The sequence below is a fragment of the Delphinus delphis genome, chromosome 15 (genome assembly GCF_949987515.2).
Source record: "Delphinus delphis chromosome 15, mDelDel1.2, whole genome shotgun sequence".
Lineage (NCBI taxonomy): Eukaryota > Metazoa > Chordata > Mammalia > Artiodactyla > Delphinidae > Delphinus > Delphinus delphis.
The window spans coordinates 84,324,038-84,376,558 of record NC_082697.1 but is presented as its reverse complement, the minus strand read 5'-3'; the positions used below and the strand labels follow the sequence as shown (position 1 = coordinate 84,376,558).

General features: G+C 49.9%; 1 protein-coding gene across 2 annotated transcripts; it reads left to right on the top strand.

The window, feature by feature from the left end:
- Positions 1-13,415: 13,415 nt before the first annotated feature.
- WIPI2 (WD repeat domain, phosphoinositide interacting 2) lies at positions 13,416-44,800 on the top strand. Of its 2 annotated transcripts, XM_060032510.1 has the most exons (13): positions 13,416-13,667; positions 16,116-16,172; positions 20,255-20,337; positions 32,874-33,043; positions 34,325-34,421; positions 34,815-34,912; positions 35,309-35,401; positions 38,444-38,514; positions 40,180-40,287; positions 41,112-41,276; positions 42,327-42,434; positions 43,249-43,379; positions 44,201-44,800. In XM_060032510.1, exons 1-13 carry the CDS (start codon positions 13,594-13,596, stop codon positions 44,311-44,313), a joined length of 1,368 nt encoding a protein of 455 aa, XP_059888493.1. In that variant the 5' UTR covers positions 13,416-13,593; the 3' UTR covers positions 44,314-44,800. The 2 variants fall into 2 exon arrangements, with proteins under 2 accessions (XP_059888493.1, XP_059888494.1); XM_060032511.1 differs by lacking the exon at positions 16,116-16,172.
- The last annotated feature ends 7,721 nt before the right edge of the window (positions 44,801-52,521 follow it).

Sequence of the window (52,521 nt, the reverse complement as noted above, 5' to 3'; positions counted from 1 at the left end):
ATCCTGGTTCTAAGGAAACCACTGTAAAAAAGGCTTTTGTGAGACAGTCAGGAGAGATGGAGCCCGGACAGCGTGCTTGATGACATTAAGGAATAAGCGTTCATTTTGTGAGGTGAGACAATGGTTTTATGGCCACGTTAAAGAAAAAAAGGGGTTTTCTGAGGCGTATACTGAGGCACCTATGGGTGAAATGAAATCATGCCTGGGATTTACTTCTCAAGTATTTCTACCAGATGTCAGGGAGTGTAGCTGAAACAGGGGTGAAGTGTCAATCGTCATCGAGGCTGGGTTACGGGTGTGTGGAAATGAGTTGTGCTTTCCTCTCTGCTTCTGGTGTATGTGAAGATATCCATAATTTTTAAAAAAAATTAGGCGCTTAAAGGGGAACAGAGGAATTCCCTGGTGGTCCAGTGGTTAGGACTCCATGCTTTCACTGCCGAGGGCCCAGGTTCCATCCCTGGTCAGGGAACTAAGATCCCATAAGCCGCATGGTGCGGCCTAAATAAATAAATAAATAAAAGGGGAACAGAGGAGACAGCGGGACGGGGTCACGTTACGAAACCAAACTTGGGTCTGCTCACGCGCACACAGTAAAGCCCATCTATTGACACTCGGTCACGGGGAAGGAAAGTGCGGCATTTATTGCAGGGTGCCAAGCAAGGAGTCCAGGTAGCTAAATGCTCAAAGGCCTGAACTCCCCAATGGCTTTCAGGGAAACGTTTTTGAAGACCAGCTGAGGGAGATGGGCTGTGGGGCGTGTGATCAGCTCGTGGACATTCTTCCGATTGGTTGGTGGTGAGGTAATTTGAGGTCAACATCATCAACCTTCTGATTCCAGCTGGTCTGGGGTCTATGTGCTTGTGGGCAGCATGCAGTTCACTTCTTCCACCTGCTGGGGGCTTCAGTCTCTGCAAAACAGCTCCAAGGACGAGGCTCAGAACAGTATCTACAGCCCTTGAGGAAGAAGGAAAGGTCCTTGACTTTGTTTAACGGCTACACTAATATTATTTTGTCTTATTTGACAGTTTTCTTTCTGCATTTTCTCACTTCTCTGATTAGATTTACTCTTTGGAACTCAGGGAAGGCCTAGGAAGCTAAAGTTTTTCTACAGACAAGAGGCAGGTGGAGGACAGGGTTGGGGGAATGGGGGGCCGGACCTGTTCTGGAAGTCCTCATAGGGTTCTGCTCAGTTACAGTCAGGGAGGTTGGTTGGCCTTGGCCCAAGGGGTCCCATTTAAGCCAAGACTTGAAAGATGGGAGTTGGGGGTGGGGCAGATTCAAGGCAAAGGGAAAGTCTTCAAGGTGGGAAAGAGAGAAAAAAGGGTTTGGAAGAAGAATGATGGGGCTGGAGAGTGGTGGGAGATGGCAGGTGAGATGGAAGAGGTAAGCAGAGACTGTCCAGAACAGGCCCTTGTAGACCACGGTGAGGAATTGGATTTTGTTGGGAGGTAGGGTGGGGAGAGTGTCTATGATGCCGTTGCCTTTTAGGATTCCTCTGAGTGATGCTTCCGATAGTTTGAAATGAGGCGAGGGTGGAAATGTGGAAACCAGATGGAAGCCTTTTCTCACCCCAAGGTGAGAGATGATGGTACCCAGGACATTGATGGGGGTGGACAGGGAGAAGCGGTTAGTTTCTAACTGTACTTTGGAAGTAGGAACTGCCCTATTTCCTGAGGGTGTGGCAGACTGGATATACAAACATACCATCGCCAGACCAGTAAGTCCAAGACCCCAAACAACCCCCCCTGCAGCCATCAGCCCCAAACACTGGGACTTGATCAATCACTGACAACTGCCCTCAGTTTTGTCCCCACTTCCAACTTAGGACCAATCAGAGAAAACCAAATACACTCCCCTAACCAGTGACATGGGATGCCCCACTTCCAGTGAGCCCATCTCCAGCCTTGCCAGGTGATGGTCTCCAGGCAGGACCCACCTGGAACCATCTCTTTTTTCACCATGAAGCTTCCCTGCCTCTGCCTGCCTTTGAGTCTCTGCCAAACCCAAGTGATGGTGGGCAACTCTCTTGCTATAGCAAGTGCAGAATAAATAGCCTCTGACTGTTCTCATTTGGGTGGTGTTTGTTCACTCCCACAGGTGTGAGAGAGAGACAGGGGCCACTGACTGAGGTGGTGAAGGCCTAGGGGAGGAATGGCTTCAGGGAAACCCAGAACGTGCTTTGAGTTTTTAAGTCGGAGATGTTCCATGTGGAGTCCCTGTCAAGGGAGGAGTTGGCTGCAACATTTTAGAGCCCGGGGAAGAGGTCAGGGCAGAAGGAATAAATCTGGGAGTCAAACATAGGATGGTACGAGAGAAGGGATGACATATCCTGAAACAGTGAAAAACTGGAAACGTCCTAGACACCCATCAACTCGGCATTGCTGTGTTAAACGTGGTAGGACAGCCGTAGAGTGGAATCCAGAGCAACTTGTAGAAAAGAATGCCTTCAAACTGAAGTGGCCCGGAAATGTCCCCAAGGTACATGGTTAAGCGGAAAAGCAAGAGGTAAAGGTGGTACTTCCACAGTGATGGAGTAGGGAACTCAGCAGACCCCTTCTCCAGGAAAGCAACAATTTAACTGTGAAAATATTCCAGATCCATCATTCAACATCTCTGGGAACGGTCCTCAGGGCATGCAGCAAATAGAGCAACATTCTTTCAAGAAAATCTACGAAATCTATGGAAAAGCAGCCGTCTGTGGCTTTCGAGCCAGGAGCCCCTGTATCACCTACCCCCAGCGCCACGTTACAGAAGCTCTACCGAGGGCTGGTGGTGTCAGGAAAACCGGCTCCTTCTCCTTCCAGCTCAGTCTGGGCTATGGTTTCACCTGGGAGGGGAGGACTGCCAGCGTTTCTCATCACCCCATGCTGCTGAAGCTCCAGTCCCGGCCGATGTGACCAGCCTGGAGGACTCCATCCCTCTTCTCCACCCAGTCCTCCCCAGGTGGAAGCTGCGTGCATGGCATCGCTGAGAACACTGAGGCGCCCTTGGCCCCAACCCCGGTCCACTCTCCACCCCTAGAGGTGCATGTGGAGGAAACCAGGGGCTGCCACCGGCCCCCTCCTGTGCTCACTTGAAGAGCTTGGAGTGACGTGCGTGTCACTCCAAGAAAGGCTGGTCCAGGGATCTGCATGGAGGAAGAGGCAAGACTTGAGGGTGAGGAGCTCGGCTGCTGTGGCGGAGGGGACTGGCTCTGCTGGGAACCCTGAGCTGAACGTGCCCCACCTACAGGGAGATCTTGCACGTCTTGGTGGAGATGTGCAGAACACCTCGACGTTTAAGAGAGAGAGCCAGAGGGAAAGACAACCAAGAAAAGCCCTCCTGGGATCATAGGCAACCCTGGGGGCAGGAAGACTGTACCCACTCAGGAGCATCCAGAGCAACAGGTGAGGTCAACTTGAAAGCAACCCCCACGCGCATCCAGCTCCATCCAGACAGGCGGAAGCCTCCTTGGCCCAGGGCGCTCGCCAGAGCTCCTGACCTACAGCCACCGGACCGCAAGCTGTGGCTGTTCTTGGAAGCCAGGCTGTAAGATGACAGCCTGGTCAGCCCCGGCCACCTGGAAGACAGATCCTGTGCCAGGGCCGCGCCCTCCCGGGAGAGATCGTAGAGACAACCCCAAGCTACTACTGTCTGGCTGAACGTAGGGCAGAACGAGTAAACTCTCCCAACGGTGGTGGCAGCTTCCACGCCACACACACAACAGTAAAGGGCAAACATCTAACTGGCCAAGAGGGTTACATACAACCTTTGACCTGTAAGTGGCTTATGCTGACCCAGGGGCGACCCTAGGTCGCCAGGTTAAAAGACAAAAATAAGAGGAGAAAATCTGAGCAGGGACATCGGAGGTTTCACACTGTGGGATTGGGGGATGGGGGGGTGGAAGTGACTTCTCAGACTTAGTTCAGCCAAGTCACTGAACAAATAAGCGAACGACCCAGCGAACAGCAATGACAACGACCCAGGGGGTAGAGGTGGGGGTGGGGGGAGGATTAGTAGCCAAAATTGCTACAATATATTATATAAAATGTCCAGTTTTCCATAGAACTTACGAGATGTGCGAAGAGACAGGATAGCATAACCCACACACAGGCTTCCCTGGAAAATTCTACCAAACATTTAAAGAAGAATTAACACCAATTCTTCTCAAACTCTTCCAAAAAATAGAAAGGCAGGGAACATTTCTAATTCATTCTATGAGGCCAGCATTACCCTGATCCCAAAGCCAGAGAAAGACACCAAAAGGAAAATAAACAAACAAAACTACGGACCAATATTTCTTACCAATACAAAATCCTCAAACAAACAAAACAAAACAAAAAACACTTGCAAACTGAATCTGACAGCTTATTTTAAAAAATTATATTCCCTGACCAAACGGAATTTATCCCAGGAATGCAACATAAGAAAATCAATCAATGTAATACACTATGTTAATAAAACAAAGAACAAAATACGTGATAGTCCAATAGATACAGAAACACTTATAAGAAAATCCAACATCCTTTCATGATAAGACACTCAACAAACTAGGAATAGAAGGGAACTTCATCAACATGATAAAGGACATCCACAATAAACCCACAACTAACCTCACACTTAACAGTGAGAAGCTTAATGCTTTCTTTCCCTCTAAGATAAGGAATAAGACAAAGATGTCTGCTCTTGCCACTTTTATTTAACATTGTACTGAAGTTTTATGTAGGGCAATTGATCAAGTAAAAAAATAAATAAAAGGCACCCAGATTAGAAAGGAAGAAGTAAAACTATCTTTATTTGCAGATAATGCGCTCTTGTATAAAGAAAATCATAAGGAATCTGTTAAAATAAAACTGTTGAAGTAACACACAAGTTTAGCAAGGTTGCACAATACAAGATCAATACACAAAAATCAATTGTTTTTCTCTGCACTAGCAATGAACAATTTGAAATGAAACTAAGAAAATTCCATTTACAGTAGCATCAAAAAGAATAAAATACTTAGTAATAAATTTAGCAAAACAACTGCAAGACTTGCATACTGAAAACTGTAAAACACTGTCAAAAGAAATTTAAGACCTGTGCACAATCATTGTCACACACATTACATCTTTTACATTATAAGCCTGTCTACACTGTTTTATTATTACTTTTTATGCAATTGTTTTCTAAATCAGATAGAAGAAAAGAGTTACCAAAAATACATTTATCCTATCTTTATATTTGCCTATGCAGTAGATTTTCTTGGGTTCTTTATTTCTTCATAGGGATTCGAGTTACTGTCTTCTGTCATTTCATTTTAGCCTGATGGCCTTTAGTATTTTTTGAACAGGTCTGCTAGGGACAGATTCTCTCAGTTTGTGTTTCTTTGTCAATTCTTTTTTTTTTTTTTTTGCGGTACACGGGCCTCTCACTGCTGTGGCCTCTCCCGTTGCGGAGCACAGGCTCCAGACATGCAGGCTCAGCGGCCATGGCTCACGGGCCCAGCCGCTCCATGGCATATGGGATCCTCCCAGGCCGGGGAACGAACCCGCGTCCCCTGCATCGGCAGGCGGACTCCCAACCACTGCGCCACCAGGGAAGCCCATCTTTGTCAATTCTTAATTTCTCCTTTTTATTTTTTTTTTAATATTTATTTGCTTATTTATTTAGGCTGTGCCGGGTCTTAGTTGCAGCACATGGGCTTCTTAGTTGCAGCAAGCATGCAGGATCTAGTTCCCCGATCAGGGATCAAAACTGGGCCCCCTGCATTGGGACCATGGAGTCTTACCCACTGGGCCACCAGGGAAGTCCCTCTCCTTCTTTTTTTGAAGAATAATTCTGCTGGATGTAGAAATCTTGATAGTCCTCCCCCCACCTCCCCAGCACTTTGAATATGTCATCCCAGTGCCATCTGGTGACCATCTTTCCAACGAGAATTCAGTTGCTAATTTTATTGAAATCCCTTATTTATGATGAGTCCCTTTTATTCTTGCAGCCCTCATGATTCCCTCTTTATCTTTGACTTTTAACAGTTTGACTATGATGTGTTTAGTTGCAGATTACTTTGAGTTTATTCTACTTGGCAATCATTGAACTTCTTGGATGTACAGGTTAATGTCTCTCATCAAATTTGGGAAATTTACATGCTTTACTTCTTCAATTATTTATTCCAGCCCATTTTCTCTGTCTTATCCTCCTGGGAATCTCATTATGCATAAGTTCAGGTTTTTATATTTTTCTATTAAAAAAATTATTATTAATTAATTAATTTATTTATTTGGCTGTGCTGGGTCTCAGTTGCCATGTATGGGATCTTTGTTGCAGCATGCAGGATCTTTAGTTGAGACATGTGGGATCTAGTTCCCTAACCAGGGATAGAACCCAGACCCCTGCATTGGGAGCGCAGAGCCTTAGCCACTGACCACCAGGGAAGTCCTCTAAGTTCGTTTTTTTTCTTTTTAATATATTTATTTATTTATTTATCTGGCTGCGTTAGGTCCTCATTGCTGCTCACGGGCTTTCTCTAGTTGCAGCAAGCAGGGGTCACTCCTCATTGTGGCGCATGAGCTTCTCACTGCGGTGGCCTCTCTCGTTGTGGAGCACGGGCTCTAGGCGCATGGGCTTCAGTAGTTGCAGCACGCAGGCTCAGTAGTTGTGGTTCGCGGGCTCTAGAGCGCAGGCTCAGTAGTTGTGGCAGACAGGCTTAGTTGCTCTGCAGCATGTGGGATCTTCCCAGACCAGGGCTTGAACCCATGTCCCCTGCATTGGCAGGTGGATTCCAACCACTGTGCTACCAGAGGAGTCCCTAAGTTTGTATTTTTTATGGCGTCCCACAGTTCTCTGAGGATCTGTTCATTTTTCTTCCATCTTTTTTCTTTCTGTTCCTCAAACTAGATTTTTCTCAGTTGAATCATCATTAAGTTTGCTGATTCTTTCTTCTACTAGCTCAAATCTGCTGTTGAGCCCCTCTAGTGAATTTTTCCTTTTGGTTTTTGTAATTTTCAACCCCAGCTTTCTGTTAGGTTCTTTTCCTGATTCCTACCTCTTTAATGAGGTTCTCTCTTTGGTGAGGCATCGTCATCATACCCTTCCTTTAATTCTGTAGGTATGGTCTCCTTTAGTTCTTTGAATGTATCTGTCATAAATGCTTTTAAGTCCTTGTCCACTAAACACACCATGTGGGCCCCTTCATAGGCAATTGCTTTTCCCTGTTTGGGGGCCATATTTTCCTGTTTATTTGTGTGTCATAGTTTTTTTTGTTGAAAATTAGACATTTAAAATAATACAGCAACTCTGGAAATCAGATGCCCCTTCCCAACCTAAGGTTTCAGGTTCTTGCTTTTGTTTGTTTGTTGAGTGACTTTTCTGTACTAATTCGGTAAAGTCTGTGTTCTTTGTTGTGTGCAACCGGTGAAGTCTCTGCTCGTTTCTCTTAGTGGTCAGATAACAATTGAATGGAGATTTCTTTAAGTGCCTTGAATCAGTATGTCTCCCAGCCTTTGCCAAGGGGCTCTGTGTGCATGTTGGGGTACGCCTTCAACACTCCTGCAGGCATTTTACAATTCGGCCTTAGCCTTCACTTCCTACTTGTGCAGGGTCTCAAGACCAGCCATAGGTGAGATTCTAGGACCTTCTCGGGTCTTTCTTGGGCATGTGCACAGTCCTGCACATACACATAACCCTCTAGATTCTCAGGAATATTCCAGGAGCCTTTCAAAGTCTCCTATGCATATCTCATTTCCCAGTTATTCCTTTAAATTGTTGTTGTTGTTTTTCTTTTTTGGGGGGGGCGGTGTCTCTTTTTAGCCCCAGTTTGTAACACTACCTCAGGCAGTTGTAATTATTAAACAATCCCCACTGATTGTTTTAGACAAATATCTTGCAGATCAAGCTATCCACACAGGTACTGGTAAACTCTTACTCAAATGAAATAAACACAAGCTTTGAGAATTGAGTTTTTCCAAACTGCCAGACAGGTTAGATAGTGACCATTCTCTGGGGATGGGGATGTGGGGGAGCCCCAAGCCCATCCTGCCCCCTCCAGCGGCAGATGTTTGTTTTCACATCTCTCATAGTTGCATGGCTGATGGTTTTCAAGGCTACTGTGGATCCAGGAAAGACAGAGGAGGTTAGGGCAAATCACAATGCCACAAAGTTTACTGGTGTTTTTTTTTTTTTTGTTTGTTTTTGGCTGTGTTGGGTCTTTGTTGCTGCACACGGGCTTTCTCTAGTTGTGGAGAATGGGGGCTACTCCTCGTTGTGGTGCGCGGGCTTCTCAATGTGGTAACTTCTCTTGTTGCAGAGCATGGGCTCTGGGTGTGTGGGCTTCAGGAGTTGTGGCTCACGGGCTCAGTAGTTGTGGCATGTGAACCCTAGAGCGCAGGCTCTGGTAATTTTGGCACACGGGCTTAGTTGCTCCGCAGCATGTGGGATCTTCCCAGACAAGGGCTCGAACCTGTGTCCCCTGCATTGGCAGGCGGATTCTTAACCACTGCGCCACCAGGGAAGTCCCAGCTTACTCTTTTTTACTGACATTCAGTTGTGTTACTTGAATCAATGCTTCTTAGCTTGTTTCAAGCCTTAAGTTAATATCCAGAGTTCTGAAAAAGTTGATTTTTGACAATTTTTGTCAGTGTTCCCTTTGCTTTTATGGAGGAATGGTTTTCAGAGATTCTCGCTCCACTCTTCTGGAAGTGCTTCTCCCATCCATTCAATCCTTCTTCATAGCATTCTCAGGAGGTGAGTTATTTTAGCCCTTGTGATTATGGAGGAAACTGATGCTCAGAGAGGTTAGGTGACTTACCTAAGGACATATACCTGGTAAGAATCTGAGCCATTGCCTGATTTCAGTGTTCCATACATCCTGACCTCTCTCCCATCGCCTCACCTCGTGCAACGGGCACTCCACCATCCTTGCACTCCAGCCCTTTGTTCCCTCCTCCATGCCAGGTGTTTATCCTACAAGTTTGTTTAGGAACTTGCTTGTGGGAGGACTGCTGATCTCTCAATGTTGCACATAAGAAGAATACTTGAGGAATGTTCTAAGCACTTGCAGATGACGGTTCTGTTCTATGGTTGATAAGAGGAAGGGAAGCTCCTCTCCCTGAGATTGGCATCAGGCCAGTCACCTAGAGGAATGTTGAAGTGATGATAGAAACTCCTTAGCATCCTTCCTGCCCTACATGCCATCAGGAGTGTCAGCCCATACTGTCTCAAGATGAGCTGGAACACGAGGGTGTATGACTGAGTCACACACAGGTCAAGCTCTCTGGCACAAATCCAGCCTGCTCTCCAACAACATTTGTCAGTGTTTCCCAATACCAAGCAGATAATAAAGCAGTGAAACAAAAACTGAGTGAGTGGGCAGCAGCCCTCAGCTCCAGCCCATCCCAGTCATCAGGAATGGAGGCCTGGGGTGGGGGGAGGGGAGCAATAAATTGGGAGACGCGATTGACGTATACCCTCTACTATATATAAAATAGATAACTGATAAGGACCTACTGTAGAGCACAGGGAACCCTACTCAATACTCTGTAATGACGTATATGCGAAAAGAATCCAAAAAAGAGTGGATAGGGGAGTTCCCTGGTGGTCTGGTGGTTAAGACTCTGAGCTTTCACTGCAGGGAGCACAGGTTCAATCCCCGGTCGGGGAACTAAGATCCCGCATGCCGTGCAGCGCAGCCAAAGTAAATAAATAAAATAAAATCTAACACCTAATTGTTAAAAAAAAAAAGTATATGTATAACTGATTCACTTTGCTGCACAGCAGAAACTAACACAACATTGTAAATCAACTACACTCCAATAAAAATTTTTTTATAAAAGGAATGGGGGCCTAGAATTTAGTTCTCTGGGAACACAGAGTGAACAACACTGATAAAAATTCTGCCTTCATGGAGCTTAGGTTCTAATTGGGAGGGGGCATTATATGACACATTGGATGTGATACGTGCTATACAGAAATATAACGCAAGGAAAGAGATGAGGAATGTGTAGAAGGGCGGAGGTTAGTGTTTTCAAGGATATTCAGGTGTCCATACCACATGTCTTCTGACCAAGTCATTTACATACAGGTGAAGGAAGCTTGACAATGAGCTCTTGCCCTTGGAATTCACCACCCTTATCACGAGCCCTATTACTCAGTAGAAGATGGAATGGCTTACTGAATGTTCAGTTGTGGTACCAGCTAAGAGACCACACCCTGTGAGGTCAGGGTGTCATTCTACAATACGCAGTACATGGCTGCAAACCAGGAGTGGAAGGGGTAGTGTTTTCTTGCGTATTACATCTAATTATTCACTTAAGAAATTTTTGTTTCCATCCACACAACCCTATGTTCACTAGATTTTGAGATCCAGTCACCTATTACTCCAGGGAATAGAGTCATGGTTCTGGTAAATTGGAAACAGTCAAATCCCTGGCCATTCAGGGATCTTCACTTGCTGAACCAGTAGAGAGAGAAGGAGATACTATCCTGAATGGACAGATAGATTCTGACAGACTGAAGGGGAAACTGGGTGGCATTTCAAAATGAAGTCAAGGACTGTGTCCAGAGCCCAGGGGATTCACTTGGGGACCCCTTTATGTGCCTCTGTTCAATAATAATGGTCCAAAGGAAACTGTGCCAACTAATAGAGAACCACTTAAAGACATTGCTCCTGGCCTATATCTTGAGAGGTATTCACATATACATATATTTATACATTTACATACATATATGCCCATACAGCCAACCCCTAAAATAGCTCCAGCCCCCTCACGTCCCCTCGCAAACAATTCCCCACCAGGAGTAATCACTATGCTGCCTGTTTTGACTTCATATAAACGGACTCATAGGGTCTATATTCTTTTGTGCCTACCTTTTTTCACTCAATAGTACATCTGTGAGATTATCCACGGGTGTATGTCTTTTTCATTGCTGCATAGTATTCTTTTATATGAATGTACCACAATTTACTTATTCATTCTGTTGTAGATGAATGTTTGGGTTATTTCCAGTTTGGGGTTATGAATAAAGCAGCTATGAATATTTTTACACCTGTCTTTTGGGGGTAATATGCACTCATTTCTTTGAGTATATACGTAGAAGTGAAATGGCTGAGTCATAGGGAATATGCTAGTTTAACACTAGTAGATACCGTCAAACACTTTGCCAAAGTGGTTTTAACAATTTAGACTTCTACTCACAGTGTATCAGAGTTCCAGTTGCTCCACGTTGTTGCCTGCACTTGGTACTGTCAGTCGTTTTAATTTCATGCAACTTAGCAGATGCTTGGTAGTATCTTGTTTGCTCTTAATTTGCATTTCCTTGATGAGTATTGATGATGGCCACTTTTGCCTGTGCTCATTCACCATTTTGATATCCTCTTCTGTGAAGTGTCTGTGCTCAAGTATTTTATCCACTAAAAAAATGAGTTGTCAGTATTTTCCTCATTGATTTGTACAAGTTCTTCAAATATTCTGGAAATAAGTCCTTTGTCAAAAAATATGTATTGCAAATATATGTATCCCATTCCAACCTCTCTTAATGGTCTCTTTTGATGGGCAGATGTTCTTAATTTTGATGAAGACCAATCTTTTATTTTGTGGTTAGTACTTAAAAATTTTTTTTTAATTTTATTTATTTTTGGCTGCATTGGGTCTTCATTGCTGTGTGCAGGCTTTCTCTAGTTGAGGTGAGTGGGGGCTCCTCTTCATTGAGGTGCGAGGACTTCTCATTGCGGTGGCTTCTCTTGTTGTGGAGCATGGACTCTAGGTATGTGGGCTTCAGTAGTTGTGGCATGTGGGTTCAGTAATTGTGGCTTGCGGGCTCTCGAACGCAGGATCAGTTGTTGTGGTGAACACGTGTAGTTGCTCTGGGGCACGTGGTATCTTCCCGCACCAGGGCTCGAACCTGTGTCCCCTGCGTTGGCAGGCAGATTCTTAACCACTGTGCCACCAGGGAAGCCCTGTGATTAGTACTTTTAAAGTACCTGTTTAGATGACTTTGTTTACACCAGAGACATTAAGGCATTCTCCTGTGCTTTCTTCTAGCAGATTTATTGTTTTACCTTTCAACATTTAGGTCTACAATCCATCTCAAATGAATGCTTGAGTACCGTATGTGGTAGGAGGGTCTGCATATTTTATGGAAAAGACCATTCTTTCCTCAATGGTTTTCTTTTCTTTTTTTTTTCTTTTTTTTTGGATTAAAAAAATTTTTTTTCAGTCCAAGGTTTTTTTGTTGTTTTGTTTTTTGTTTTAAATTGAAGTATAGTTGATCTACTTTCCTCAGTGATTTTCAATGCATTCTTGACTCTATGGCTAGAATTAACAAACTTGATCACACCATTCTGTATTTTCAATGGTGGCATATTGCTCTTGGTACAAAGACCAGTCTCTTCCCTAACGTACCTTTTTTTTTTAAGATTTTTTTTTTTGGGGGGAGGGTTGACCATTTTTAAAGTCTTTATTGAATTTGTTACAATACTGCTTCTCTTGGTTTTTTTTTTTTTTTTTGGTTTTTTGGTCAGGAGGCACGTGGGATCTTAGCTCCCCCGCCAGGGATGGAACCAGCACCCCCTGCACTGGAAGGTGAAGCCTTAGTCATGGGACCACCAGGGAAGTCCCTTACCTTAACACCCAGCCTAATCCGGACACCTCCTGTTTCTCAAGCCAAATCTTGTGTCATGTGTACCATCCCACTCCAAGCTCAGACACACACCATAGAGTTCTTTGTCCAGGTCACACTGTCATCCGTGGACCTTTGCCATACAGAACGCTTCCATTCCTGAGGTCGGTTACCTGCTACTCAAACTTCAGGCCTCTTCTCCTCCAGGAAGCCTTCCCGGCTGCACAGTCCCTGTCCCTTAAGTCTAGGTTAAGCGACCTCATTACGTGCTTTCATTGCACCCCGGCTTTGTAATTGTGTTTACCTCTCCCACTGTAACTTCGCTGAAGAAAAGGAGGAGGCCTGTTTAGCTCACATGGAAGGCACTCTCTAAATATTACTGAATGAATGAATACGTGTAAAACAGAATCCTCCCCAGAGACCCAAAACGCGTGGGCCTTGGAGAAACAACGGGGGTTCCATTCTCAGATCTAACACTTAGCAAATAAGTTAATATTTCTGAGCCTCACTTCTCAAATTCATAAAATGGGAATGCAACATTCCCTACAAAGCATTGCTATAAGCACCAAATAAGAACGCACGTATCTGGCACAATGACTCGCACGCGGCAGGCCCTTTTAATATTAATAAAAAGATGGGGGCGGGGGACACGGAACGCCTACTCTTTACAACGCGCATGCGCGGCCCGTGACCCGCCCGCAAGGCCAGCCCATCGCGCCCCCGCGCGTCCCCACGCGCGCGCGTGTTCGACCGGAACCTGGGGCCAGGCCGGAGGTGAAGGGGCGGACCTCCGCAGTACGCCTGCGCCGTGGGAGGCCGTGCGCCGAGGAGGCGGGGCCACGCAGGCGCGCCTGGCGGCCCGGCTCTGGAGCATAAACAAGAGCGGGGTCGGGATGAGGCGGCTGTTGATGTCCGCGCGGCGAGTGGCGGCGAGCGGGGCTCGGCGCCGACCCTGAGCTCACCCCGACCTGCCCTCCCGCGCGCGAGCTCCGGGCCGGGCCCACCCGCCGCGCGCCCACCATGAACCTGGCGAGTCAGAGTGGCGAGGCTGGCGCCAGCCAGCTACTCTTCGCCAACTTCAACCAAGACGTCACGTAAGGACGGGCGTGGGCCGGGGTCGGAGCCGGGGGCCGCGGGGCGGGGGCCGGAGCCTGGGGGCCTGGGGCCGGGGAGGGCAGAGGCATCCTCGGGGCGGGCCCGGCGCGTGCTGGGAGGGAGGGGCGCCCTCTCTGGGGACCCTCCAGGCTCTGCCCTGGAGCTGCGATCTCTGAGCCGGGAAAGCGATGGAGGTAGGGGAGGTATTTTACCCAGCACGGGAAGGCTTTGTCTTTTCGGACCTCACTTCTCACAAAGTCGGGGCAGAACTTTGTGGCCTGACTTGTCTCGGCCGCCTCTGGAGCGGTGGGGGTGGGTTTCTCCCTTATAACCCGCCTCCCTCTTGTACCTCAGCTCTCTTGCTCCAGTTTTTCGCCTCTTCAGCCCCTTCTCCTCATCTCTTCATCATCTTAGGGTCCCTTTGATTTCCTTTTCTTCCCGTCTCGCTGTTCTTTTTGACAGGTAACTTTGATGTCCTCCTCGAGCAAGAAACAAACTTAGCAGTAAACGTGGTCTCTGACCTGGGGAGACACTGAGCCAAGGGGGATGTGACAGAGAACCCCTCCCCCCCCCCAGAGGTCTTGGTGCTTCGGGGCATGGGCCATCCTTACAGGGGAAGCGAGGCCCGTGATGCCAGCCCTTGTTTGTCCCAGCCCGTATGGGTTTGAAGCCGATTCTTCGGAGGCTGTCTCCAGTGACGTGTGAGGATAGTTACTAGATGAAGTTTCTGGAGAAGGAAGGATAAGTTGTGGGACTGGAAGGGAGGAAAGCCATCTTGGGAAATGAGTAAGAGGAAGTGATGTAAGAGGGGAGGAGGAGTGGGTCATTGGCTTCGTACCAAAGTAGTCGGTTGAGTTGTTCCTGGCTGAATGGAATCAGCAAAGTAGAACGTGACATCTTTTAAAAAACTAAAAATCAGTTGTAGAGCGGCAAGCCCCCAAGTCAGTGGCGTGCAGTGGGCGCTCGGTAGCACCTTCCAAAGTTGGGGAAGTAGCGCAGACAGCCCCACAGTGGGCCTCTGTTGGGAGTTGGAAGGGAGCAGATCACCTCCTCCAACTACAGGGAGAGGAAACCGAAGTTGAGGAGGGTTCAGAGCAGAGCCTGGATCTTACCCTCATTTGACAGTGGAGTGGGGGCAGCTTTCCTGAATCGTCTTCCAGTGTCCTCTCCAATCTACCACGCTGTTGTTTCTACCTACAGAGTAGGATCTGGAGGACAGTGAATGTAGAAAGCAGCCCATAGCAATCTTTAAAGGTGAAAACTACCGAACACTAGTGTTCTGTATGACCAAAAGCCAATCCAACAAAAACAGTTTGGACCACCTGTTGCAGGAGGTTGTAACTGAGATGGACTATGTTATACCAATCCAAGTGGGGAAGAGGACATTTCAAACCGACTGTGATTCCGTTTTTAAGGCCTTAGTATTTTGAGACCAGGAAGAATGGTAGCTTTATGGATTTTTATGTCTTGTATAAATTAGAGAATTTCCAAAACATTTTCTACCATTCTTTAAGTTTTTCATTGCTCATCATTTATATTGAAAGGAAATCAAATATGAGAAAACATTCTCTTTTGCTCTTATTTTAAATGGCATTCAAATACCACTTTCCCTATATAAGAGAAGAATTTCACTCTGGCCTGAAATAAGGTCTTTTTGTACTTGGAAATCATGCTTTCCCACTCCTCCGTGAGTCCTGAAGTTATTAGTTTAAGACAAGATTTTTTTTTTTGCGGTACGCGGGCCTCTCACTGTTGTGGCCTCTCCCGTTGCGGAGCACAGGCTCCGGACGCGCAGGCTCAGTGGCCATGGCTCACGGGCCCAGCCGCTCCGCGGCATGTGGGATCCTCCCAGACCGGGGCACGAACCCGTGTCCCCTGCATCGGCAGGCGGACTCTCAACCACTGCACCACCAGGGAAGCCCCTCAAGACAAGATTTGTGTGTCATAATTTTGATTTGCTAAAGAGACCTTGATACAGTGTGAGCATAAATTGTAAGGAATAGTAAGTTAGGATTATACTAAAAGTTTATTGATGAAAGTGACTAATTTGTTTTAAATCTATACCTGAAAGAAATACAGAAGTTCTGGGGAGAGGCTTGACAGTTCACTCCTTTCCCTCCCTTGCCCATCTCCAGCATTTACTTTGATAGAGGAACACAGTTTTTCACAAAGCAAAGAATATTGGATTCACATTCACGGTATTCAGTGAGGAAACCTGGAAGCCGTTTCACTTAATAGAATATGTATTCTACGTTATACAGTAATGCTTGAACAACAGTGTTCCTTTCATAACAAACTATATCTGTCCTTTCTGTTTTTCCTGGTAATATGGTTTCAAATACTGTAATATTTTTTTCTGTGATTCTTATTCTAAAAGTGTGAACGTTTTATTTGGGGTTTTTTTGTTTTGTTTTGTTTTTACCATTTGTTTTTGTTTGTTTAACTAGAATTGGGAAAAAGGCATCAAGAAAAGCTGGTCCCCGTCGTCTTCTTCTTCTTGACTGGTTAGTTCCAATCCTGGTTTCTGAAAGTAACACTTTGGAAGGCTTATCTTGAGGAATTTTTGGTGCTTTGATATCGAAGTTAAGAAACTAACAGAAGTGCAGGGTATCACTTGGATCTTCAACGGAAATATCAGGGGCTAAGTACTTGCAGGGGACCCCACGCAGCTTGTGGAAGTCATTGATTGGGCAACGTCTACATCATTTAGAAACTACGTTTCTAAAAGAAATAGAATAAGGACAGGGACTTGACTTCCGAAGTCTTCTGTTTGTAGCATTGATGTTGTTAGTGTCTAAAAGTTATGGGCATAGAGGTAGTAAGGCATTGGTCTGAATTGATTGCTTTCTTGAACCAGGTTTCTTCTAAGGTTACAGCAACTGTCCTGGAAAGTCACTTCTCTCCTTTTCCCTCATCAGTAAATCGAGGGACTTGGAAGTAAGGATTCTTCCACCTTAAAGTTCTAGGTGGTTCTGCCTGCCGTGTGGAGGATGTGTTTTGAGGAAGCAGGGCAGTCACTGGGGAGGGTATTGTCCAGCGGCCGTGGCCAGTAGAGAGGAGACTGGTGAGCCATCAGGATTTGGTGTGACCCATGGGACGTGCATGCTGCACTTAAGGGAGAAGTTAAGGTGACTCCCAAGTCTCCAGCCTAGATTCTAGACGAGCAGTGACAGCACATTATGGGAGAAAGATCAGAGGGGGATTCAGTTTAGGGAGAGAGATAAACTCCGCTTTGGATATTACTGAGTTTGAAAGGCCTTAGGGATGTCCAGCTGGAGGTCTGGGATGGCCACGAGCTTGCTGAGTAGGGCCCCGGGGCCGGCCAGGTCTCAGCAGCAGTTCAGGTGGCTTCCTTTTTATGGGCGTCACTGTTTCCACTTCACCCTGTCCTCGAGTATGGCTCTCTGATGAAGATGATGAAAAGGGAAAACATTAATGGGCTGATCATGCGTAAGTGGGCAAAAAAAAGGGAATTAAGAAAATGATTTTTTTTCTTTTAAAATGCTTTTAACATTTATAAAATGTTTTCTTAAAAATTTGTTTTGTTTTTTAATGGAAATCACTGTCTTTTAAATACTGAGCAGTCAAGTTTAAATTCAGTGACAGAGACTTGCAGTTAAAGATGGTGGGTTAAACACAAGCATTTATTTTGGCCCTCCCTCTCAGAACCCTAATAAAATGTCACAGTCAGTGAAACATCAAAAAGGCACTTAAAAAAGCTTAAACCCATAGAACGAGGAGACACTAGCAACAAAATTTTGGAAGCCAGCAAGTGGTAAAGGAAAGTGGATCCTCCATTGCTAGTGGGGAAAGCAGAGAACCAACCTACTGGAAACCACGGAATCCCCCAAAGGCTCAGGATGGGCGGTCTCAGGAGCTCTGCAGTGGAGCGGAGTCGCGTGTGGCGAAGATCGAGAAGGCTGGCCCAGAGTGTGTTGCAGAAGCAGTCACTGTTCCTGCCTGGTGAAGGACTTGGGCCTTGTCTCCAGAGGGTACAGCAGGGTCTCTGGGTTTTGACACCACGCACAGTTGAAGGCAGGGGTATGGTAGTGAAGTGAGGGATTAAGTAAATATATGCTTTTTTCTGTTATTGCTGGGTTTTCCCTTTGTCAATAAAAGATCTCTTACCTTAAAAAACAAAAAAACAAACCTTACCATGTAAACACTTAGTGGGGAGTGAGATTATTTATTAGGGGAATCTCATGCGTATATGTTACTGTACTTCTCCCATTAGTATATCATATGGTCAGGCAAATCATGAGATGTTATTAAAAGCAGAATCTCCAAAGAGGGGTGTGTGAACCTGACCATTGATATTCGAGATGTAAATATCAAACCTATTTGTATTTCATATCATCCTTTAAAAATGTCTGCCTTGGCTTCCCTGGTGGCGCAGTGGTTGAGAGTCCGCCTGCCGATGCAGCGGACACGGGTTCGTGCCCCGGTCCGGGAAGATCCCACGTGCCGCGGAGCGGCTGGGCCCGTGAGCCGTGGCCGCTGAGCCTGCGCGTCCGGAGCCTGTGCTCCGTGATGGGAGAGGCCACAACAGTGAGAGGCCTGCGTACCGCAAAAAAAAAAAATGTCTGCCTTTATTGATAAAGTATATGCTCACTCTATACCACATGTACATATCAAAAAATACTTGGTGTATTTTTGCTTACATTTCCTACTGATTGGGGTGTGCAAGTAGGAAGCCATGCGATTAAAACTCTAGCAAAGGTATTTAATATCCAAAATCAGTTTCTGAATATCTGGAAGAACATCAGAGAGCTAATGTTTGATCAGTTTTAACAAATTCTGCCCATTTGGAGCACGGCCGAAATCCTGGGTGTATCAAAATCCAGGTCCTCATTAATTAATTCAAGCTCATTAATTTTGCCTGTAGAAAAAGCCCTCTCTAAGCTTATTTTATATATGAAACTAATAAGCTTGGTGACTTGGTTTCCAAGTCAACAAATTTGAAAGAGGGAGGGGCTGTTAATGCTAGTAGGATGCTTGGGGAGCAGTGACAACTGTCAGCAAAACAAAAGGTAGAGGGTATTTTATTACCCAGCCCAACAGACTGCTGCTTGATGTAGGTACACAAGACCCTCAACTCCTTGTTAGGGTCTGAGAGGGTCACTTTGTCATGATAGTAAAGTTGTTTCATGATGTGAGTCCAGTCAAATGGTGAGGACTTGCCGTCCCATACAGAAAACTGTATGAGGACGACTTTTATTTAAATCAGAAATGGTGGGATATAAGGTTTTGGTGCTTAAAATAGCAGCCCTTAGTTATCTGGAAAACATTTTCCTGAACATCAATTTTCCAGAAGTTATGAATTATTGAGATTTTGTTTTATTTTTAGCTTTCTTGGGTATTCTTGTGTTTTTGTTGGCCCCTTATTGCTTTTCAAAAAATGTACAGGTAACAATGCCTAATTACCTCATTGATGTGATTAATTCAATACAGTGAAGCATTTTTGTAGAGAAAAATTATATAAACTGGTAGGAGTTCCATTTCTGTTTATACTTCAGGATGAACCAGTTGCAATTTCAATGTTTAGTAGTGCTTATAGCAGCTCTGTTCTTGGAATGTATTTCCTCTGCATAAGTGTGAAAGAGGTTGGAAAGCTCAAGTTTCTAATAGATGAAATGGTCATTAAAATAGCCCTAATTTTTTATCTTGGCATACACATACTCATCATATGAGATGTCAGTCTTCATTATTTCTAGGCTTCTGGTTTACCTTCTGTTTCCACTTGTTCTCCCAGACATTAAATACCAGAATGATCCCAGGATCTGATTCTTCACATCCCACCACTTCTTGCTTTATTCTCTATCCTCTCTGTTTCTGAAAGCCGTGCTTGTCCTTTTACTCCCCCTCTCGGTCAGTTACGTTCTGGACAGTGGAAATCTTCTATGAGGAAACACTTCATTTAGCGGCACAGCTCTCCTGCACTAGGGATCTGGAGAGCTCAGGGTTCCCTCCAAGCCTCTTAGCAAAAGCAGCAGTGTTGGGTGATGAATATGGAATCTTACACACAGGCCAACTGTGTCACGTAGTCTTGCCATTCCAGACTCTGAGTTAGCTCTTTCCATCCTACTGCAGAGCCATAGCCTAACGTAAGTGACTGAGCTGCATTTGTTATGGCCTTAACTGCAGTGCAGAAAGACACCATCATCCCCCAAAGTTGTAAATATCTTTGTTTAATATTTACAATGTTATCCTAACTTGGACTCTCCCATACACCAGGCATGTATATCAGATCACCTGAGAAACCGCACTGTGTTTTGAGGGGATCATTAATTTAGGGCTGATTACTTTTATTCGTATGTCAAACTTATCTTTAAAGTTTTATAGATTTTCAATAAGAACGTTGTCTATCTTTATTTTACTGACATTCCCCTTTTCCTGGCTGTGAGGTGTGGCGTCTTCCGCGCCGCTCTCTTTTCTGCTCTGCCGCCACTCGCCTGGTACAAACTACATGACCTTATTTGTGCTGATTATGGGTAGATGCTGGTGACTGTTTGGTAACGTGGAGCTAGTTTGTGCGTTATCTGCCTACACGTATCAGCTCTTATTTCTGAATTTGGCTTTTTTGCAGGTCTCTAGCTGTTGGTAGTAAATCCGGTTATAAATTTTTCTCCCTTTCTTCTGTGGATAAACTGGAACAGATCTATGAATGCAGTAAGTGTTTGCTTTATTTTTCCCCCTTCTTAAAATAGACAAGTTATACTTGAATTAGGTTGCATTCTTAAATTCACACATTATGGTTAAAATCCAAATACGCCTTGACCAATAATCTTCTTTCACCTTAGTCTTACTGAGAGGTGATGGCTATGACTGAACAATTATGTGTTCTCCCAGACCTTTTTCTGTGCATTTGCATACTTATAAATGTACATGTAGAAATACTTTATGGGTTGCCATTTCCAATACGTGATACCATACTAAATGCATTATTCTATAATTTCTCCCCTTTTTAAATGCCATTTAAACCACTTAGATTTCTGTCATAGAGGGCTTCCAGAATTTGAAAAGTTTACATCCCCCTAGGAGTGATTTATTTTCTCCATTTGGCATTTTATGGTGTTTGAGTGGCTGTGTGTCAGACACCTGTGGGGTTGCAGGAGGGCCATGAGCTTCGATACCTTGCTAAGTCACCTAGTGTGACTTTACATAGATCGCTTCATGGACCTCAGTTTCTTTGTTTTTCGTGTGTGTGTGTGTGTGTGTGTGTGTGTGTGTGTGTGTGTGTGAAAGAGAGAGAGAGAGAGAGAGTACTTGCTGAATAAATAGTAAGTAGTAGGTACAGACCCTCCCCCAGTGAGAATAGGATGGAAAGCTTTGACTCTCTGCACATACATCTTTTTTTTTCATTGCTGTAGTTGTAAGAAGCAGTACAGATCCCTGTACCCTTCTCCTAGTTGCCCCCAGTGGTAACGTTTCGCAGAAGTGCAGTACAGTATCACAGCCGGGAAGGCTACATGGATATAGTCCAGCCTGTGTGTGTGAAGTTCTGTACAGTCCGAACACCCATCTAGCTTCCTGTGTCCACCACAATGAAGACACTGGGCCGTCTGACACCGCAGGGTCCTTCCTGTTGCCCTTGTACCCACACCTGCCTCCCCTCCCCCACTGCCACCCCACTGTCCCTAATCCCTGGCAGCCACTGATCGGCTCTCTGGTACCAGAATATTGTCTTTTCGCAAATGTTACATAAATGGAAGTATGTAACCTTTTGAGATTGGCTGTTTTCGCTCAGCATCTTTCCCTGGAAGTTCACCCAAGTTGCCGGGTGTCAGTAGCGCCGTCTTTTCTGTTGCTAAGGCTGGTTCCACGTGCGGACGCAGCCCAGCTGTTTGACCGTCACCCGGCAAAGTACATCTGGGCTGATTCTAGATTTGGGCTGTTAAAAATATAGCTGCTGTGTATGGGGTTTTGGGTGGATGTAACTTTCCACTTCTGGGATTAATGTCTAAGTGTGATTGCTGGGTTGTATGTGTGGTGTTTTGTCTTCGTCTTTTTTTTTTTTTTTTTTTGCAGTACGCAGGCCTCTCACTGTTGTGGCCTCTCGCGTTGCGGAGCACAGGCTCTGGACGCGCAGGCTCAGCAGCCATGGCTTACGGGCCCAGCCGCTCCGCGGCATGTGGGATCTTCCCGGACCGGGGCACGAACCCATGTCCCCTGCATCAGCAGGTGGACTCTTAACCACTGCACCACCAGGGAAGCCCTGTCTTTGTCTTTTTTAAGTGCTGAACTGTTTTACAGGGTGGCTGTACCATTTTACATCCCCACCAGTAATGTGTGAGTGAGCCAGTTCCTCAGAATCCTTGCCAGCATTTGGTGTTACCAGTGTTTTTTCCTTTAGCCGTTCTCATGGCTGCGTGCAGCGCTAGCTCGTGGTTTTACTTTGTAATTCCCTAATGGCTAATGATGTTGAACAGTTTTTCATGTGCTTGTTTGCCATTCTCTTCAGTGAAATGTCTGTTCATGTTTTGGCCCACTTTTTAATTGGATTACTTGGAGTTTTTTAATGTTGAGTTTTGAAAGTTCTTTATATATTCTAGATACTAGTCCTTTGTCGTATGCGTGGTTTGTAAGTATTTTCTCTGTACATAATGATAGCCCTGAAGCCTGCCCGTGGCGTGATCTAATTAAGAATTCTTGTTACGGAGGATTGAGGAGGTCAGTATTATTGTAATTAGTCACGCTGGGTTATGGATTCAAGGAGAGATTTAATATTTATCATTTTAATTATCTACGTGAGCATGCAGTTTGGGGGAATTGAGTTTTCTCCTTATTAATGAAGCCAGCATCTCCTTCCTGAATGTTCCACTCTTATCAACTTTGCTTTCACTGTGGTTTGGTGTTCCATTTTGGAATTCTCCTTTGCCTGTTAATATCTCTTAAGAAGGGGAAGTTTCAGCGAGTTGATATGAAGAGACATCTCATATTCATTTCTGGTTCCACTCACTCCGTAAACGTTCGTTGAGGACCTGCTATGTGCCAGCCCTGTTCTGGCTGTGGAGACACAATGGTGACAAAGTTTCTGCTCTCTTGACACTTATGTTTAAATGGAGGCACACAAAGAACAAGGAAATACATTTGTGTCGGATGTTAGGCTGGGGACACAGTGTGGAGCGAACACACATGTAAATACCGCCCCCCACCCTTCCTGCATTAACATAAGGTGAGGACCCAGGAGAAACGTCCTTTCTTTGTGCCCAGTACTTGCAGTTGCAGAGTTCTTGTGGCCCACTGGGGCTCAGAGGCTCGCCAGACTCCCTCCAGGCCTTGGCCTCCCCTCTCCAAGTCCGCCCTCTGGTGTCCCTCACCTCCATCAGCAGATGGTGTCTGACATTCCCCAACAAGCCCCCTGTTTGTTGCTGCCCCTGAAGGCCAGCACCCGGGCCCTTCACGGGGAGATGGCTGGAAGCGGGATTCTTACAGTAAGTGTCCCTAACTCGCGGCTCCTGCCTTAGGTTTTACTCCTTTTTTGTCCTCAAACTTGCCTCCTGGTGCTTACTAAATCTTCTGAAAAAGCCTTTCTCCTAGCGTGTAGCTGGAAGGCGTGATCGGGGTGATAAAGTCTCTCTGAACTGGAGTGCTTGTGCTCGCTTATCTCAGGAGGCGCTTCTGGAATCCCCAGATTGGCAGCCTTCTCTTGATCACTGGTAGGATTGTTTCCTGTAGGGAATTCCTTCAAAGGGTTGCCTGATCCCTGGAAACAGGATTCCATCGGGCTTTTATGAATGACTGAAACATTTATTAAATCTACATGCCCATGAGCGCCTGAATCGTGCTGTTAAATTGTTGCTGTCGTGATTAGGGTCGACTGGTTTGACAACCACAGAATGGAGACCCAGTGCTTAGATGGGGTATCAGAATACCGAAACCTTGTCTTGACACCTTCTCAGTTTGAATCAGTTCAGTGACTAATTTGTTTCCTTGAAGTTTATCAAGTGGGTTTTGGTGCCTCATTTTTCAGAAGGTTTTTTTTTTTTTTTTTTTTTTTTTGTGGTACGCAGGCCTCTCGCTGCTGTGGCCTCTCCCGTTGCGGAGCACAGGCTCCGGACGTGCAGGCCCAGCAGCCATGGCTCACGGGCCCAGCCGCTCCGCAGCATGTGGGATCCTCCCGGACCGGGGCACGAACCCACGTCCCTTGCATCGGCAGGTGGACTCCAAACCACTGCGCCACCAGGGAAGCCCTTCAGAAGTTTTTGATGGGACACAATGTGATGCCTTGATAGCATCATGAAAGACTGGGTGTTTACTGACCAGCATGTTGAGGTGGTATATAGATTTCTTTGTTGTTCTTAGTGAGCTTCAGCCCTTAAAATAGGTGGGAATGGACAGAGAGCTCTTTCAGGGTTAGCACGTGACACTGAAGCTGCGAAATTCTCTTGCCCCTAGAACATCGTTAAGCAGATAGAAGAACGTCTCTTAGAAAACAGGCTAGCTACTGAGTTAAGATCACTTTCCGGTATTTTCGTACATGGAGATTCTGGCAGAGTAGAACTTAACGCCTCCACGCTCAGCCCGGCTCAGTGGGCTCGCCCCCTCGTGCCTCTTGACTGTCCCTTGTAACGTCAGGTCTTCGCTGTCGGTCACCACTGCCGGTACAGAAAGAATGAGCCAGAGCTGGTCTTGGGAGAAGCAAGATGGACAGCTATTTGTTCTGTTTCGTTTACTTAAACAAAAAACCTTTGCCCAGCAGCACTGGAAGGTTTTTGTTTTCCAACTCTCTGTATTATAGTTTCAAACTTAAGGGAAGTAGCAGGAGCTCCCATGTGTGCTTTGCCCCGTGTGTGCCCTGCATTCTCTTTCCCTCTCTGTGTGTCCTTTTAAATTTATTTGAAGGTATGTAAAGTGCAAATATGTGGTCTCTCTTCCCTGAAACATTACTGAAACAAAATCCTACCCTGTTAGGCAATATAAATAAAGGTTGTAGTTTTATTACTTGTAAAATATCACAGAAGTTCAGAAGGAAAAGTTGGCCTTTTCAGATTCTACATCGTGTGTCGTCTTTGCATTTTATGCTTCTGAGCTAGGAAATCATACCTCACAAAGCATTAGTTCTGAAACTCAGCATAAGCAGGCTGGCCGACTAGGTTCTGATTCGGCAGACCTTGCACTGGCTGGAACATTCACCTCAGTGAGATTTACACTAAAGGATCTTCCAGGGGAGAAATCCAGTAGCCTCTCTTCTTGAGCCTGTTGTAATGAAAGATCGGGTGGACTGTACACGTGCGTCTCTTCGGAGCCCCAGGCATCCACCGACACGCCTGGTTGCGGAGTGTGCTGTGTTAGTTCATGGCTTTGTCCCTCCCCTCTTCCCACCACGGGAAGTTTTATCATCGCCGGCTCTGAACAGCACCAGCAGAAGCAAAACAACATTCTTTTTTTTTTATTTTTGGCTGTGTTGGGTCTTCGTTGTTGCGTGCGGGCTTTCTCTAGTTGCAGCGAGCGGGGGCTGCTCTTCGCAGTGGTGCATGGGCTTCTCATTGCGGTGACCTCTCTTGTTGCACAACACGGGCTCTAGGCGTGCGGGCTTCAGTAGTTGTGGCACACGGGCTCGGTACTTGTGGCTCGTGGGCTCTAGAGCGCAGGCTATAGTTGTGGTGCACGGGCTTAGTTGCATGTGGGATCTTCCCGGACTGGGGCTGGAACCCGTGTGCCCTGCATTGGCAGGCGGATTCTTAACCACTGCGCCACCAGGGAAGTCCCAACAACATTCTTTCCTAAATGAAGTAGTTTCTTAAATTTTGGATAGGCACTCTCTAGGAAGAAAGTGTGGCAGAAACTGTGGCCAAGGCCACATCGAAGGGCCGTGGAAGCAAAGGCCTTAGACACTGGAGGCCACTGGGGTTTGCGCTCAGGCTTTCTCCGTGGTCGCCCTGCGTGCCGACCGCCCTGCGTCTTTTCATTTGGGCACCCTGCTCCTCAGTTATCAGCCTGATTGCTGTGCGCTGGTATTTCATGGGAGGGCTGAGCTGTGCGTGCCTCAGTTCAGTGCAAACTGACCGCTCTGGGTCTGTGGGTTCTGTGGGTGCTTGTTTGTAAAAGTTCTCTGGGGAGCGAGGTGTAACGTAACAACGTTAAAGAGCCGGAGACGATGCAGCAGAAGAATAACAAACCGGAACCACTGGCAACGTGTCAAAGTAGGTTGCTTTATGAAGGTGTATTCCTGAAAAGACCTAAGCACGTTGCTTCCTAGGGCTTAAAGGGTCTCTGAGGTGAATCCCGTTGGTTGTTTTTTACTTAAGTAATGACAAAAATGCGGTGACTCCGGGGTGACCGGCAGTTCATCTGCCTTTTGCAGGCAGCCTCCGCCGTTTTCTGGTTCCTGTCTCCTTTGGACATCTGATGGAAGTTGCAGGTATTTCCCAGAGAAAACCCAATATTTAGTGTATGATTCTGGCAGTTTGAGAGAACCCTGGAAGCCTGTGTGTGCTCCCGGGTCCAGGGCCGCGTGGTCTTGGAGGGGATCCTGGTGAAGGGCCCTCTATCACTCACGAGCTCATAGGAGCACAGCTTGATGTTTCAGGGCCCTGCTGCCCTGTCCTTCATACAGCAGATCTCAATGTAGTGGCCAGAATTCAAGTTTATTCAGTTGTCTGCCTGAGTGGGTTATTTTTTTTTAATAGCTTTTTTGAGATGTAATTTGGACGCCGTAAAAATCAGCTGTTTAAAGTGTACAATTCAGTGGGTTCCAGTATGTTTACTGAGTTGTGCAGCCTACCTTAAGCTAATTTTAAAACATTTGAGAGCCCCTCAGTCCATTAGCAGGGCGACTGCATCCCACCCCCACCCCCTCAGCCCTTGGCCACCACTAACCTCCTTTCTCCCACTGTCCATTCGCTGCTCTGGACGTTTCAGATAAATGGAGTCACAGGTGACCGGCTTCCTTCACCTGGAGTGTTCTCAGGGTTCACCCGTGTTGGAGCACGGATGGGCACTTCCTTTCTTTTTGTTGCTCATTGGTATTACAGGGTGTGGACATTCCATGTGTTGTCAGCGGACACTTGGGTTGTTTCCCCTTTTTGGCTGTCGTAAATAGTGCTTCTGTGCACGTTTGTGTGATCGTGTGGACGTGTGTTTTCATTTCTCTTTGAGTAGATAGATACTGTAGGAGTGGAATTGCTGGTAGTCATTTGCGGTTCTTTTCTTGATTTGCTTTTTTCCCCCTTTGCCTGCCCTTCTGTTGGATTATTTGTCTCTTACAGACTTAAAGCACATTAGCCAGTGGCTGTGGGTTGCTCATATTTCTTCCGGGTTGTTTGCTCTCTAACCTTGCTCGTGGTCTTCTTGCCATTCTGACGTCTTGACTTCCTGTGTATTCAGATGCATCCGTCTCTGCTCGTAAGGCTTCTGTGTACTAGGAAGGCTCCTCCTGTTCCGGGGGTGCATGAATAGTCTCTCACGTCATCTTCTGGTTCTTTGGGTTTGTGTTTTACGTTAAATACTCGTCTACTTGCAATTGATTTTGATATAAGAAATTTTCCACTTCACTCATGAGCTGGAAAAGACATTTTTCCTATGTCTTGATCTATTTAGAGGGGTTACTGAAGTATTTAGGGGTGAAATGTCAAGATGATGAGCCTCTCTTTGAAACTTCAGCAAAGAAAAAGATAGCTGAAGCTGAATGGTAGAAAGATAACATTTGTGAAATCCAGGTGATGCAGGTCTGTGGAGATTCATTATAATGTTCTCTTCTATGAATGTTTGCAGCTAAAAACAGCTTTGCTGCCTCCGCACCACACTTCCCCTGTTGTTAAAATTCTAAAAGGAGTCTCTTCTGCTTGTTTTCATTAAAGTTTAAAAAAAGAAATTTCAAACTTATAGTTGGATGGCAACACCCTAAACCCATTTTCTTTACTTTCTCTACACCTGGTTTAACCAAATGAACGATACATCCCTTTTCTTTTTCCACCATTTTATTAATGGACATTTTCAAACACCCAGAAAAGTTGAAAGTATTTTACAGCCAGTACCCATGTACCCAGCATGTAGTCTATTGTTAGCACTTTACCATACTTACCCATCTCTCCGTCCATCCGTCCATCTATCCATCAATCCTGTTTTTTGTGTCTGCGTTTCTGAGTACCTTGCAGACATCAGTACACACTCCCTGAAATACCATACCATGAATATTAGTTACGAGCGTTGTTTTCATTTTTTCCTTTTGAGGTAATATTTACATACAGTGGAATGCACAGATCTTAAGTCAACATTCTGTGTTCTGACAAATGCACAGACATCTGTGTAACCTGAACTATCAGGGTTCACCATCACTCCAGAAAGTTCCCTCATACCGCTTCCCCCATCACTCGCAGCTCCCTTCCACCTGCCAAGAGGCAAGGAGTTAGTTTGGCCTGTTCTGCATCATATAAATGCAGCATATGCCCCCTTAGTAAGGTTTCTTTTGCTCAGAGGCATGTTTTTGAGGTTTGTCCATATTGTTGCATCTCCGTTGTCCAATATATGGATATACTGCTGACTGTATATTCATTCTCCTATTGAGGGGAATCTGGGCTTTTTCCAGTTTTTAGCTATTACTTATTTATTACGAATAAAGCTGCTGTGAACATTCTTGTAGAAATCTTTTTGTGGACACATGTTTTCATTTGTCTTAGGTAAATAGGAGTGGAACCTGTGTTTCGTTTTACAGGAAGCTCTCAGGTCCTCCTAGTGGCTGTCCGTTGTGCGCTGCCACCAGTGCTTGTGACAGTCTGGTGGCTCTGCATTCTCACCAGCATTTGGCGGTATTGGGCTTTTTCATCTTGGGCGTTCTGATGTGTGTCTAATAATATCTCCTTGTGGTTTTAGTTTAAATTCCCCCGATGGCTAATGATGTTGGACACATTGATGTCTTTGTTGGCCCTCTGTGTATCTTTTGTGAAATATCTGTTCAGATCTTTCGTCCCTTTTAAAATTTGATTGTTTTGCCTTTTTATTGTCAAGTTGTCAGAGTTCTTTAGATATTCTGGATACCAGACCTCTGTCACATACGTTTTGTAAATATTTTTTCCCAGTCTGTGGCTTGACTTGTCTTTTGAGCAAATATTTTGAATTTTGATGAAGTCTGATTTATTTTTTTCATTTATGATTTTTGCCTTTTCTGTCCTTTCCAAGAAACCTTTGCCTACTGTCAAGTCATGAAGATCTTTTCCTATGTTTTCTTTGAAAGCTTTATAGTTTCAGCTTGTATGTTTAGCTCAGTGGTTCCTTCTCAGACTAATTCTGGTGTGTGGTATGAGCTATGAGTCACCTTAAGCTTCTCCCTAGGAATTCCTGCTCCACCATTTGTCGGAAAGATTTTTCTTCCATCACTGAATTGCTTTGGTGCCTAAAAACAGTCCTACAAGTGTGTGTCTGTTCCTGCTCTTTATTCTCTTTTGTTGGTCTGTTTATTAGCCTTTATGTCGGAAACATACTGTCTTGTTTCCTGACATTTTGTTTGTATACTGAGGTTTAAAGTCACATGATGTGTGAGCCCTTCAACTTTGTTCTTTTCCAAGACAGCCTCGGGTATTCTAGATCCTTTGCCTTTCTGACTTTAAAATCAGCTTGTCAGTGGCTACAAAAGAAGTCTGCTGGGCTTGTGATTGGGGTTGCATTGGACCTAGATGTCAGCTGGGTGAGAATTGGTATCTTAACGTATAATGTTGAGTACTCCAGTCTGTGAACGTGGTATATCTCTCCATTTATGAAGATCTTCTTTAATTTCTCTTAGCAATACTCTGTGGGTTTGGGTATGGAGGTCTTACATCTTTTGTTAAATTTCGTCCTCATGTTTTGGTTTTTGAGAGTGTTGTAAATGGAATTTCTTCGTTTTCCTTCCCAGTTGTTGGCTAAGAGTGTATAAAAATATGGTTGATTCTTGTATTCTAACCTTGTGTCCTGTGACTTTGCTAAATTCATTCATTACTTTTAATAGGTGCTTAGCAGAGTCCATGAGCTTGCAGAGTAGTAGTTTGCTGTCTTCCTTTCTGGTCCTTGTGCCTTTGATGTTTTCTTCTTGCCTGTGGCCTTCTGTCAGCTTCCAGTCCAGAGTGAGGAGAGGGGCTGCCCTGCCCTGTTTACCGTCTTAAAGGAAAAGAGTTCAGTGTTAGGTCCACGATGAAGTGTGGTGCTAGCTGTGACATTTTTCGCAGAAGTCCTTTATGATGGAAGACGTTTCCTCTGATCCTTAGGTTTCTGAGTTTTTACTGTGAACAGGCAGTGAGTTTTCTCGTGCTGCTTCTGCATCTCTTGCATTGATACGATTTTCCTCTGCTTGAATTTTAATTGATTACCGCGGCCTCAGCGGGAGACTGGCAGTGCCTGCTGATGATCCGACCTTTTTCTAATAACTGTTTGCTTTTACCCTGGGAGGTGATTGTTCATGCTGTCCTCCCTCATTAAACCTCCCACCTCTGTGCCCCTCAGAGCTGATAGCCGCTCGCATGCCTCAAGGAGAAACGGCTGCTTTCAGCGTGGAACTCCCTGGTACTTCCTCCCTCAGAGGACCACCCCCCTCACCCCGATCTGTGCCATCTTGTCATCTCCCTCCTTTCAAATGGGGAAGAGGGGGGTACCTGTCTGTTGAAACCAGTCCCGCTGGGTCTCACGCCTTCCGGTTTCTCAGACGTCATCCTGTCGCTACTGCATTGTCTGTCTCTCCATCGGTGCCTCTAGTTGCTCATTTATCTCAAGACGGGCACTTTCTTTGGCCATACGTGTCCCGCACGTGACCATCCGTCCCTCCCCCGTCTCTGCATCGCCTCGTTGCACAGCTCCTGCTGTCAGCTGCCAGAGTTCTCTGTCCACTTCCCCGCTCACCTACCTCCCTTTCACATTTTGTTCTGCCTCCCCATCAGAATCTGTCGGGGTCTCCGGATGGCGTCCGTGTTACCACATTCAGTGTGCCAGCCAGCGTCAGACCCGATAGGGGGCAGTGTGCCCAGGCAGACACACTCCTGCCCTTGGAAACTGGGCCTGGGCGGGGGTGGGAGGGTCACCCTGCTGAGCCGGCCTCCGGGTTCCCAGGGATGACAGGACAGCGCTGCGTGAGAGGTGCAGGGTGCGATCCATCAGGGCCGTGTGCCTCCAAACCGTCTTCAGATCTTGAGGAGAGAGTGAGGTGACTCGGAGGTGGGAACCTGAAGGGTGAGACGCCGGGCAGGATGGGCCTGAGCCTCGTGGGAGCAAGCGTGGCTGTGGAGATGGCCCTCCCTGCCCTTCCCAGCCATGGGCCCAGCCCCTCCCTGCCACGGGCCCAGCCCCTCCCAGCCCACGGGCCCTGCCCCTCCCGGCCATGGGCCCAGCCCCTCCCTGCCACGGGCCCAGCCCCTCCCTGCCACGGGCCCAGCCCCTCCCAGCCCACGGGCCCAGCCCCTCCCAGCCACGGACCCAGCCCCTCCCAGCCCACGGGCCCTGCCCCTCCCAGCCATGGGCCCAGCCCCTCCCTGCCACGGGCCCAGCCCCTCCCTGCCACGGGCCCTGCACGGGAGAAGGTGAGGATCTGGGCCCAAGGGAGGTTATCTTTACTGCACATCATTGCCGTTCTGGGTGGCGGTTGGTCTCTCCCGAGTCGTGTCGGCCTGATGTTGGAACACTGCCTGTGCAGGTGCTGGCCTCGAGTCAGCCGATGAAAACAGACCGAGGCCGCGTCCCCTGTGCTGGAGGTCACGCGTGATTGTGCCCTTCAGTCCAGGGTCAGATCCTAGAAGGGGTTGGCAGCTCCCCTGAGATGCTGCGGGGCAGACAAGCTTCAGGCTTGTGTGGTTCTTTTTGAAGGGAGGTTAGTTTGTAGCTGCAGGCAAGGGAAGTGATTCTCACTTGTGTAAAAGCAGCTGTGATTAAATTACTGTGAGGAGCTTGGAATCACGCACTTGATCTTACTGCCTATTCCAGTCTATGTAATGGCGGCATCTTAATTTTTTTCCACAAACATGAGTTGCGCCACTTTGGATGTAACTCTTGGCTGACACCCAGTAGCTGGGCCCTGTGCTGAGCACGTAGGGCTGCCAGACCCACATTGAGATGACTGATAGCACGCGCTTTCCTAGAACAGTTTGTGCCTTTCTACGGGGACCTGTGGAGCTCACTTGCTCACTGTAGTAGTTTGGTTTTGAAACTAACCTACGTGTGTTTTTAAGTTACACCATTAAGGTCAGCGACAGCTGAGTGGAAGGAACCCTTTCGAGTAGCCATGCACTTGGTCTGGTGTGCGGACTTTCACAGGAGCGTTCCTGTTCACGGTGGAGCTGCTCTCGAGGCTCCGGCTAGTCCGGCCTCCCAGGTCCCCTGGGCTCTGATCCATCTGGGTGTCTCTGTTCTCTGTGCTCCGCTCAGCTCCAGACAGAGTGTGGCCGCAGATCATTGTTAGGGTGGTGAACGGGTCTGTGCTTAACCCCGGCTCGGCGGTACTTCCCGTAGCTCAGGTTGAGACAGGCTGCGCATGAAAGTCATCTAGATTCTTGGCTCTGAGCTCTTCCTGCATTCCAGAATTCTCTTTGCCCCTCCGTCTGAACTTGCCCCAGGCAATTGCCAATGAAACCAAGGGGAGAGTAAGGAGAGAGTGCGGGTATGGGGGCCTCCCAGGGAGATGGGGGTGAAGTAACAGACGCGCAGGGTCCGCCGTGTCTGTTCTTGTCTGTGTGGGCTGCTGTGCACACAGTTCATTACCCACCGTCTTCTGAGCGGGGGTGGGGAGCAGGGAGCGAAGGGGGTCGAGGGCTGCCTGCGTGCTGGAGTCTGTAAGTCCCTCCTCACACCAGGGTAGCCGTGAGCCCCGTTTACAGGCAGGAAAGCAAGCTCTCCAGAGACGCAGTCAGTCATTCAGGGAACGCTTGGGGGCCCGTCATATGTCAGGTACAGTTGTAAGTGCCGGGGTTACAGCTGTGAGCCCGAAAATGAGGCCTCCGTCTGGGCGGGGCTCACATTCCAGTGAGCCAGGGAGCAGATGAAGGTGGTTCTGGGTGACCCCCCGGGGGGGCAGTGACAGGGTGCCACGTGTGGAATGGGGGGGCCTCTGAGGAGTGGGTCCTCCTTGCGGAGTGCAGGGCGACCTGCCGGCGGCTTGTCCAGCCCTCATAAGCAGCGAGCTTGACCCGCTCTCTTGGCCCCAGAGCTTGCAGTGGGGAGCCCGCCTGTAGACACGTGTTTGCGCACACGAGCGCGTTGTGCCTGTTGACAGGGATACACACAGATGTGGGGTTTTTTCCTCCTTTCAGCTGACACTGAAGATGTGTGCATCGTGGAAAGATTGTTCTCAAGCAGCTTAGTGGCCATCGTCAGCCTCAAAGCCCCCCGGAAGCTGAAGGTTTGCCACTTTAAGAAGGGGACCGAGATCTGCAACTACAGCTACTCCAACACCATCCTGGCTGTGAAGCTGAACAGGCAGGTGGGCCGCGCTCTCACCCCACTCAGCTGCCGGGGCCTCTGGCCTGTGTCTCCGAGTTCTCAGTGGCGCCCCTCGGACACAGCCGACCGTCCCCAGGCGGCGTTTCTGGTCCCTCTGGCCATGCTTCTGCTCACCTGACCCCCCACCTGGACTCAACTCTGTTTTCTCGTCTCAGCAATTTTGCTCAGATAGCCCCATTCCTGACGATTCCTTGGCCTCTACCGTTTGCTTTACTCATCCCTCAAGACATGAACCTTCTTTTGCTTTTTATAAATGTTACTTTTTTAAAAAATCTGTGAGCATCTTTATCTTTTTTTTTTTTTTTTTTTTTCCCACCTCTTATGGCTTGCAGGATCTTAGTTCCCCTGACCAGGGACTGAACCCGGGCCCTGGCAGTTGAAAGCACCGTGTCCTAACCACTGGACGGCCAGGGAATTCCCGATCCCTTTAACTGTTAATTTAACTTTTAAGATGAAGGGTTTATTACTTTTTTGTGTCTCTCCCAAAACCCACAAGAATGTCTGGCCCGGAGTGTAGACCTGGTGGCTGGCCCTTGAGTTTATTCCATGAGATGGTCACATGGCTTTGGCTTACAAAGTACAGCCTTGTCCTTAAGGGCTGTCACCACGTTCTGTCAACAACCAGTTGTTCTGTGCAGGGAATGCTTGTTACGTGGCCTCGGGTGGCCCATGCGTGACTAAAGTGGACACCCCTGACGTGGCTGAAGCTGGGCCTGTTGACAGAAGGTTGGTTAAAATGGTAAATTACAAAGTGAACACGTTGGACTCATCCCCTCGGTGCGTCAGCTCCACATCCATCTTCCTTAAAATGGAGCGAGAACTTCGACACCTGCAAAATAGTCTGGGTGGAGGATTTTACACTTTTTTAAAAGCCCTAGTTTTTACTTTCATCCTGCCGTGCCTCATTCAGCATCGGTTTTGGAAACCTTCACCAGACCTGTCCCAGGCTCTAGACTGGTTTTCGTGAGGGGAGGGCCGAGAGCGCAACAAAAGCAAACCATGTCTTTCTTAGCTGGAGACTAGTTTCTATAAGGTTGGATTAAATCGTGCAGTTAGAGGTCCTGGTAGAGCCGGCGGAAGCAGCTGTGGGTACAGACGCCACCCTGGGCGAGCGGGGACTGTGCCATGAGCACCCAGGGCAAGGGTTCCGGAAGGGACACGGCGTCTTGGTGCAGGAGTCCGCTAACTGGAGGTCGGGAGCGAGCGTCGTACCGGCTCTGCCTCACGTTTGGTTCTCCGTGTTCCGCTGTGTCCTCTCCAGAGGCTGATCGTGTGCCTGGAGGAGTCTCTGTACGTACACAACATCCGGGACATGAAGGTGCTGCACACCATCCGGGAGACGCCCCCGAACCCCGCAGGTGAGCACGTGGCGCCAGGCGGTCTGCCTTGCCAAGAGCTGCCAGTGAGACGGATGTCCTTCTCCTTTTAGGTTCCACAGATTTTAAAAGCATTGATCTTAAAGCAAGCTACCGTCCTTCTGGCTCTGGTCTTGTGACCACATAAATTGTTGGTTCGGTCAGCCTCCGATTTTGAGGTTTCTAACCAGTTCCACCCAAAGGGCTTTAGTCTGTTTTTACAGCCCTGCTGTCACCTACGGTGGCAGTTTGGGGCGTGTGGAACTTAAAACCCAGTGATACGGCGACCAAGGTCGCGTCAGAGCTCCCCTTGATTTCTGTGTTCTTGCTAAGTGACGAGTTCTGGTGACACTTGGAGGATCTGACCCGCGTTTGTTCCTCGTGTGTTGCTCGCAGGCCTGTGTGCGCTGTCGATCAACAACGACAACTGTTACCTGGCGTATCCAGGCAGCGCGACCATCGGGGAGGTGCAGGTCTTCGACACCATCAACCTGGTGAGGGTCTTTGGTCCTTGGAGAGCTCTTTACAGCACCCCTGCTTCCTAAGAGGAGGGCCAAGGGGCCTCTGCCCTCCTCGTTTCCTGGGCATCGTTTCCACTGCCACCCTCTCCGTCGCCGAGCAGGTCCGAGTCATCCTGCCTCCGGACGTGTTCCTGTCCCCGCGGTGCTGCACGCCTAGTGGCACAGTGCTAGAAGCAGTGGAGAAAACCGTAAAACTCCACGGAGACATTGCTTTGCTTATTTTTAAAAGGTTTTGAGCAGCATTTCCTTGGACCCCTCACCCCTGGTTAATCAGGGGGATTTGGCGTCTGTGTTAACCGTGCTGGTAGTAACAGCCGGTGGGCAGCGCAGGGCACGGTAGTCATGGTGTCTCTTTACCCTTCCTTCCAGAGAGCTGCAAACATGATCCCGGCTCACGACAGCCCTTTAGCCGCACTGGCCTTCGACGCCAGCGGAACCAAGCTCGCCACTGCTTCCGAGAAGGTAAGGCTGCTGCAGCCCTGTGGAAAACTGGGTCACCTCTGTTCACACAGTTAGTCTGCTAACCAGCAAAGCAGTTTTGTACCAGCTAGCTCACATCCAGGCACAGTCCACGGCCTGGAGGGCGGGTGCGGGGAGAGACAAGGCAGGGCTCCACGGCCACACTCGCCTCGGTGGAGCACGTGTCACGGCTGTACGTGTTCAGCTGTCATTTACTTAGCCATCCTTCTGGGATGGTTTAGTGTTTCCAGTATTTCAGCTGTATTAATATATATTTATAGTAGTAATTTTTTTTTTTTTTTTTTGCGGTACACGGGCCTCTCACTGCTGTGGCCTCTCCCGTTGCGGAGCACAGGCTCCGGACGCGCAGGCTCAGCGGCCATGGCTCACGGGCCCAGCCGCTCCGCGGCATGTGGGATCTTCCCAGACCGGGGCACGAACCCGCGTCCCCTGCATTGGCAGGCGGACTCTCAACCACTGCGCCACCAGGGAAGCCCTGTAGTAGTAATTTGAATATAGATAGAGTATGTAAGTCTTACGTATAAACTTTTCATGGTCACCTCTAAACATTAACATGAGTTTCCAGTGAGAAGGATTTTGGGGTAAGGGGACGTGGCCCTTTTTAAGCTCCCTGCACGGAGGACAAAACGGCTTGGGCATCCCTTCCGTGTGCCCCCTTCTCTTGGCCCCGTGACCCTGGTGGGCCCTTGTCCTCTCCCAGCTCAGCTGCTGTGTCTTCTCCCTTCTCTGCCTGCTCGACGTTCTCCTGGCTCATTGCTCTCTTCTCAGTGCCCACTGCCTAGTTTACTTTGATGCTTTCTCACTGAACACCTAAAGGAGCCCCCTCCTAGTCACCTCTCCCCTGGAACCAGCCACCCACATGAGGTACATAAACGTCGGCTCGCTTCTCTACCTTTCCCGCGTGGGTCTGGACCCTCACACCCACTTTCTGTGATAACGATGCTACTGTTTATGGGCCGCTCACTAGACCCTTGATGTTCATTTACCTCATTGACCCCCTTGGTAAGGTAAACCTTTCCCTACTTCATATTGAGGGCTCAGAGAGGTTAAGTCGTCGGTCCAGGGTCACCCAGCTGGGCAGCGACAAAGGAACTGGACTCCAAGCCTGACTGTTCTGAACACTGTGCTGGGTAATCACAGCGTCACCTTGTCCTTTTCTTCTCCCCTGGGAGGATCACGACAGCCACGAAACTCTGTTATCCCTTGATTAATCAGTCTTAATCTTTATGACCTTTTATTAGGTATTAAGAGGCCTTAAAGCACTTCATGGGATTTCAAGGCTAGTAAAAATAGAACATTTTTTTTCTGGGATTTAAAGAGCAAACGCTTAATTTCACAAATTGCAGTTTGTGACCTTAGACCACCAGTGGCCTTCTCGGCACTGCTGTGTACTAGGTGCTGGGGCTTCGCCGAGGAGTGTGGCTTAATCCTGTTTTCGAGGAACTGCACAGGCTGTGACCCCCAGCTCTTAATTAGTCTTACACAGTAGGTATGCCGTTAAGAACATATCTAAATCTAAAAGTTTAGGCTGCAAAGGACAAAACCTTTGCCATGGTTATTTTTGGATAACCAAAAGTACAAACTTGGCGTCCTTCTGTCCAGAGAATCATTGTCCTTATTAATATTTTCCAAAAGGGGCTCATTTTATCTCCGGTGTGGTCTCTGGTGGCTGCGCAGCGTCCTGTTATATGAATTTACCACAGTTTATTTAACAGTTCCTGATGCTGTACATTTGGGTTGGTCATAGGTTGGGGTTTTTGTTTTCCTGTTTATAAACATGTCAGGTAATCTCAGTGCTTCTTAAATTTAACAGCTCGAACCTTCTAAGTTTGTACAGTATGAGGTTAAACGTCTAACAACTCTCCTACCCCAGAGATTCGAGATGCTGCCTGTTTTAAGGTGTTTCCATTCTGCTCTGTCAGACTGTCTCTGTGTTAGTCTGTTACTGTAGCTTGTAGTTTCCTTTTAATATTTAGATGTTGAAAGTACCACTCATTTTCACGTACTTGGCTGTCCTGTCTCACCAACTCACCCAGATGCCCAGGTCCTGCCCCGCATCCACACAAGCCCTGGGAATTTGGGGGGAGGGGTGGGGAGATCTGCATGTTAACAGCATTTCATTCCCCTGCCCGATGTGACGTGCTGCAGCTCCCCGTTTAGTCAGATTTTCTTCTGTCCTGGTTGTAGACCTTTTCTTGGTGTAGGTCTTCCATTTTGTAAGTTTGGCTTCATTCCTTTTTAGGCAATTAAGTAACATTTCCAGGTATTCAGTTGCTAATCAGCGCTTGATCAGTGGCTCCACTTAAAAGAGGGGCCTCCGGGCTTCCCTGGTGGCGCAGTGGTTGAGAGTCCGCCTGCCGATGCAGGGGACGCGGGTTCGTGCCCCGGTCCGGGAGGATCCCATGTGCCGCAGAGCGGCTGGGCCCGTGAGCCATGGCCGCTGAGCCTGCGCGTCCAGAGGCTGTGCTCCGCAACGGGAGAGGCCACAACAGTGAGAGGCCCGCGTACCGCAAAAAAAAAAAAAAAAAAAAAGAGGGGCCTCCAAGTAATGCTTAAGGGTATTTTTGTTTTTTTTGTTTTTGGGGGGGTTTTTTGGCCACACCACGCAGCTTGTGGGATCTTAGTTCCCTGACCAGGGCTCGAACTCAGGTCCACGTCAGTGAAAGCTCTGAGTCTTAACTGCTGGACTGCCAGGGAATTCCCAGGGTGGATTTTTAATAGTTTAAACCTCAGATGGCTTAGGGAAAATAGAACTATTGTATTCCAGCTTTGACTTCAAGGCCCTTAGTGTTTAGAAGAAGTAGTGAGTTAAAGTGGGTTGACGTCATATTATCACGTGAACAGTGGAGCAGGGCGTGCTCTGGTGAGGGCCTGTCAAGTGTGAAGGGGGTGCAGGGGCCCCCGAGGCCCCCTGGCCCAGGGCAGCTGTCATCACTCCGTCCACTAAGGTCTGATGTGCAGGAAATACAAACCTGATGCTACCCAGCTAAAATTCCTTTTTCTTTCCTTCTTTCCCTATCACAGGGGACCGTGATTAGGGTATTTTCCATTCCAGAAGGACAAAAACTCTTCGAGTTCCGGAGAGGAGTGAAGAGGTAAAGTGCGTAAAGCTCCAAAACGGATTCTGGAGCTTCAGCTCAGATTTCACTTTCATGCTCTCATGGAAACTCAAACACTGGGATCCCAATTCAGTGACCAGCCGCTTCAGCCCAGCTGAGTGGTCAGGTGGGGTTTGGAAGTCTTGTTGTGGGAGGTTAGAGGGACATTTTTATCAGAGCAAACTGGGTTTTGTTTGTCCGTGATTCCCCCCGAACGCAGAGCGGTGGCCGGATGGCCCGGGGTTGTGGAAGGATGAGCTCGCCCAGGCGGGCGGGGCGAGTGCAGCCGGGGGCTCCTGACCTGGTCAGCAGCTCTCCTCCCCTCAGGCTCTGCTCGGAAACCTGTAACCAGCGCCCCCGGCTCCCCAGCACTCCGGCAGATAGCTTTGGCCCTTATAGTAGTTTCCTTCTTTCTAAAGAAACACCAAGCCACAGTCACCGCACGGCGCTCCGTCCGCTTCCCCATCTGTAGTACCGGTCTCCTCAGACCGGGGAACACCCTTCTCCGGGTCCCTCCCACTGGCGATGCTTGGCCTTCAGTGCCACACACAGCAGGGCCGGCCTCTCCCCGTGCGGCCCCACCCGGGTCACCATCCAGCCTCGCGCTCGCCTTGGGCTCTGCTCTTGTCCCTGGGCTCTATCCTTCAGACTTGAGCCCCGCCTGTCGTTCTTTGAAGATGGGAGTATCGTGGGAGCTGTTTGGAGCCTCTCAGGGTCGTCTTCTTGCCCCTGGGATTGGCTCCAGACCCCGAAAGGCCTTGGATTTCAAGGCCTCCCAGCATCCTTCCTTTCCAGCTGTGGTTGGTTTCCCTTCCCCGTCGCTCCCAGCTCCTCAGGAGAGGAACCTCTGTCTCCATGGAGGTCATGGCTGTTACCTGCCGACTCCTTAACCTCTGGGTCTGTTGAGTGTCCCTGGGGAGGCCTTTCCCGACCTCCCGCGGAAATAGCATTTCCCTCCGAGCTCCTGTAGCACCTTCCACTAAACTTCTCAGTCCCTTGCTTGCGGTGAATTGAGTTCCTGCTCACACCTCCCTCCGGGCTCCACTGAGGCAAAAATCATATCCTGAGCCTTAGCACAACGCCGGGTGCGTCGTGAGCTCTCGTAAATATGTATTGAATTGAGTAAAGCCCTTGACTGTTGACAGGGCTGAATACATCTTGCATTTCTAGGGTTACGAGGAAATGTAGGTTTGTTTGGTGGCTTTGGGATTTTAACAGGTAAACTGTAGAGTCTTAAGTTTATCGAAAGTTTGCTTTTAAACATTATCAATGTTGCCAGTTTACCCTCTTCCGTGTTAAGAGTTGCTATATCTCAATTATTGGGTTCTTTTACTAAGCTTAGTGCTGTAAAGCCAGCCTCATTCAGCTAAAAATGGTTTAGTGAAGTCCTGATTCCCTTAGGTACGTGAAATCTCAAAGAGTTAACCACATAAGGATCTATTAAAGGGTTACTCGTACTTGATGTCACCTTTCAGACATTCTGCTTCCTTGAACACATGTTTTGAGGGGGTGACTAGAAAGGAATAAGAAAGATACCAGTAGCCCCACATGTGCCTGTCACGGGGCCCTTCCTTCGCTGTGACTTTCGTGCAGTCCCCGGGGGCACTGCTGGTTGCACTCTGTGCCCAGAAAACAGTGTGACTCGGGCCTCCCTCGCCCCAGGTGTGTGAGCATCTGCTCCCTGGCCTTCAGCACGGACGGCGTGTTTCTGTCCACCTCCAGCAACACGGAGACTGTGCACATCTTCAAGCTCGAGACTGTGAAAGAAAAGTGAGTCTCAGAGGTGCATTTGTTCAGGTAACGCAGAGCAGTTCGTCCGCCGACTGGGTGGACACGTGAGCGCTGTCCTGCTGGCTCCGGGTTGAGCAGCGCCACGTCCGGGCTCAGCAGCGGGGCAGGTGGAGTATGGAATGCATGGTGGGCGGCCCGTGAGGCCCCGAGGGCGGTCCCCTCAGCGCCTCTTCCCACAGCCCTTCTGAGAGGGCTGCCCTGGGAGGGCTGCTTGCCCCCCTGCTGCACAGAGGCTGTTTCCATTTGTGAAGCGGTTGGTTTGAATTACGTATTGCTGCAGTGGGCGTGCACGGCAGCGGGTGTGGTCCTTACCTTTTCTCTTACACTTGATGACCGTGCAGTAGGATCAGTCTTGTTTGTTTATAGTGTGTCTTACCCTAAGGAACGTTTGGGATGACTTACAAGCATACATACACGGTGAATAACAGCAGAGATGGGCTACGGGAAAGTGGCAGCTGGGGTTTGTGTGGCTGAGGTTTTTGGAGACTCCCCGTTAGAAAGATTGGGGCGGGGGACTCTGGATTTGGCCCTCGTGTCCTCACATAGGCTACAGAGCAGGGAGTTAATCGTTTGCCATCATCTAAGGTGGCCACTAGGGAGGGGCCTCAGGGCCCCTCGGAGGACACGCTCTGTAATGTCCCCAGGGTCCCGAGAGGTCATCGCTTCCTGTGCCCCCTCTTCCCTGAAGTCTGGGAAATTTCTCTTGAGTTTGGGGGTTGATCCTTGCCTCGGTGAGACTGGGACGTGGTCGTTCTCAGTGAAGGGCCCAGCCTTGTATGCCTGACAGCGTTTCCTCCTTCCAGGCCTCAGGAGGAGCCCACCACCTGGACCGGCTACTTCGGGAAGGTGCTCATGGCGTCCACCAGCTACTTGCCCTCCCAAGTGACAGAAATGTTCAACCAGGGCAGAGCCTTTGCCACAGTCCGCCTGCCTTTCTGTGGCCACAAGAACATCTGTGCGCTGGCCACGTGAGTAGAGCGGGCGCCGCCTCTGGGCCCACCCCCATCCCCCGCGCATGCAGCTGGGAGCCAGGTCGCGGGGCGCCGGGGACTGTGGCGGTGTGGCGCCAGGATAACCTGCAAACCTAGACCTTGGATTTAGGCAAGAGTCACAGGAGCGGGGGGGGATCGTGAGGTGGGCCTGTGCTGTTTGTGGACCCTGGTGCTGTCTCTGCGGTGTCTGAGCCTCACATCTTCCTCTTTCTGTTCTTGTTGAGAATGTTTAGAAAAACATCATTAGGTCAAGACCACGTGAGAGCGCCGGTATTTAACCCTTGGTCCTCCAGCGCCAGCGCCTCACGAGGTTCAAGGCCCTCGTGTAGCCGAGTCAGCTGCAGGCCGCACAGGGCCTCTCTGAGCCTCACTGTGATAGTCCCAGTACAGCCACGCAAGAAAAGACTGGGGCTTCCCTGGTGGCGCAGTGGTTGAGAGTCCGCCTGCCGATGCAGGGGACACGGGTTCGTGCCCCGGTCCGGGAGGATCCCACATGCCGCGAAGCGGCTGGGCCCATGAGCCATGGCCGCTGAGCCTGTGCGTCCGGAGCCTGTGCTCCGCAACGGGAGAGGCCACAACAGTGAGAGGCCCGCGTACCGCAAAAAAAAAAAAAAAAAAAAGATTGTCTTGAAAATTCAGTGAGAGCACATCTGCACGATTCCATGGATCTCAGAAACATTCTTCTACATCGTTTTTATCCACTTTGCATCGTTGAAATGTTTATGAAAATATCTACCGTTAGTAATCACAGAAACCACGAAACTGATTTTGTTTCCACCTGTTCTCCTGTGGGCCTCAGTGTTTATTCACACCAAGTTCCCCCTGGCCTTGGTGTTACGGCCTCAGGTAGCACAGCAGAAGCGATCCTTATTCTCTTACACGTGGACAGTATGTTGAGTTCATGAAACTAAATCTGCTCGTTTGGGGCAGGGGGGTTCTTCCCCGGCCAGGCTAAAAGCTGCTAGTTTAATGAGAACTTTGTGAAAGTTTCAGGCTTAGAATTCGGTTGCTTTTTATTCTCACTAGAATCCAGAAGATTCCCCGATTGCTGGTGGGAGCCTCGGACGGGTACTTATACATGTACAACCTGGACCCCCAGGAGGGAGGAGAGTGCACCTTGATGAAGCAGCACAAGTGAGTTGGCTACACCGCGGCCACACCTCCTCCAAGTGGTCAGGCTGCTGCTGGGCGCCTGTTGGGGGTTTGCTCATTTCCCCAGAAGCCGGGGATGCAAAGGGACGTGTCCCAGCGCAGCCGCCTGTGCTGCGTGGGAGCTTCGCTCTGCCAGACGGAATTCCATGGGGGTACGGAGCCCGCTCTCCACGCCTCTGCCCGTTTCCGGCTCAGTAGCCAGGCAGAGACAGGAGCGGCCGGTGCGCACTGTCCTCCCTGTGGAGGGGCCTGTGGGCCTCTTCCTTGGAACCGGGTCCACTAGGGATGCAGCTCAGCACTGCGCACAGCAGGGATGGCCCCAGGGTGCGTCCACAACGCAGGGCACGTTCTCTGAGAGCCTGCTGTCTCACTGAGATGCAGCTTTTCTCTTTGAAAAGAAGGAATTAATATGAGTCAGTTGGAAGGTAGTGCAGTTGGATTTTCTGTTTTTGCTTTTTTTCTTAAACAGTGATACCGTAATACCCTTACAGTCAGGGTGAACGTGGGGGTGATTTTGTTTTTTCCATAGTGTATTCTGTTTATGTTCAGTCTTTAAAAATGCGATGAGATTGCCTTCCTAGGTACAGCTTTTTTCATCAGACTCAGCGTGTACAAATGCCCGTGAACAGACTCGCGGGGGTCACTCCACGGTCAGCGCAGTGTGACGAGCGCATGCGTGTTCCTCCCGCGAGGGGCCTTTGCCTTGTGGCCGCAGGTCCATCCCAGCTGGCCCACGGGCTGTGTTGTCCTCGTGCCCCTGACTGTCCCTGCTGTCATTTTTTCTCTCCCCTTCCAGGTTGGACGGCAGCATGGAGACGACCAACGAGATCCTAGACTCCACGTCCCACGACTGCCCCTTGGTGACGCAGACGTACAGCACGGCCGTGGCCAAGGCTCCTCACGTGCCTTCGTCCCCAACGGCACTGGGTAAGGGCTGCGGACGGGCCTGGAAGGCAGATCAGGCCAGGCCCGTGGGTCTCGTGCTTCCTGCTCTCGCTCTCACCAGGGCTGCCCGCCTGCCTCTTGCCACGGGGACAGGGCAGGGGCGGGGGCAGGGGCGCTGAGACAGGCCAGCTGTTATAAAGTGCGGTTGTCAAGGCCTCGCGAGGCTGAGTTCGTTTTCTCCATCTTTGAAGAAGCGGCAGTCCTCGTGGTTTTGGGTGCACATGGATTGTTCCCTGCTTGCCGCCCCTCAGCTGAAAAGCTGCCCTGCACCCTCAGTCCTTACCCTCCCGGCTGCGGAATCACTCAGCAGGCAGGCCCTGCTGGGAGGCGGGCAGGACGGAGCGGGGAGGCCCTTGGGCAGACACGCACAGCGGAGACCGGGGCGCCCTGTGAGCCGTCTCTCCCCAGGCCCACCGGGACCTCACCCGGATGGTGCTGTGGTTGCTCACGCTGCGACGTCCTTGCTCACTGTTTTACTCTTAGAGATGAAGGCCTCTTACGGTTAGGGGAGGCTGTGTCCCTGTCGCTGTCCTCAGCGTCCCCCCGCTCACCAAGGCTGGTTTGCAGCCTGTGCACCAGGGCCCTGTTACCATGCCCGCTCCTTTCTGGCCTTCGTGGGTCTTGGAAGGTCAGCGACTTCCTCTTGAGGTGCCTGAGGCTGTAGGGAGCTTGCTGGTCAGGGGAGAGGCAAGAATTCCAAGCCCCGTGGGCTCTGAGCTCCCCACTGGCCCAGGTCCCGCCTCGGGTGTGGCCTCGAGGTCTCCCGCCCGTGGCCTGGCCTGAAGCGCCCGCTCTCTCCGCAGCCTACGCAGACGAGCTGGGCGCGGTGGGCGGCGCAGGCCTGGAGGACGAGGCCCGCGCCCTGCGGCTGGAGGACGACAGCGAGCAGCCTCCCATGATCCTCCGGACAGACTGACCGTGACCTGTGAGAACGCTGGCTGACAGAGGACTTTGCGTCATGCTGCTATGAACTTTGACCTGAGTTGGGGGAGAGAATGGCAGAGACTTCAAGAGGAAAAAAAGATTGTAGCTGTAGTCTCGCTCCCTACTGTCGAGAAATACATTGGTTTCACTTCAGTGGCTTTTAATCCTGCTTATGAATTTCAGCTTTTTGTTGGTTTTCTCATTTTGCCAAAATTAACTGTTTGGTGAAGCCCTTGAAACCGCCTTGCTTTGCATGTATTAATGTGCCGATCCAGCCTGGGAGAGCCACTTCCTAACCACCTGCAGGCGTTTGGGTTTTCAATCTGTACAGACTGAGGAGCGGCCCCGAGAAGGCAGCAGCGACCGGAGCGGGTCCGGCGGGGCCGGGTGGCGACCTGGAGGGGGTCCCCTCTCCCTAGAGCCCCTCCGGGACCGTTTTCCCCGTTTTATTTTGTTAATTAAATTCTTTCCAAATTGGATTTTTCTGGGGTTTCTTCTGCGGTGGATTTTTGTTTCTGGTCTTGTTTTCCACGTGGGTGTTAGAAGAGAGAGGTTCTTCCCAACATTGAAAACCTTTTTCTCTGATAGCACGTGAGCTTGAAAGACCGCCAAGGAGCAACAGAGTGAGGGAAGGCCACGTAGGTAAATCATCTGGTCTTTGCTGTGATCTTCCTGTTGGACAACTGTGTGTGTGTTTTTTTGTTTTGTTTTTTTTTTTGCGGTACGCGGGCCTCTCACTGTTGTGGCCTCTCCCGTAGCGGAGCACAGTCTCCGGACGCGCAGCCTCAGCGGCCATGGCTCACGGGCCTAGCCGCTCCATGGCATGTGGGATCCTCCCAGACCGGGGCACGAACCCGTGTCCCCTGCATCGGCAGGTGGACTCTCAACCACTGCGCCACCAGGGAAGCCCCATGTGTGTGTTTTTGTGTTTGTTTTTTTAAGGAACATTTGTAGCTGCTTCTTTGCCCATAAAGCACAGAATTCAAATGTGATAGGCACCTGAATTGTGCTCTTAGCTCGAGCTCCATTGTCTGGGGGGGGGTCCTTCCTACCTGTGTCAGGAGGAGGTGAGAGGAAGCTGGCTGGAGACATCTTGCTTACAGGGTGACCTGGGCCTATCTGTTTTCGTCTTCAAAATTGATCAGCAAAAGTGATGAGAGATTGTGGTCACAAGCTCAGTGTTTGCCTGGCTTCCCTTCTCATTCTCATAGAATTTAAACAACCTCAAATACCTCGAACTCTGCATTCCAAACCAAGACACGTAGTAGTTAAAGTTTTGAGGGATTTTAAGAGGAGTTGGCGGCATAAAAGTGGGTTCTGGCGTTTTGGGGACGGTGATGGTTAAGGCTGGAAGCGGAAAAGCGACAGTGTCTGCCTTCCCTCTTTGAACAGAGGAAGGGTCTGCGGTGTCTGTTCCGGGTTGTGTGTGTACCTGGGTTGTGGCGGTCGAGTGGCTCGTGACGGGGAAGCAGTTGTCAAACTGACTGCCCCCGTCCAGTGCCCAGCTCCGAGGTCAGTCCCCGAGCGTCAGGCTGTTGTCGAGTGGTTGGCCCGGTGGCGGGGTGCCCGGGGCGCATGTGACCGCAGCAGAAATCTGCAGCAACGCTCGTTGTGGCAGCCATGTGAAGTGCTACGTTAGAGGAGAAGGTGGGAACACAGTCAGCTTTCCCCCAGAGCCTCTGTGCATCTATCCTGGATCCCTGACAAAACAGGAAGCCCCGGCGATGGGTCTGGTACCTGGGCCCCTGCTGAGCCCTGAGCGAGGACAGAGGGGCCCGGCGGCCCCGTCCACCCGGCCGTGCCTGGAGCTCCCTCCCTCTCTGTCTCTTGAAGCAGGCTCGGCGTCCAGCTCCTTAGTGTCGGGGTGTCCGTGGCTGCTGTGTTGCCCAGGAAGAGAGCAGCCTCCCTGTCAACTGGTCCCGGCCCTGCTGGTCGACTCCACGCTTGGGGTGATTGGGGGAATCAGATCTGCTTCGCCAGGTTTCTCTTGTGAAAGGCACGTGGTTTCGTCGTTCTTTGGGGTCAGTCATCCCAGCAGACGGGGTCAGCGTCAGTTCCCCCCGCCGTGGGGCCCAGCTGGCCCAGGCACTGTCTTCTCGGACATGAGAGCTCTTTGCTCGCCCGGGTCACTGTGACCTGCGCGCCGCCGAGAGGGGGTCCGAGGATTCTTGGTTGAGAAGAACTGAAAGGATGGGTGGGTGTTTGCTGACCAGCCTCTGGAGGGGTGAGCGCCCCTGCACTTCCCTTTGCCTTTTCCGTTGCCCAAGCATATCCCTTCCTCTGCTCCACGTGGGTCTGAGTCCCAGCGTCACCGGCCTGAGGCCCCTGCAGGAGACTTGGACAGGAAGGCCAGAGGCCGCTGACTGGTCGACAGCAGGACTCTGCCAGGACGAGGGGGGACTCAGCCAGACCCAGCAGAACACGTGTCCTGGGTGGCTGAACCCCCAAACTACACACCAATGTTAATTTTTTATGTCATAGTTTTCCAAACTTAAGATTACTTGTCACTGCCGGGAAACTTGATGGACTTGGCGTGCATCGGGACCAGCTCTTTTGTACTTTCTAAATGATGGGGCCAAGCGGCAGCTTGAACCTGGAGGTAAGGACTGAATTCAGCCCCCGATTCTACCACTGCTGGCGGTGGCACCTGGAGCCTCGGGCTCTGGACTGGACAGCGGGAGCCGTCCCTGCCTCACGGCTCTCGCGACGTGTAACTCGAAGTGGGCGCCCAGCCAGCATTGAAACAGAAACCCGTCTTACGGAACTGAACGCATCGTTTTCCTTCAGCTCTGGTTCCTGAGCACAAAGCCGGTGGGAATCGGTATAAACCACTTCCGCACACCAGGTTCTGTGTGGTTCCCTTTCATCCCCTGACGCCCAGAGCAGTGGGTGGACATGGGCATCGGTCTGGAGACTTGCCAAGTCTCGGACGCCAGCACCACCCATGTGGCTACGGTTCACCACCAGGCCCTGGGGCCTGCGCTCTCGTCCCAGCACAACCCCCTTCCGGCCGAGACAGGACATGAACTCCTGCCTTCCTGGTGTCGCCTGGAGCGTCCAGCCCTGCCCTCTGTCAGGGCTCGCAGCCCAGGAGTGGGCGACCGAGTTCTGCCTGTTCACGGGTTCATTTGGGGAGGAGAGAAGAGAGAGAATCTCGTCTCCCCCACGGCCAACAGTGACCACGTGCTGAAAAGACGAGAAGTGCCCAGGTCCCTGCTTAGCAAAGGAGCACAGGACGGCCAGCAATGGGGTCATCTTCCCGGCCTGTTGCCAGCCAGCAGCTGCTGTTCCAGTGATGCGCTGGCGCGGGGCTGCCCGTGAGCCATGCTCGGGGGTGGTGTTTGTCCCCCAACCCCCCCAAAAAATCTCTGTAGGTCCTCTTTTGCATGCAGGGAATGACGGGATCTCTGGTTTTAAATGTCCATGTGAAACCGTAGCTAGCACAGCTGAGAATCCAAATACGTTATTTTACAAGTGTACTTAATCATTCTTAAACTCCAGGTGGGTGGGCTGAAAACTTGGGCTTGGGTTTGGTGTCAGAAATGTGAAAACAAAGTGCACGCAAGCCATTGGCATTTGGTTTGGGGGGACGCTTTACACAGGATTCTCTTCGTGAGTAACTTATTTCTTACTGAAAATGTGTAATGATTGCTAATAGCCAAGCAGACAGATTTCACTGCTGTGTATTTTAGTTCTTACCCAGGTCAAAATCCTTGGCCCGTGTTGTACCTTTTTATTCTGTGGATTTTGTGAAGCACAAAAAACATTGGATTTGGAGGCGTGACCAGCCCTTAGCCTTCCCTAAGGTATCTGACCAGAAAAGTCTTTAATTTGGGAGAATTAAATCTTTTTGAAGCTCCGAGTTTAAAGAGACTGTTTTGATTCCTCAGCCCTGTATTTTCCTTCTTTACTGAGACGTAATTTAATTATTCCTTCTTACGTTTCCCTTATCGGGAGCCTGTCGTATGCACTGCCAGTATGTATGGGGGGAGGGCGGGGTGTGTTTGTATGTGTGTGATTGTACGTGTCTACGCCGTGGTTGTGCTTACTGGTAACATTTCATACCACATTGGACCAGAAGCCCCATTAATGCTGGTAGCATTTTATAACTGCATTAAGAAATTAAAACCTAGGACTCCCCTGGTGGCACAGTGGTTAAGACCCCGCGCTCCCAATGCAGGGGGACCGGGTTCAATCCCTGCTCAGGAAACTTTAGATCCCACATGCATGCCATAACTAAGAGTTCGCATGCCGCAACTAAGACCCGGTGCGACCAAATAAATAAATAAATAAATATTTTTTTTAAAAAAGGCAAGAACGACTTGACTGTCATTCTTGGCTTTCAAAAAAAAAAAAACCTGTGTTGGTTGTTTTCATCGATTCATTGCCTGCTCACAGGCCATACGGCTCATTTGTACCATATTTAAATGCACTGTCACTCTACTTAGAATATTATAGCGAAACAGCAGGATCCTGCAGCCCAGCTGAGATCTTACAAAGCTGTGCGTCCAGAATTGATTTTCGTCCTTTGCGAAATAGGTTATACGCTTCTTTCTACTGGAATTCTTGGCCTTATCTGAAAGATGAGAAGAAAAAACCCGAGTCTCACAGGACGGTGGGATTAAGCAGGTATGTGCTCCTGGTGTCCCTGAGGCAGCGTGACTGTTGGTGGAGATCATTAGCCTGTGAGTGATGGGGCGGAGACAAGATGAACCCGCTCTGCTCACGTCTGTTCTGATTAAAAGGGCTGGTTTGGTGGCTTCCTTTAGGAGTACATCCTTTTTTTTTTTATTGTGGCCGTGCTGTGTGGCTTGCAGGAGCTTAGTTCCCCGACCAGGGATTGAGCCCGGGCCCTGGCAGTGGAAGCGCGGAGTCCTGACCACTGGACCACCAGGGAAGTCCCTGGAGCAGATCCTTCTGTCACGGAATTGCTGTGTCACAAATCTCCCTCCGGGTTGGAGAATCCATTCCTTTTATATCAAAACCAAGAAACGTGTTGTGTCTGTGCTACTGAATAAGGCATGAGTCACACCAGCCGGGGAGGTTGAAAGGCCAGCTGCTCGTAGCTGCTGGAGTTGCGTCCGTGCCTGAGATCTTTGAGGCCGGCCCCCTCGTGGCCGCCATCCTCTCGGAGGAGACACCTGGGGCAGCCTTCTACTTCTTACGAGACTCCATGAGTCTTTCCTGATTTCCTCATGTGCTGATTTTGGTTCCTGTCGAAGGGAGAGCATTTGTGATTTTCTTCCTACTGTATTAAATTACGTTTTTTAGAGGCGAAACACAACGAGGTACCCGAGTTCCTTTAGAACAGCCAGGTGTTTTCCTCAAGTGAGTGTGAAGGCGGATGACGGGGGCGTGGGGGGAGAAGGGCGCCCTTTTCCTCCCTGGAGGAGGTCCCGTTGCCCCCACTGTCCACCTTCCCCGATGGAGTTAGCGCCTCATCCCCGCGGGCTCGGGCTGGTGGGGGGGGTCACACTGCCATCTGCACACGGCTGGGAGCTGGGCCTGTAGGGAATAGAGCACTTGGCATAACAAGGCGAAGTGCGTCCTAAGCAGAGGGTGTTATAAACTCCAACCACCGTCTTTTGAGATGGTGCCCTTGGGATGCTCTGTTCAAACCAGCTTTTCAGAGACAGAGCTCTAGAACAAGCCCTTCAGTAAAATCAAGTGAGTTTTAAACCAGAAGCCCTTGGCAGGTCCCCTGCCCGTGTCATCACCGCTGTCCCTGCGGCAACGGGGAATAACAACCGGACGGCTCTCAAACAGCCGCGCTTCCGCCCATGTGCAGCCCCGGGTGATGCTGGTCACCGTCTTCTCCCACCTCGTTCTCGCTCATCGCGCTCATTGCGTGGCCTCCCGGGAGGTGGTGCGAGGACAGGTGGGCGTTGTCACCAGCTGGGTTCGGCGAGGGCGCGGGGATCTGGAGGCTGTGACCTCTTGGGGGAAACAGCCAGTGCGGGAAGCAAAAGGAGCGATGCTGCTGTGGGCAGGTCCCCGCCACCTGTGCTTTCCAAGGGAACCTGCTTCTGCGTCCCTTCCCTTCCGCCAGGCCCGGGCAGCATCACAGGAGAAACGCGTGTCCTTATCCTGCGTGTTTGGGGCTCGGCTGTGCCCCCGTGTGTTTAGGGGTCCCGCAGCCTCGCAGTTCCCCCCTCGGCCCGCTCCGTTCACCTGCGAGGGCAGTGTGCAGAGTTCCCTAGTTCTGCGGTCGCTGTGCTCTTTTCCAAATAAAAAGTGTGAATATATTTGAAACTATGAAAATCTTCTGGTTCACAGTTAGGCTACAGTTAAGGGCACTTCCTTGGAATTCAGGGTAAGGCTTTTCCTCTTGGCAGCGGCTGCAACAGAAGCCACCGCCCCTGGCACCCCGTGGACCCCCAGCCCCTCGGTGAGGCTGGGCCCGATGCTGTCTCCCAGCCGCGTGCCCTTACATCCTCCGCGGCGCAGATCCCAACACGAGAAGCGAGACGCGCAGGGGGAGGCCGCCTCGCCACCTTCCTCCTCCTCTCGGCCCCCAGGCTGCGGGACACGGGGTGGCCCATCTGTGGGGCTGCCTGGGGTGGCGCACTGGGCGGGGTGCCTGGTTGGGAGAACTCACAGTGGGAGACACGGGAGGTGCCCGGCTTTGTTCTCCTTGCCACCTGGGCATCACTGTGCTCCTGAGGGCGGCTCTCCCCTCCCCGGTGGGGCTGAGAGAGGGTCACTTCATTCCGCTGGCTGTTGCCCCGCCCCCGCCCTTGTCCCTGCAGCTGGCAGGGGCCACGTGGAAGCTTGTGGCGGCCCTCACAAGAGAGGTGTGCCCTTCCCAAGAGAGGACCTGATCTGTTGCCACTTAAAAATGCAACGTGGTGCGTGGGTCCCAGATCTTCAGATGAAGGAGGACACTTCCAATTGTCACCATAGCTGGCTGCTGTGACCTCAGACTGGCGGCAGACGGCACACCCCCTGCCCTGTGCAAACCCCCCAGGAAATGCTGTGTGAAGTGTCCCCTGCAGGGGGCCTCCCTCTGGGGCTCCATCACTGCTGCTCCCCTGCTGCTGTTCTGGGGGGCCGGGCACCCTGGGAAAGTGGGGTGCGGTGTCTGGAGAAGGAGGCCAGAGCCTTGGTTGAGGCACTCTCCCCACTCCCCACCCACTCGGGCTTCCCTGAGCCCCTTACAGGATGCAGAGCCTCTGCCGTCTGCCCCCAGCCCAGCTTACCCACCCCCTGGGGACCCGCAGCCAGGGTGATCTCTCCCAGGGTGAGGCCCCAGCGTGGCCGAGGTCCAGGCTCCCCCTCCCAGCCAGCCCTGTGCTGCCCCCAGGAGACAGCTTGGTCACACGGAGGCTGACGCCAGCCCTGCATCCTGGCTTCTCGCCAGCTCGGTGGTCATTTACATCTTGGGTTCCATGAGCAGATGCATCCTGGGAAGCTCCATTCCATCCTGCCAGCTCTTGAGGTGTGACCTGTCGCAGGGCAAGCCGGGGCCTCGCCCGTTGAGGGGAGAAACTTTGCTTTGTTCCAAGTCCCATTGCTCGAGGGGTGTGGGGAGTCTCTCCTGGTTCATTTTCTTTTACACAGCTCAGTTCTGGTTAGCGTAGGTTAGTTCCTGCTCCTTTTGCCCATGATCGGAGTGTGCGATCAGCCCCCTCGCTCCCATCTCCAGCAGGCGGGATGAGTTCCCAGGTTCTGGGGTCCCACACATAGAGGGAGGGCTTGGCGGGGGTGGAGGAAATGTTCCTAAATCTGTAAAAGCCACCAGGCTCCTGGGGGAGATGATGACGCCGTGTTTGACATGATGGTTGGATCATTTCTATCCCAGAGGCCCATGAGAATTTGGCCTCCTTGTGAGGAATCTGGGTGTGGGCGTCTCCACCCACCTGCTTCAGGGCTGATCTGATGACCAGCCCCACCTGCCCCAGGAGCACAGAGAGGATGGGAACGCGGAGAGCCGTCCGGGGGCCAGGGGCTCACGTGCGTGCGCCTCGAAGCTGAGTCAACCCAGCTGGCAGGCGGGCGGGCCCCCAGGCCCGCAGTCAGGAGCTCCCCAGACAGCCTGGGCTGGGGGTGTGGGCTGCCCCACCCTGAACGCAGAGGCCCCTGCAGCCCAGCCCGGCTGTGAGACCCAGGACCCGCCCTGCCCTTCGCAGAGCCACTGCCCCGACCACCCCAGCAAGACCCTGGACTGAGCGTGGATGGAAGGGACCAACCGGTGACACCC

What these genes read in the sequence shown, in the direction of transcription:
- WIPI2 (XM_060032510.1), top strand. Translation starts at nt 13,594, where the DNA reads ATGAACCTGGCGAGTCAGAGTGGCGAGGCTGGCGCCAGCCAGCTACTC. An exon ending in GGAACAGATCTATGAATGCA is followed by an intron (nt 20,338 to 32,873) that starts GTAAGTGTTTGC and finishes TCCTCCTTTCAG; the next exon opens with CTGACACTGAAGATGTGTGC. An exon ending in GACGCCCCCGAACCCCGCAG is followed by an intron (nt 34,422 to 34,814) that starts GTGAGCACGTGG and finishes TGTTGCTCGCAG; the next exon opens with GCCTGTGTGCGCTGTCGATC.